This window comes from Quercus suber, unplaced genomic scaffold (genome assembly GCF_002906115.3).
Source record: "Quercus suber isolate HL8 unplaced genomic scaffold, Cork oak 2.0 scaffold_309, whole genome shotgun sequence".
NCBI lineage: Eukaryota > Viridiplantae > Streptophyta > Magnoliopsida > Fagales > Fagaceae > Quercus > Quercus suber.
The window spans coordinates 284,788-356,876 of NW_027069765.1; the positions used below are offsets into that span (position 1 = coordinate 284,788).

The following is a 72,089-nucleotide window of genomic DNA, read 5'->3' on the forward strand; positions in this document are numbered from 1 at the left end:
GAAAAAAACGTATTTGAATAAAGATAAAAAATTAATTTTTTTTAAAAAAAAAAAAAAAAGATAGAAGAAAAAAGTAACCTGTGAATCTTGAACTAAAGAAGAAAAAAAAGGGACCTAAGAAAAAAAGACGAAGAAGAACTAGGTGCTATGATGAGAGGCGTGAGAGATAAACTAAATCCAACGGAAAACCCATATGAAAAATCCAACATAAACCCACATGAAAAACCCAATAGAAATCAGTCAAATCTGTCGCCATTGCTGCCACTGGATCTACCTTGCTGCCACTGCCACATCTGCCTTGTTGCCATTGCTAGATCTAACCCAAATGGACTTAGATTGACATGAGTTTGTGTTGAAGTGAAGTTTTTTTGGTTTGTTTATGGAGTTTTCTGGTTTATTAATGGAGTTTTCCGGTGAAGAAAGGAGCAAAAGAAGAAAACTTGCCTGGTGAAGAAAGATGAGAGAAAGAAGAAAAAAAAAATTCACCGTGTGAGAGAGAGAGAGAATAGTGTTTAGAAAAGCAACGTTGCTTCAGGCCTACAATGCTTCTGGAAAAGTGAGGGGGATGGGAAGAGGAGAGAGGAAGAGAGAAAGTAGTTTTTTTTATTATTTTGCTGACGTGTTGAGTCAAGATTGGCTAGCGTAAAACACACCTTTTACGTCAGCTCCTGACCCAATTTAGTCTCTAGGAAAATGGTTTTTATTTTAAAATTTTTTACCTCAAAAGTCACGCCACTCCCTCTTTTTTGATAATCATCCAACAATTTCTTCAACTCTTTATTATCACCTTTCCCATCACTTGACTAGTTGACTTTTTTTTTTCTTTCTTTCTTTTTTCTTTATAAGAGATATTTTATAATCTTTATAATAAATTACAAAAAGATCATCTATATTTTATACTCTTTAAATATTATTTTGGTTAAGATGGTTGAATTTTGTTCAAGTATTTTATTTATTTTTGTATTAATAAATTTATAAAATTATTATTATGATATCACGGTCCGACCTTAGTCAGATCTCAATTGAACCTTAAAAACTTTAAGCCTCTTCCTTTTACGGTTCATTAAATGGTCGGAGTCTGAAAACCATGCTCTCTGGCCCTCCAAGCCAAATCAACCCACTAATAAATAAGTTGGTGTACAAGGATTATAATGTAGACCTTCCAAGCCTAGATTGCCCTCTATACTTAGACCCTTGGAGTCCTAGCCACCATCGAGCTTTACCAAACCTTGTCTTCACTAGCTTTTTAGATCCCGTAATTATTACCAATTGCATCAACCATTGAATGGCATGACCCAATGCATCCCAAGAGCTCCAAATCAACTCACAACACTCAGAATGAGTGTAGTTTGTGTTTAGGCTAATAACCTCTCAAGGATATGGAATTAGAGAGGAAAGAGTGTGAGGAAAACTAAGAGAAATGTGTAAAAAATTGTTGGTTATCAATCTCTAACTCTCAAATGGAATTCTAGGGTTTTCTATCTGAAACTCTCCTTACTTGGATAACGTGAGCTTTTATAGTGTGGGTAAAGAAATGAGGAAAGACACAAAACAGGTTGGCAGTGCATCTCACGAGTCAGGTCACGAGTTGGCCAAGTCGTAAGCCACTCATAAGATGCCATTTGACATTGAGACCTTTGAACTTCCACACATGTGCTCCTTCCGTGACAATTTCACAAGTTGCACTAGTCGCGAGATAATCTATATTCACAACTCTTCACCAAATTTTCACACTAAACCTATTACATTAAATCCTAGAAAAATACAAGAAAATGATTGAAGAATTACAATTGAATTTGACATGGAATTAATGCCAACAAACAAAATTGAAAATCACAACTTTACAAAAGAGAAAACGTATAGTCAGAGATTTACAATTATATCCTTCTTATTACAGCCCAAATAGATAAGATTTTTTTTTTTTCTTATTTGGTAATTTGATAGTTACAACGAAAAGGGGGATTTGAACCATAGATGTCATAGACAGAACAAAAAATTCCAAGTAGTTGAGAATTAGACAAGGTTGATAGCATTACTCAAATTGATATTCTTCTAATTAGGACCAATTATTACCTTGGTAGCACCTAAATATGTTTCAACCTTAGCTTCGTTTAGGTTGCGGTGCTTAATCAATAGAAAAATCCCTTTTGAAAGTCAACAACAATTTTTTATTTTTTATTTTTAAAAAAATAGAGAATCGAAAAATATTTTTGGCTTTCCAAGGTTAAAAAAAAACATTTTATCCTTTGTTCTACCACACAATCTTCTCCATTTTATATGAAATGTAAGAATAAAATTTTCCTCTAAATCGGTTTGAAAAAATTTTCTCCAATCCATTACGTAGTAATTTATAAAACTATTCATATATATTGCTCCCTCCGTCCTACTTTTTTTGTCCTATTTGAAAAGCCAAATTTTTTAAAGAAACATCATTTATTATCTTGTCTACCTTTTAAAAATGTATAAGTTTCTAAAACTACCCTTAAAAAAATTTATCAAAAAATTTAATTAGTAAATTAATAGAGGTATAATAAGAACATTAGTAAATTAATGACTTTTATTTTTAGAAACATGACTATTTTGGGACATCTCAAAATGGAATATAGGACAAAAAAAGTGGGACGGATGGAGTATTAATTTAAACAAGTTACATGAATTATGAAATAAGTCATAAACTCTACTCTCGCAAGCCCGAGCCCAACAAATAGAGTGTCACTATGGTCACGCCCAGGTAAAAGACGCTAACTCAAGTCAACCCGCTACCCATTTTTTCTCTTAGCAAAAAAATTAAATAGGTCATATAAATGATTCAAAGAATAATAGAGGGATGCAAATTCGGTAAGATGAGTCGAATTAATCCTAACAGGATTCTCACGCAAAGAAAAATATGAACTTATGCATTGAAGTCTGGCATGCCTAATCAGTATAATTTGGAAAGGGAAAATTAGTACAACTAAACATTTTATGGATTAGATCACTGCATAGTTAAACTGTTGGAAGACGTAGGACAAAACTACAATATTTTCCATTCTGATAAGTTTCTAGTTTCTACTAGACCCGGAGCGGCAACTGCAATTTTAAGCTCCTAGATTACCAGTTATAATTTTTTCTTTTATCTTTCATTTATATCGAAATTAGATTCCTCTATGGTGTCTCTGCTCTTCTAAAGAATGCTGGAATATCGACAATCAAAGGAGCTATAGAATATACTGAAGAAGATTACTCGACTATAATGAAAACCAATGTTGAGGCTCCCTACAATCTTTCTCAACTTGCATACTCCCTTTTGAAGGAATCAGGAGCTGGAAATATTGTATTCATATCCTCTGTCGCTGGAGTGATAGCTCTACCTAAACTTTCTAACTATGCAGCATCCAAAGGCACGTTATTTGTCACTAAAATAAAATATTCTTGCTGTCAATAACTATACTAATTTTTCTAACCTTATTGATTTTCAGGAGCAATCAACCAAATAACAAAGAACTTGGCATGTGAATGGGTAAAGGACAATATTCGCGTAAACACTGTCGCACCATGGGGTGTCAATACCAACCAAAATCCCGCAGTAAGATCTTCTATCCCTGTGTCCCGATATGAATTTCATAGTTTTGTTTCATGTTAAAATTTTCGGGTGACTACTCAAAATGGAAAAGTTTACACAGTTCCTCCTAGTCCTATAGTATGTCATTTTTTGAAATATATACCAAGTATTACGAATTGCTACAATATTAATCATATTTCAAACACCATTTGTCTCAGGATTATCCTCATGCTAAGGATCTTATCAAGCTAATCGTGCGGACTCCTCTAGGTCGTCTTGCAGAGCCTAATGAGATTTCATCCGTGGTGGCATTTCTTTGCCTTCCTGCCGCTTCATATATCACCGGGCAAGTAATTTGTGTCGATGGGGGATACACAGTGACTGGTTTCTAGTCCACTCATACATGAGTTTTCATAATCATCTATTATGCAAATCCATCAAGTTTGTTTTCAGCTTTACATATAAAAAAAAAAAGCTTCTCGTAATAGTATAAGGAGAAATCATGAGGAAAATCTTCCTCTAATGTGATGTTTTATGTTGTAGGATCAAACTTAAACTAATTTGTGGTAAATGACGTACACCTTTTAGTTCCTTTATATTTGGCAAATGATCTTTGTTGTGCTGGTTGTTGATCATGGCGCGTCTTATGCTGCGTACATTGAAAATGAATTAGAATTTTAAAGTTAGTTTCCGTTGTCTTGGTTTGTCTACGAGCAGTAGGTTCATGTTCTATTGTTTATATCATGTTAAGCAGCATGGGGCAAATACGGCATGCCCAAAACCTAAGAAAATAAGCACTTACACGGAAATATTAGAGAATTGAGGTAGCAAAATTACACTAAAGTCCCGTTTGAATTGTGGGGGAAAAAAGGAGAGTTAAAAAGAATAGAGTAAAATTGACTAGAAATAAGTTAATTTTGAGCTAAATTAACTCTACTCTTCCTCCCTTCCTCTCAATTCAAACAGACCATAACATTCTCAATTCACAGCCTAATTACACTAACAAATCCCACTAATTAACAAATTACTTCAATAAATCAAATCCCTAAAAAAAAAAAAAAAAAAAAAGAACACTTAAACGCCTCTACAACGCAATCATGCCTATCTCCACAACCCGATTCAACAAGTTCTCCATGATTCAACCTTTTCTACGAATCCCAGTGGTGGCCATCGCTTAGAAATTCGATATCCTTAATTAGAAATACTAGCACCCATGTTTTCAACCTCCATCTCTCCTTTCCCCTTTCTCTAAGCGCTCCTCCTTCGTAACAGCCAACAATGTTTATGGTATCTTCTAGTTCGATCCCATGACTCCCTCTGTTCCCCTCCCCAAAACATTGATCATGACTCACACCTATCACAGATCCTCCACTTTAACTATTGGTATACATCAATCATCAAACTTTAAAACCGAGCAATGTCCTCCTTTAAGTATTCAAAAATTAGCAAATTACAGTCATATCGTTAAAAAATATTGAATTTAGTGAAATTTTAGTAACTACAAGGGGTAATTTTCAATTACGTAATTTTTCATTTTCCCATAAAATTTTTAAAAAATAATTACTAAACAAATGTCCCTGTTAATTTTTCCCATAATAAGAGCCTTCACGGAGGTCCTGGCATATGAGAGAGAAAGGTAGAAGAAGAAGACAACGATGGAGTGTGAAGCAATTGTATATATAATTCAATTGTAAATCTTTCTTGTTGAAATAAAAAGCAGCAGATTACTTTTAAATTCAATTGTATATATAATTGTATAAATTTTATTTAAAATAATTTAATTTTATCATCAAATATCTATTTAATTTCTTTTTTAGGATGAATCATTTGAAAGTAGGTGGTTGAAAATGACAAGTCCTCTTTAATCAAGTAAAAAACAATAAATAAGGAGAGAGACGAAAGTGGAAAACAATAACATTTAATGATATCTTTTTTAACCGTTAGATTTCTTAGAAATCTATAGTGTAAAAAAAGTGTAACTTTACAAGAATTACACCAGATGTAACTTGAACACATCTCATATTATAATATAAAAATATTAAATAAACATTAATTTAATTAATATCATATTATATATAATAAAAGCTGGGCTTAGACGTTGTGGTTGTGCCAAGTAGCTGCACCAAATTGTAGAAATTTTCTTAGATTTTTAGATTTTAAGAAAAAATATATATAAGTTTTTGTCAACTATAAATTCTAAGTGGATATAATTTTTCTTCAATTATAATTTCCAAGTGGATAAAAATCTTAATTAGATTAAAGATAACTGAATAAAACTAAATAGACAATCTTATGAAAAATAAATAAATAAAAAAGAAGAAGAATTTGATCACAATTGAAATGAACCCAGCAGTATTGGGAGACCAGTAGACAAATAGTGCTAAAAAGAAGGAAGGATTTTGATGAATACTAAACCAAACTTCTTGCTGAGGTTTCTTTATCATAAGCAAGGTTTCAAGAGGTAAAGAATTATGCAAATTTCTTATTTTTTAATTACTATACTACACGTTTATATATATAACAAAAATAAATGTCATGCGTTGATTCTCAAATACCAATTTCAAATAGATAATACTAAGACAAATAAATAAATAAATAATTCTACCACTTATCAAGCAAATGTTTTTTTTTTTTTAAATTGTTTTACTAATAACCAAATATCTGAGCCATGCGTATTATACAATATACAATAATTGACCTATAAACTTATAAAAATAAAAAATAAAAAATAAAAAAAAAAAAAGCTGAGGAAAAATCAATTTATAACAATGTTATCTATTTCTTTTGTGTTTATCCAAAAATAGATAGAGGAAAGTTGATAAGAAAAAGTAAAATTTTGTATTTATCCAAAGATTAGTAGAGGAAAAGTTGATAAGAACAATTAAGATTTTGTGTCTATCTAAAAAAATTGCTGTTATTTTTGCTTACCTTCAAGTATATCTAAAACTTGCGATTAGATCATAGGGAATAAAAATCAATTGGAAAAAAAAAATTATAAATATATTTGCTCCACCTCCCTCAAACTTCTCATTCGGACTATTCATGAAGGTTATATTTTTTGTATTCTTAGTTTTTTTTTTTTTTTTAAAAAAAAAAAAAAAAAAAAAAAAAGTATATATTTTTAGTTGGATGCTTTTGTTCTATAACGGAAGTACATATTATTTATACTACAACTAACTATATTGGAACTCTTTGAAGCTATAGAGTTTGAAGGGAACTTCGAAAAGCTTAGTTATTTTGACCATCTCTATTTGGCCATGGAGGGAGGCACGTACACTTTTGCGGAGTCATGGATGCTATTTTCATGGATCATTAAGATTTTTATTCCATAATTGGTAAGTATGATCAATCCTCATTACTTCTGGTATGTATTCTCTATTCTTTCGCCTAAATTTTCTTAGGAGAAAAAAATGGAAGTATTCATGTTATTAGAATTTTGAAAGTGATTATTTACAATAAGCTTGAATCGTTGAAACTTAATTAACTAGATCTTCATCAACCATAATCTATTGGAATATGATCACAACAAGGATTCTCAAGAGAGATAAAAACCTTAAAAATTAAGGTGTAGTTGGTTTAGCAATATAGATTAGTTGGCTTAGCAATATAGATCTTCATTTACTCATAATATAGATTGTTGTTCACAAAATTAGCCTAGAAGGATGTGCAAACCTCACAAAAAGGTATTACTTTTTAATTCTTTTGACATCTCAATGCTAATGAAGCTATTTTCAATTATCAATGCAAACTTATTGCCAAGGTCTTAACTCTTAGTATTTCTCAAAAATATTTATTGAAGTTTATATTTACACATTTGTTTTGATAGGTTGAAATTCGATGCCTCTTCCCTTGCTTTCAAATACAAAAATTCAATTCTTATGTAAATCTCACTACTTTTATTTATTTATTTTGTTTAGTAATTTGGGTTGTTTATAATTCTTAACTATTAAATTGAGTTTACCACTTAAATATATGTTATTATTTAAATTTAATTAAATTTAAAAAAATATTTATTATTTTCTTTAAATTACACATGATTCTTGATTAACCCGTGCATCACACGGGCATAATACTAGTTTAAGTATAAAAAAGGCTCCATTTTTAGTTCTCACCTTAGGCTCCAAAATGGCTAGGGCCGGCCCTAACCGTTTGTGGTTTGACTTTATATATATTCTACACTATCCTTTTGGGTTTTTTAATACTGCTCCTAAGCTAAGCAAGAATAGCATAAATCATAGTATATGGTAGTAGATAACTATTTTTTTTATTTTCAGATAGTGACAGGCAATTTGTTTATATAAATACTATTCGAGGGTTGTTTTTCTAAGCAGAGTACCCATTCTTATTACTTCTGCTTGTAAGAATTTGCCTTTGGAATACTTGAAAGGAGAAGAAGAACATGGCAGAAGCAGAGCCGAGTTTCAAGGACCCAAGATGGTCACTTAAGGGCGTGACTGCTCTTGTTACTGGTGGAACCAAGGGCATTGGGTTAGCTTAGCCTTAGCCAGCCATATATCTCTCTATTGCTGTTTTTTTACATTTCTTTATAAACTCCAATTCTATTTGTTCATTTGAACTATTCATCAGGTATGCCATAGTGGAAGAGCTAGCTGCACTTGGAGCGGCAGTGCATATTTGTTCCAGGAACCAAACAGAGATCAATGAGAGGGTACGAGAATGGGAGAGTAAAGGGTTCAAATTAAGTGGTTCAGTTTGTGACCTGACATCAAAAGCTCAGCGGGAGGAGCTGATTAAGACTGTGTCCTCTGTCTTTCATGGCAAGCTCAACATCCTCGTAAGCTTAGCACCTACAAACTCTTCTCTCTTTCTCATCCTCTTATTTTCTTCCCCCTCTAAGATTTTGGTTGATAGTCCTTAGATTTTACTTTAAATCATTATAGTTAAATTTACAAACTTCCTTTTGTCCCAGAAACTTCTGCAAAAAGTAACAAGAGAAAACGGATAGTTCAAGATTTTATGATGACATTCTTCTTATTACAATCCGCATAGATAAGGTTTAATTAATTTTTTGATAATTTGAATAGTTACAGCAGAGGAAAGGGATAGTAACAAGAGAAATCGGATAGTTTAAGATTTATGATGACATTCTTCTTATTACAATCCGCATAGATAAGGTTTAATTAATTTTTTGATAATTTGATTAGTTACAGTAGAGAGGGAGATTTGAACTAGGGGTGGCAATTCGTGTTCCTGTTCTGTTGTCCAATTAGTATTCAACTATATGGGTCAATACTAACCCGACACGTTTATTAAACGGGTCAAGATTCTCCAACCCTAATACAATCTATTTATTAAACAGGTCAGTTGTGTCGATTTATTTATCAAATTTTATCTAAGCGAAAAAAAAAAAATTAGTATTAACCAAATTGATCTAAATTATGAAAAACCTAAAAAATATTTTTTTTTAATATAAAATTAAAAACTAATGAGTAAATATATTAAAAATAATCATTTAAAATTAAAACATATCTCAATATCACAAAAAATCAATCACAATATGTTAATGAAAATTAACCATAACAGCTAATAAGTTTATATATCTAGGATTTGAAGGATATATTTGTAAAATATCATTTAATTAAACGGGTCAAACAGGTTCTAAGGATTGGACACTAAACTGACCCATATATTAAACAGGTCTATCGTATCAACTCGAATATGATACGAACTCATTAAGTCTTAACCTATAACCTGCTAATTTCGTGTCGAATCGTGTCGTGTTCGCGAGTCGTGTCAAATTTTGTCACCCCTAATTTGGACCTTAAATATAATGGACACACTAAAATATGCTAACCAAGTGAACAACAAGATTCTTAATAGGTTTATTTCTTTATTTGAAAACCAGATAGAAAAGATGATAATCTTCTAATTAGGACCAATTATTACCTAGCCTAGACACGTTTCATACCTTAACTTTGTTTTGGTTGTGATCAATGGAAAATCTCTTTCAAAAGTCAACAAAAAATTAAAAAAAAAAAAAAAAAAAATTTGGCTCTTCAAGTTTAACATAAACCACTTTATCGCGTTGGTGCTTTTATCCCTTTCATTTTTTTTCTCTTTTGCACAATCTACTCCATTTTCCTGCAAATGTAAGAACCAATTTTCCTCCTAATAGATAAGGTTTATTTATTTATTTGATAATTTAAATAGTTACTGCAAAGAGGGAGATTTTAACCCCAAAATATAATTAACACTCTAGGAGATATCAACTAATTGACCTACAAAACTTTTAACGTGTTTATTTATTTGTTTGAGAACTGGATAGTCAAGGTTGATATTCTTCTAATTAGGACCAATTATTATCTTGGTTAGCACCTAGACCATATGAAACGAGTCCAGGCTAGACATGTTATTGTTTTATACCCTTCAAATGATATCTCTTTCAAAAGTCAATAAAAAATAGAGAATTTAGAAAGTTAGTTATGATTTTAGAAAATGTCAAAAATACCCTTAATCTAATTAGATAATCTTTATTCTTTAAAAATAAAAAATAGGGTTAAAATTGTAATTCGACAAAATTCAAAAAAAAAAAAAAAAAAAAAACTACCGATAAGGTTTTTTTTTCCTAAAAATTAGCACACTCTCTATTTGAATATATTTCACATACATTTAATACATTTTTTCCTAAAAACTAGCACACATTAAATCTAGCAATTTATTTATTTTCAAATCCTAAATTTTAATTTCTTAAAAAATTTTGAAAGCTAATTTCTTAAAAATTCAGTTATGTGTAACATCACTAACAATAAATATATTCAAATTAAAAAATTACATTCAACTCAAAATAATAAAAAAAGAGCCTAAATAATAAAAAAAAAAGAGCCTCATCACATGTGCTCTAGTGTTATTATAAAATTTTAGGTGACACACATTACTTGTATTTATAAACTTATAATATTTAATTGAATTATTGAATCGATCTTCAAATAAAAAAATCATTGCTATCGCTGCCATTATCACTATTGTCATCATCACAATTAATTTACGGTTGCCACTACCGCTACCACATCACCTTCACGTCGTCAATCACGATTGCTGTCACTACCACGCTATCACAGCACTATTGGTGGTTGTCACTACCACTATAAATAAAGCATTAGCTTGTTACGATTTTTGGACCATTTCATCCTCCTCCTACCAAATGGTAGTAAGAAAAGAAGAAAAGCAATTAAGGATGCATCCAAACGTCATTTTGTTGAATTTTGTAAATCCGGTAATGCTACGACTTTTTCTTTTCCTTTTTTTCGGCAGAAAGATATGATATGATATTAAATGGAAAGAAGTTTAACAATAAATTTGGTTGTAATCTAAGGTTGTAACTTCACTTAATATTTTTATTAGATGTTAATTTTAACAAATTCACCGTTAGATTATGGTTTAAAAACAAACCGGACCAGTTTGTTGAACTGGTTCAATCAAAACCGTGCACCAATCTAGTTCGATAAAACCCTAAAACTAACTAGAACCGGCCAAAAATTGAGAATTGAGAGCAAAAATAGTTCATTGACCGTACTGGTTTTTAAAATCATGCATTAGATTACATTTTTTTTTTCTTCTATACTTTATGCTTGAAAATTTTCTAAAATATCAAATGTTTAAATTTTAAGTTTTTGTAGTCTAAACTTACACAAAAAAAAAAAAAAAAAAAACACACACACACACACACACATATAGATCAAATAGTAAATAACATATGATTGGCGTGAAATTTGATATATGTGTCATGAACATAAAGATCATACAATCAAACGATTAGAATTCCCAAGTATGTAGTCATATTAATTGTTAAGTGTGAGTTATAACTTTATGCTACAGTCAAGTTTATAGCTAAATTGTCCAAATTAGGAGAAAGTAGCTAGTGGCATAGCCACTATAGAGTTTGGTCTGCGACTTGCACACTATAGAAAGAGGTGCAGTTGATTTGTGGCCCATATTCAACATAAAGATTATGTGAAATTATTGAGTATCTCTCTTTGATTACACCTCCTCTCATATAAATGTGGATCCATATGAGAACCTTGCACAAAAGACTCTCATTTATGTAAGAGAAGAGGAGGGTGTGATTCACCAGATATATTGAAGAATATTCTAAGAGGGGTTAAACTTGTTACACAAAAACTGTTTTACATACACCCCTAAAAGCAACTAAAGTCACAATTTCTAATGGTGTAAAATAGTTTGTATGTAATAAACAGTTAAACATTACAATTACCCTAAAAATGATTAATCATGGAATAATAGAGAGAAGCAAATTGGATAAGATTAGTCAAATTAATCGAAATAGGATTCCCACGCAAAAAAAAAAAAAAAGTATGAACTTACGCATTGAAGACTAGCATGCCAAATCAATTCGAAGGACGGTGTTTGTTTTTATAACTTGAAAGAGTGGCTTTAAATCACGTTTTCAGTTATAAATCATAATGTGTGTAAAACACAGGCAAAAAACCATCTTAAAATGAAAAATTAATACAATTAGAGATGGATTAGATCACAGAGTCATGCTGTTTTTTTTTTTTTTATATAAGAACAGAGTCATGCTGTTGGAAGACGTGGTAATTAACAAAACTACAATATTTGCTTTCTGACTTGAGTGCTTAAGCTTCTACTGGACCTGGAGCAGCAAATGCAATTTTAAGCTCCTAGATTATAATTTCTTCTTTTATCTTTCATTGAAATCAGATTGCTTTATGGTGTCTATGCTCTTCTAAAGCTTATTTTTCTGCTTTAGGTAAACAATGCCGGAACAGTGATACTCAAAGAAGCTACAGGATATACTGAAGAAGATTACTCGACTATAATGAATACCAATGTTGAGGCTCCCTACAATCTTTCTCAACTTGCACACCCCCTTTTGAAGGAATCAGGAGCAGGAAATATTGTATTCATATCCTCAGTCGCTGGAGTGATAGCTCTACCTAAACTTTCTAGCTATGCAGCATCCAAAGGCACGTTATTTGTCACTAAAATAAAATGTTCTTGCTGTCAATAACTATTCTAAATTTTCTAACCTTGCTGATTTTCAGGAGCAATCAACCAAATAACAAAGAACTTGGCATGTGAATGGGCAAAGGACAATATTCGAGTAAACACTGTCGCACCATGGGGTGTCAAAACCAACATTTTGCCAGCCGTAAGATCTTCCATCCCTGTGTCTCAATGTGAATTTCATAGTTGTGTTCCATGTTTTGCTAAAAAAAAAAAAAAAAAAAAGTTGTGTTCCATGTTATTATTTTTCAGATGACTACTCAAAATAGAAATTGTTAAAATTGTGTGGTTAAATGATTAAATTTACCATATTCCAATAGTTCAAACTTTTGAGAGAATTATTAATTTAACATGGTAAAGGAGGTTCTGAATTCGATCTCTATCTCATCTATTTTACCTCCTATTTAAAATCTCAAGTGTTGGTCAGTAATTTAACATAAATGTTTGTGGTTCCTAGGTTTCTAGAGTCCGCCATTTTTCAAAATATATACCATTTTTCAAAATATATGCCATGTTTGTGGTCAGTATTACGAATTATTAATAACGTTTCGAACACCATTTTGCCTCAGGATGTTGCTCATGCCAAGGATTTTATCAAGTTAATCGCACGAACTCCTCTGGGTCGTATTGCAGAGCCTAATGAGATTTCATCAGTGGTGGCGTTTCTTTGCCTTCCCGCCGCTTCATATATCACCGGACAAGTAATTTGTGTCGACGGGGGATACACAGTGACTGGTTTCTAGCCAAATCAAACATGATTTTTCATAATCTTCTATTGTGCCAATCCATCGAGTTTGTTTTCAGCTTTACATATAAAAATAACTTCTCATAAAAGTATAATAAGAAATCAGGGGAAAAATCTTCCTCTAATTAATGTGATGTTTTATGTTGTGGGGATCAAACTTTTAACATCTTTGTGGTGAATGACGTACACCGTTTAGTTCCTTTATTTTTGGGAATGATCTCTGTCGGCAGTGCGTTCATGTTCTAATGTTTATTCCATGTTAAGCAGCAGCAGGGGCAAATATGGTGCATGACAAAAAAAAACTAAGAAAATAAGCACTTATGTGCAGATATTAGAGAATTGAGGTAGCAAAAAAATTGGTGAGATAAATTCAAAAATATTCTTTTTGGGTAAATTATTTTTTAAACTTTATATTTTAGGGGTTGTTTCCATATCTTTTCAAAAGCTATAAGTTAAACCTGGTTGTTTTAAGACAGTTACAAATTAAATCTTATAATTTTATTAATTTCAAACAATTTTTTTACTTTTAAAATTATTACAATTTATGCCTTGTATTTTTCAAGTTTGATTGAGGGGTTTAAATGATGTATTTTTCAAGTTTGATTAAGGGGTTTAAATGATACAATTATTAAAGTTTGGGGTTCAATTTAAAACTCAAAAGACTATAGGCTTTAATTTGTATCAACGCCTACTATATAGGGCTTAAAATGTCATTTTCCATTTTTTTTTAATGACATTAATAAAAATCTTCTATCTTGCTCTTAGTGATCCACTTTATACTTTACTAACTCCCAAATGTCTTCTTTTTTTTTTTTCTTTTTTTTCTATTTTAAACTTTAATTGTTTTATAAGGGAAAAAAAATATGTAGTAAACTATGAGTGATAGAGCATAAAAGGGAACACTCAAAATAGAACAAAGGATTTTCATTGTAATGACATTAGACTAATGACATTAGGCTAGTAAAGATTTGGGCCTAACCTAAATGGAACACTCACTACGCTAGTGAGCCCAACCCATCAATATAAGCTAACAATTACAGGTTTGTGTTTGACATTAATATTGGGTAGTCAGACAACAAACTTGAACATAAATATGATCAATTACCTACAATTACTCCTTGTTTTAATTATCAATATTTCTCTACAATAACTCCTTGTTTTAATTATCAATAGCTCTCTCTCTCTCTCTCTCTCTCTCTCTCTCTCACACACACACACACACACACAAAGCCAAGCCTTAGTTTCAAGCATGTTTGATAAACGAGTCAAGCTAATAAAAAAATGTTTATGAACAAACCCAATATAAACAAATTTAAGTGAACTCGTTTAAGGCTCAATAAAAGGTATGATATGAGCTTGAATAATAAGTCCAAAATGATTTTCAAAGTGGGGGTTGATCCCCTTTTATAGAGGGAACTTGAGATTTGAGGAATGTCTAGGCTCATTTTCAATTCACATATGAAATGACTTCTAGTAAATCTCCTCTCTATTGTCGGTAACGCCTGAAATTGAATTCCCCGTGATACTTGCAAAATTAGTGAAAGGTGTTCAATGTCTTGTAGGTGAAGAATTGTATTTGATATAAGGACAAAATCACATTGCTTACAGGACAATTGTTAAGTTCTTGGCCAATCAAGAAGAGTTTAGAGGGAAAACAATTACTTCGAGGGTAACTAACCTCCTGGGTTGAGAGAATTGGGGAAGGGGAGAGAGAGAGAGAGAAAGAGTTGAAGAGAAAGAGCAATTGGATTAACTCTTCTGCTTGATTCTTATTAAAATCCTCATCTAGTCTTATATACAAGAATGATCCTTTTTTCCCTCCAAAATTGCCAAGCTAACTAACTTCCTAACTAACATGACAGCTCAACAACTAACAAACCTAACATACAATGCAATACACAAAGTGCAATACACCAATTATCCATACATTTGTCCATATATCAGTGACTATTGCACTTAGAATTATCAATACAACTGTGACTATGATACTTGGACGACCAAACAAGAAGAGTTTAGAGGGAAACCAATTACTTCGAGGGTAACTAACCTCCTGAGTTGAGAGAATTGGGAAGGGGGGGGGGGGAGAGTTGGAGAGAGAGAGCAATTGGATTAACTTTTCTGCTTGATTCTTACTAAAATGCTCATCGAGTCTTATATACAAGAATGACCCTATTTTCCCTTCAAACCTGCCAAGCTAACTAACTTCCTCACTAACATGCCAACTCAACAACTAACAAACCTAACATACAATACAATACACCAAGTGCAATACACCAATTATCCATACATCTGTCCATATATCAGTGACTATTACACTTAGAATTATCAATACAACCGTGACTATGATACTTGGACTTTGAACAACTACCCACTCCATTAGAACATCTTGCCCACAAGATGAGGGAACTGCTGCTGAAATGTCAAAAGATCCTCCCAAGTAGCATCCTTAGAGGAACACCTTGCCATTGAACCAAAAGTAGAGTAATAGTCCTCCTGTGCAACTGGTGTGACATAGTCTACACAATTGCCACAGTTTCAAAGGCAAGAACACCCTGGGAGTTGATAAAAGGCAAAAGAGCAAGGGGCACAGTCTTGTGACCTAACTTAGCCTTCAAGCAAAAAATATGAAACACCAGGTGAATAGAAGAACCAATAAGAAGATCCAGCATGTAAGCAACCTTACCAACCCTTTGGATAATCTTGAAAGGGCCAAAGAATCAAGGAGAGAGTTTATGAGAAGCCTTATAGGCCACAGATTGTTGTTTATAAGGTTTGAGTCTCAAGTAAACTAGTCCCCAACCTGAAAAATTATCTCAGTTTCTGTGTAATTCATACTGTTGCTTCATCTTGGCTTGAGCATCTACCAAATTTTGTTTGAGCAAGGAAAAAAAAAATTTCCTAGACTGTAGCATAGAATCAACAGCAACTACTTGAGTTGTTCCTAGAATGTAATCTAGTAGTCTAGGTGGAGCAGTACCATATAGAGCCTCAAATGGAGTAAGTTTAGTTGCAATGTGGTAATTGGTCTTGAAATAGAACTTAGCCAAATACAACCAATCATACCACTTAGAAGGTCTATCAACAGAGAAAGACCTAAGATAGTGTTCCAAGCTTTTATTGACAACCTCAGTCTACCCATCAGTCTGAGGATGGTAGGAAAAAGACATTGCCAACTAAACACCTTGAAGCTTCATCAATTCATCCCAAAACTTGGCAGTAAACACAGAATCCCTATTAGAAATTAGAGAAGTAGGCATGCCATGGAGTTTTAAGATGTTTTGAGCAAAGAGATGAGCAACCTTAGCTGCAGAATAAGGACTTGAAAGTCCAATGAAATGCATATACTTTGTAAGCTTGTCAACTACCACTATAATGACATCCATTCTCTGAGATTTAGGCAATCCATCAACAAAACCCATACTTACTGCAGACCAAGGCTTTTCAAGAATAGGCAAGGGCTGCAACAAACCAGGAGGATGACAGGTTTCATGCTTCATTTGTTGACATACTCCACACTCCCTAATATGTGTCTTCAAATCAGCTTTCATTCCTTGCCAGAAAAAATCTTGCCTTAGTCTATGATAAAACTTTAGAAACCCAACATGCCCTCCCAAGGGACTATCATGCACCAAATGAAGTACTTTGTGTATTAGAACACAAGTAGGCCACGAAAATGCCCTCCCTTTGTAAAGAATTAGGCCATTATGCAGTGAAAAAGATCTAGGACAGACTGCATCAAATTGCAAGTCCTTGAGGATTTGCTGAGCTTCAAGAGAAGAAACATAACTAGCCTTCAACTTCTCAATCCAAGAAGGGCAAGGAAAAGAAATCAAGCATAGGGAAGCTGAAAATGAAACCTAATCTACATCTCCCACCAAGTCATCACCCACCCTTCTAGAAAAGGCATCAACAACCCTATTCTCACAACCTTTCTTATACTTTACAATAAACAAATAGCCTAAGAGCTTAGCCAACCACTTCTGTTAAGCTGGAGTAGCAATTCGTTGTTCCAAGATGTACTTCAGGCTTTGTTGGTTTGTTTTGATGCCAAATGGCCTTCCCAACAAGTAAGGCCTCCACTTATGCACAACAATAACCTGAGCTAATAGTTCCTTCTCATAGGTAGACAAATGTAAAGCCTTGCCTTTCAAGAGCTGACTGTGGAAAGCAACTAGCCTCTGATCTTGAATCAAAACAACTCCTAAACCCACACTTGAAGCATCATATTTTATAGTAAAAGGCTTAGAAAATTTTGGTAAGGCCAAGATAGGAGGATGACACATTGCAACCTTGAGTTTCTGAAATGATTCCTCAACCTAAATGGACCACACAAAAGCCTTTTTTCTTCAACAAGGCAGTTAAGGGAGCAACTATCTGGCCATAGTGTTGGATGAACTTCCTATAGTATCCAGTAAGGCCTAAAAATCCATGCAAGGCCGTATCATTCTTTGGAGAAGGCTAGGCCTGCATAGCAAAAATCTTCCTAAGGTCAACACTCACACCCTGACCAGAAATAATATGGCTAAGATACTCCACTTCAAAGATACCAAAGATAGATTTGCTCCTCTTGGCATATAGTTGATGCTGCAACAGCAAGCTAAGAACAACTATAAGATGCTTTGGCCCAATAGCCTTTGGGTGACAATAAGGCACACCCTTTTCGACCTTTTTGCAAAAAGATGCGTCTGGATTCTAACCCCAATTGTTCGTACCTATTTTTTAGAGTCTTCTAGTCTCTATAAATAAAAAACTGAACCTCATAATTTAGCACTTTTTTTTTACACTTTGAGAGGCATACGTTTTTTACTCTCAAACCACACATTTTTTTGATTATCTCTCTGTGTGTTGCTGCAAAATTAGGGTTTTTAGGTTTCAAAGAGAATTGAACAAATTTCTTTGAATCCTAAAACATCCTCTCAAGAACAACAAAGTGTGCTCGTGCAAGAGGTTGTTTCCTTCACCCTTCTCTTGTAATGTGATGATGCATATTATATCTTTCTTTTTCAAATATCTATGAATTGTTAATTGTCCTTTTGTTTAAGGCATGATATTTTCTATATGATTATTATAATCTTTTTCTTGAATGTCAATAAATTTGCATGTAAACAATTATATTTCTTAAAACAGATATGCATCTTTATAAGATGTAGATCTAAATTTTTTCTCAATATAAAAATAGATCTACATCTTCCTTAGATGTAGATTTGAGTTTTCTCAAACAAAAAGAGACCGGCATCTTTATGAGATGTAGATCTAAATTTTTCTCAAATTTGATTTTCTTAATACATGCAAATTTTTAAAATAAAGAAAGAGATTATATATTACTATGTTTGTGTTTATTTTAATTCATGATTACATAAATTTAGTTTATGAGTGAAGTTTTCTTCTTAGAAAATCTTTTTTAAAATATATAGCAAAACAGATTTGAATTTTTGTCATCAAAAAATCATTCTTTTGAATATAACAAAACAGATCTAAATTTTTATCATCAAAAACCTTTTTTTTTTACATCCCACAAAGCAGATCTGATATTTTGACAAATCAAAATCATTTTTTTTTAACAATAAAAATAGATCTAATTTTTTTAACAAGAAGAAGAGATTTCATCCATACATTAATTTGTGTGATTTAATTTTTCATTCGCATTTTCAACATATCATGCATGACATGCATAACATAATACATTGGTCAAAGAGTCTAAAAGACCAGACTGTGCTTGGGCGAAATGGGTGCCTAACACCTTCCCATTCTGTAACTTAGCCTCCGGATTTAGGTTTTTGGTTTAGTAGATCTAGCCTTATCTTCATTTGTTTTGGGTAGAATGTAAATAGGACAACAAGCCATATAAATATTTAATAAATTGTAACTAGGACCCAAAGCTATGTAACTTTTCAATTTTCCAGATATGTAATATTTATTCAATCAATGAATGGAACTATTCAAACATGTATTTTGTAATTAGTATTTTTTTTCTTATTTTTTTGTTTAAAAAAAAATAAGTGGCAACTCCATACCATTTACCCAAAAAGAGAGGTGCCCTAAAAAGGTACCCGAATCTCTTGTTTTTTTAGGGACACGTCTCCCACAAGATGCAATGCCCTCCTTCAGAATAATCTGGTACTCATGACCTCTGCAGGGAGGTAAGCCAATAGGTGTTTCAAAAATTGCAGCAAATTCAATTAATAACCCTTCTATTTCTAGAGCACATTATGAAGAAAAAAAGCTGGTAGCAGCCAATGATACAACATAAAGCCCTTCTTCACAGATGGCCTAAAAAATTGAGTTCCCTCTTGAATGGTCAAACCGATAGGTTGCAAACCTACTAATTTCATAGTGGAATTGAGATGTTGGAACACCATAGACATTTCCAAGAAGTACCATTGGATTAGACCAAGGGTTCTGAGCCACTGAGTACCTAAGACTAGTTCACAGTCACCCAAAGCTAATGCATTCAAGTCAACTGCAAAAACTTGACCTTGCATAGTAACCTTGACATTAGAACAAACACCCTGTGTTCTAATGGAAGCACCATCAGCTACTTTCACCTAAAAAGTTATAGAAGAGTCTAAAGGCAATTGTAAAAATAAAAATTTAAAAAAAGAAAAAGAAAAAAAACATAGCAGCATCCACAAAGTTGTGAGAACTTCCAATGTCAATCAAGATAATAAGCCAATGTCCATTAATCTTTCCTTTAGTTCTCATTGTACCAGGTAAGGGACTACCCAAAAGAGCATAAAGTGTGATCTCAGCTTCTACCATTTTAGGTTCAAACTTACTATTATCAAATTTATCCACATCTAATTGCAACAAAGTAGACTCTAAATCATCAAGTTCCACCAATTGAACATTAGAACTAGATTCTTGAAAAGGATAAAAACCTTCTAACAAGAAAAGCTTAGCAGACTTACATTAATGACTAGGCTGAAACTTCTCATCACAATTAAAACAAAGACCCTTCCTTCTTCTTTCCTCCATCTAAGTAGGTGACAAACTCTATAGGGGAAGCCTAAATCTGGATTCCAATTTCATCTCAAGCTTAGGACCCAAATTGAAAGCTTAGCATAGTCAATTGAAGACCTTTGACCTCTACGGCTACTATTCAGGTACTTTTCTTGGATTTTTGCTAATCCAAAGGCTTCATTAAGGTTTTTGGGATTGAGCATCTTCACGGGTAACCTCACCTCATCCTTGAGATCACTAAGAAAACAACTCAATTTGTGGCTATTAGACAAACCCTTAATTCTATTTGATAAGGCTTCAAATTGCCCTTTGTAAACCACAATATTGGTTGTTTGCCTCAATCTTGTGAGTGATTCCATAGGATCCTCATATGTAGTATTCCCAAACCTTGTCAGCAATGCTTCCAGGAATCCTTCCCAAGTTGCAAACACCCCATTTTCATCACTATCTTGAAAATATACCAGGGCATCTCCATCCATGTGGAAAGAAGCCATTAACAACCTCTCATTGAATGGGGTTTGGTAGAAACTGAAATATTGATTGGCTTTGTATACCTAAGAAGCAAGATCATCTCCTTTGAACCGAAGGAAATCAAGTCTCACACTCTTTGACATATTCGAGAGAGGTAGAGAAACAACTTGTGATACAGGGGATTTTGGGGATTAAGATGAAGAACTTGGAGACATAAATTTTTGCTGTCTATGTTCTTCAGCTTCAGTGAGTTTCTGCAAAGCCAAACTAATGGCGTTCAATTGTTGAGTGTTGGCATTCAATTGTTGAGTATTGCCTTTCAATTGTTGAGTGTTAGCATTCAACTGTGGGTTGATCTCTTGTAAAGAATGGGCATGGTGATTTGTGGTAGTTTTAAGAAGGGATAGGGATTCATTGATGTAAGAAGAGGATCTAGTTTCAGTCATGGTTGCAAGAAAGCAAGCTCTAATACCAATTGTTAAGTTCTTGGCCAATCAAGAAGAGTTTAGAGGGAAAATAGTTACTTCGAGGGTAACTAACCTCCTGAGTTGAGAGAATTGGGGAAAGGGAGAAAGCGAGAGTTGAATAGAGAGAGCAATTAGATTAACTTTTCTGCTTTATTCTTATTAAAATGCTCATCGAGTCTTATATACAAGAATGACCCTATTTTCCCTCCAAAAATGCCAAGCTAACTAACTTCCTAACTAACATGTCAGCTCAACAACTAACAAACCTAACATACAATGCAATACACCAAGTGCAATACACTAATTATCCATACATTTGTCCATATATCAGTGACTATTAAACTTAGAATTATCAATACAATCATGACTATGATACTTGGACTCCTAACAACATTGTACACAAAAAAAAGGTTAATTTCACCCCCCCCCCCCGCACCTACGTGCGCCCCCTAACTAAGTGGTACACTTCAATCCCTCTTCCCCTTCAACCATAAAATCGACCAATGTCCCCCTAGAAGTATTGAAAATTAGCAAGTTAGCCCATGCCATTATCATATTTTGTTACATTCAATTTGATAATAGCATGGGGCAATTTACTAATTTCCAATACTTAAAGGGGGACATTGCCCAATTTTAAAGTTTAGGATAAGAGGGGGAATTGAAGTGTACCCCAGAGTTAATTAACGAAAAATTGTTTTTTCTAAATGTGTGCATTGTTCATATTAATATGCCCATTAAATCCTTCATAAACACTAAAATAATAGTTTTTCTATATAACATGAAGCCTAGATTCTTACATTGAAGAGAAAGAATAATAAGAAAATAGGAGAATCTTCATCTCAATTCTTGAAGAGGAAGAATAATAAACAAAAGTATAACAACAATCCTTAAAATCATCATTTCCAATGAATTATAAAAAATAAAAATAAAAAGTTTATTTAACATTCTCCCATAGCCAAATTACACTAGCAAATCCCACTAGTTAAGAAATTAAATAAATCGAATCCCTCAAAAAATCCAAGCACCTCTACGGCGCAACTATGCCTATCTTTAAAACCTAATTCAACGGATACACCACGATTCAACCCTTTCAATGAATCCCAGTGGTGTACATTGCTAAAAAAATTAAGAATCCTTGGAAACACACGTTTTGATCTTCACTCTTTTGCATCCTCTTTCTCCAAGCTCTACTCCTTCAAAATTGTTAATACCATCTATGGCCTTTTCTGGTCCGATCGCATAACACCCTCCATCCCCTCCCCAAAACATTGATCATGACTCGAACTTACCACATATTCCTTGCTTAATTATTGGTTTACTTCAAATTCTCTCTCCCCCCCCCGGAGGGGGAGGGGGACCTTTAACTTTATAACTTTATAACTGAGCAATGTCCCCCCTTTAGCAAATGGTACGTTGGCACTTAATAAATAGACTAGTTTTAGAGATTAATAAAATGTTTGTTTTGAAAACAGTATCAAATTTGGTGAACCAAAATGAAAACATCAAACTTAAGAGATCAAAATGAAAACTCGTAAACATGTAAGTCAATTTTAAATTAATGATGATTCGTAAAATCCACTTTGCTATTTTTAAATGGATAAGGTAGAATTTTAAAATAGCAAATAGTGGAGATTAAAATAAAATAATAATAAATAAATAAATAACTCTTGAGATCCTTATCCTAATCTCTTTAACGATTAAAGAATATGTTAAAAAGAAGACTGTTTTCTCTTCAAAAAAAAAAAAAAGAATGTTTTTACGCGAGTGATGATTGAACTAAATTTATAGCCTGTGGCACTCCTGACCGTCGATCAAAAGAACATCAATCTGAGCGGCCCTAACGGTGCCGCACACCAAAGCCCTAGTAACGTCTGGTAGATTCTTAATCCAGCGAGAAACCTAATCGATTCGATTAAAATCATTAAACAAAAGATAAATTTAAAACCTCACACTCCCACATGCCACAAAGAACAAAAACAATTGTGTACTGTAATAATAAACAACTAGAAAGTGACAACACCAGACCCACCACGTGTCGACCACTAAAGAATACATCGAACGCAGAGGAAACTTCTTCATCTTCCAGAAACTTCCAGCCAACTCGTGACTTCAAAAAAATATTAAACAAAATCCATCTCTGCGGTCCTGATTTCTCCACGTGTCCACTCAACCACGTGCGCATCCCACGTGGCATGTTCTATGTCCTTGTAAATGATACGCACCAGTTGTTGTAAGAAAAGTTATTCTTGTCTTTGAGTTTGTCCCTTGTTTTTTTCGTTTCACAAGCACTGGCTTTTGTCTCTGCACGTCTCTCTCTTTCATTGCTCAAAGCTCAAAGCTTTTCTGTAAGGTTAACAAAAAGCTTGTTTGGTTTTTTTTTTTGTTCAAAGAAAGAAAAGTTTGCGATGAATGGAAGTGAAAGAAAAGAGGGAGTGAAAATGGAGGAATGTAAAGAAGCAGTGGTGTATATGTGTGGATATATACCAGGAGCTTCGCTGGAGAAATCTCCGATACTGTCTCCGGTGCCGGTTCAGCTTCCGGGTTCGGGCTACGGTCGAGATTCGTGGAAGGATGTTTGTGGTGGTGGTTGTGGATTCGCTATGGCCATTTCAGGTTGAATCGAGTTTCATATATATTGTCAGTTTTATTTTGTAGTTTGTGCTTAAGATTTTGGTCTTGGACTCCTAGATTTGATTCTATTTGTTCTTTTTGACTTCCATTTTAAATGGGCTTTCGATGTTATTGATTACATCAAAGAAACTCATTTGATTTATGCGTTTGAGTGTCTAGAGTCTAGACTAAGACTGCACAACTGTAAAGCAGTTTAGATGGTTTTTTTTTTTTTTTTTTTCCTGGTTTTAATTAAGATTTAGTGGTTTTCTGTATGGTACTGAATCAATAAGAGTGTGCATTGTAAAGGTTGGACATAACTTGATAAATTAATGCCAGCTGCGAGTAAGATAGGATTTGATTTCAGGTCTCCTTCCTGAACTGGCACTAGACTTTTCTAATTGAAACTATAGAACTCGAAAGCAGTTTTAGATTGTTTTGAATATTGTTAGGATTTTTAAGATTTAGTCATTTTTCTGTAGCTGATATTTGGGAATGTTCATTGAAGTAGTTAACATATGTGTTGATAAATCCTTATGCCAAAATAGACCAAATTTGGATTGTATTAATATAATTATGTGAGCGAGTTTGGTTCAAATGCTATTCAAAGATAACGAGGTTGTGGTCGGCTAAAAAATGATGAGTTGATTTTTTTTTTTCTCATATCTTTTAGTCCATTACGAATTTTTGAGTGAAACTTGTTACATTGGAAAGTAGATATCTGTGCTTCAAACACAAATTTGACCCAGTTTGGGTTTTAAATGAATGAGATATAACAGTTTGACTTTGGCACAACTATGTGGTCCTTGAGAGCTTGCTGTTGTATATATAGGTATATACAAGTATAGGTTATAATAATGATATAAGTCTGGAGAGTATTCATTTGTAAAATGAATAATCATAAATCCTGTTTAATTATTGTATTCATTTGGAGAGCTCCCTCTTGTATATATAGGTATGTACAATCATAAATTTTATTTAATTATTGTGTTCATTTTGTTCTTTCATTTTACTCCGTGATTTGGTGAAATCCCCAACACTAGCTAAACCCTTGCTTGAGTGAAACTGCGGAAAATGATATACTGACTTTAACAGCATGTTTTCCTATATAAACCAATCCTTGTTGCAGAAATTGAGTGGAGAGAGGCTGTGGTATCAAGATTACTTTGAGATCAAACTTTTTTTTTTTTTTTTTAATAATTTAATAGTAGAGCTACAAAGCTACAAAGCTTGGAGGTCTCCATTGGAACCTTGGACATCTCCATTGGAAACACCAAGAGGTGCAGTAGAGCTACAAAGCTTTTGGCATTTTGAGAGCAAATGAGAGCAAACTTTAGTGATCCTAAACAGTTAGAATACCCTTGTTTGAGAGTTCCTTCCCTTGACTTGAGCCTGAACCGTGAGATTAAAACACCATAGTGTTGTTCATTCAAGCCATAGAAAACCCAAACTTTTGACATTGAGTTCATTGGTAAATGTGCGCACCCAGAACAAGATTGACAGGTTGACTCACTCCTAGGCTCACAATTTATTTGTGATGTGGGGTTTGGATTTCCTACCTTGGGTGATTCTAACTCAGAGACCTGACCCTATCTCGCTAACCTTGGTATTTCTTTCCTTTCCTTTTAATGACTCTACTGCTCTCAACTCTAAGCTTCCTCCAGAACCTTTTAACAACCCTTTCCCTTTCTTAACTTTTCATATTTATAGCCCAAAATTAGTGGAGGGATTATGATTGCTTTCAAAGTTAGTGCAGTAGGAGGTCCAATATCATTAATCGTAAGTGGGTGTTTAGGTGGGAGTGGGGTGTGGTGAGTGTGACCTTGGAACTAGTTCCCACTCTAGTAGATATGCTCGGCAACAATATTCCCCAAGGCATTGTCGGGCATTCGAGAGGTGTTGTGTCCGAACGCTTTTCTTCTTGCTCGGGAATGGTTCGTCGAGCAAGGACCAGGTGTTGAAATGAGGTGCGTGCTAATGTAGATTGCCTACTCAGGCTTTTGAGCAATATGAAGCTTGGGCCCGTGGCATTTATGGATTCGGGATGGGGTCTTGGATAGAAAGAGGTTAGGTCCATGGGCCATACTGTTGAATTAGAATCTAAGGTCCAAATGGGTCTAGGTACCACAGTGCCGTACATTAGTCCCCCCTTGATTCATGCCCGACTCTCGAGAAGAATCAAGGAATCCAAAAAGGCACTCGTTATCCAAGAAGTTCAATGGGGGGATATTTGGGCGATTCCAGAAACTCATTAATGCATTCTCAAAAGGCATGTTCTATCTGGCCGTTCGGCTCAGTCGTCATCATTACCTGATGGTTTGTGAACCAAGGCGACGTGCGCATCAGTTGGCATTGGTATTCGTAAGGTGAAGACATGGTGACCAGAAGGACCATGACGATCGATCGTTTTGTGCCCGGCGCAAGGCAAACCACGCAGCAGCAACCACCTCAGTGCCATGGCCAGATGCCCCCTCATCCTCCCCTTCCTCCTCCTCCCTCCGACCAAACCCGAAAAAGGCAACGTGTTGTCGAGCATACCCCTATCAATCTGAGTGATGCTCTAACCAGGACTCCCCCCCAGCCATCAAGAGGTATCATCATCCATGAGCCAACAGCCTAGATCGGGACAAACGTGGCATCCTCTTCCTGGGCTGTTCCATCAGCCTACATTCCAGCTGAACGGCAAGCCTCTTCCTGCGACCGCACGTGTACGGGTGTAGGAAAAAGGAGAGGGGAGTCGTGTTGCCCAAAGTCTAGCGCATGGACGTGCAGGCTTTCGAGGAGGGCACAGACAAGTCCATGGGGAGGAGGTTGCAATGACATACTATTGCGGCAATTCTTTGTTTCTTAGTTTACCACCAACTCCTATACATCCTTTCTGTTTTTATACTTAACATTGTTGCCTCATTGGGCCGCTCAATTGGCTCACATACTTAATGGGCGGGTGAAGGAGCTGGCCGAGGATGCCGGTAGGGAGAAAGCTCTTAAGGACGTGGTCGAGGTGACTGCCAAAGAGAAAACCAAAGCTACTGCAACTACGGAGAAGAGGGCTGCTTCGTCCGAGAAGGCCAGAGTGGCGGCAAAAAAGAGATCTTCTGAGTTGGAGGTTAAGTTGGGGGAGACCGAGCTAAAACTAGCTAAGGCTGCAAGCATGACTACTATATAGGCCGAGGAGTTGCTGACTTAAAGGCAGCTTTGAAGGCTTGTGAAAACAAATGGTACAATGAGGGGTTTTTGACGCGGAAAACTCTGCAGAGCCTATCATCCAGGAAGCTTGGAACCTAGTCTTTGGGGAAGGTTGGATGGCTGCTCTGCAAGCCTTGAAGGTCCTCGAGGACTCTCCTCTAAGGGATCCTGGTCAAATACCCTTCTTGAGCCTTGCTCCAGCCATGCAAAATCCTCTGGCGACGACAAGTATGAGGGAGTTGGTGGAGCAGATTAACTTTTATGTGGAGTTGGTTGACGTGAAAGTCTCTAGTAACCCCCGTGTTAGCGACCAGTCCGGTGAAGATCTCTAGTTTTAGCCCTCCCTGTCGGATCAGCAGCCACCCAAGACCATTGCCTAGACGCAGCCTGCAGACCCTTCAGTATAATTCTTGAACCAAATTTCTTCCATTTACCTTTATTTTTCTGTTATTCAAGTAATTTGTTCTATTTGGTAAGTTTGCCTATATCACCGGGTTGTGGTGACTGAACAATTATCTTTGTCGGGTTAAGTTTTCTATAGTCACTGGGTTTTGGTGACAAGACATTGATTTAGTTTTTATGTATTGGCTACATTTGAACAGGGTTTAATTGCCGAACTTTAACTTTAATCATGTTTATGAATATTCAATGTTATGTTAGTTCCTTTGGTATGTTCTTTTATTTTTCATGAATGCATCTCCGGGCATGCATGATGTTCGGGTAGGTTTAGAGAGGGAAATGAATTAATTCCTAGGCAGCGGAAACCCTGCTTAACAGGTACCACCCTTCGTACCTCCCAAGGCAAAATGTAGGACACGGACAATTGGGGTGTTGGTCTCTATTCCTAGACAATTTTCAATCCTTAGAAAATATTTGTGCAGGGTTTGCACCTACTCGGTGATAAGGACCGAATTGGGAAGCAAACATCTATCCTTAGAAAATTTTGTGTTAGTTTTCCACCTACCTAGTGATAATGATGGAACAGAAAAGCAAGCTTCCATCCTTAGTTTTTAGTAAGGTTTTCAATTGCCCGGTGATGGAAATCGAACCGGGGACAAGTTTCCGTCCGTAGTTTTTAGTAAGGTTTCCACCTACACGGTGGTAATGATCGAATTGAGAAGCAAGCTTCCGTCCTTAGTTTGTAGTTAGGTTTCCACTTACCCTGTGATGGAAATCGAACCGAGGACAAATTTCCATCCTTAATTTTTAGTAAGGTTTTCACCTGCTCAGTGGTAATGATCGAACCGAGTAGCAGGCTTCCGTCTTAGTTTTCAGTAAGGCTTTCACTTGCGCGGTGATGGAAATCGAACTGGGGACACGTTTCCGTCCTTAGTTTTTAGTAAGGTTTCCACTTGCGCGGTGATGGTAATCGAACTGGGGACAAGTTTCCATCCTTAGTTTTTAGTAAGGTTTCCACTTGCCCGGTGATGGAAATCGAACTAGGAACAAGTTTCCATCCTTGGTTTTTAGTAAGGTTTTTACCTGTTCAATGATAATGATCGTACTGAGAAACAAGTTTCTATCCTAAGAATATGTTTGTTGGCCGGCACCACCGAATAAGTAACAATAAAATTGAATGCACCTGCATAGATAAATATCATCATCATATTAGCTAATGAAATGTACATATTCAAATTTACACTTACATGTACAGGTGATCAGTGATAAAACTTCTTAAGATTATGGACATTCCATGGTCAGGGCAGTGGTCTCTCATCTAGGTCCTAGAAATAATACACTCGCACCTGCGATGGCAGTGACTCTGTAAGGCCCTTCCTAAGTCTGGGCTAACTTCCAGGTATTTGTATCTCGCATATTCCCCATGGCTTTCCTTAGTACTAAATCTCCAACACTAAATTCCCTCGTCCTTACATTTCGATTATAGCATCGAGCAAGTTTTTGCTGATACTCTACTAGTCTTATATTTGCCGCTTCTCAGCACTCTTAACCAATTCAAACATTCCACCATTAGCTCACTGTTTTGGGCAAGGTCAAACTCTACAACTTGCGCACTGCATAGGTTCACCTCGACTGGTATCACAGCATCTGCCCCGTACGTTAAGGAAAATGGAGTCTCCCCTGTGGACCTCCTAGGGGTCATTCGATATGCCCACAAAACGTTTGGTAACTCTTCAACCCACTTACCTTTTGCACCGTCCAATCTTTTCTTCAACCCGTTCAGGATTGTCTTGTTGGTGGCCTCAGCCTGGCCATTGCTTTATGGATATGCTGGAATGGAATACCTATTTTTAATGCCGAGATCACTACAAAACGCGTGAAAAGCCTTACTATCAAATTGCAGATCGTTATCAAATATCAATGAGTCCGGTACCCTAAATTTTGTTACTATATTTTTTCACACAAATTTCTTAACGTCCACATCTCGGATATTAGCTAAAGCATCGGCTTCCGCCGATTTGGTGAAGTAATCAACCGCCACTAACACAAACCTGTGATTGCTTGTTGCTCGAGGAAAAGGGCCAAGAATATCCAACCTCCATTGTGCGATGGGCTGGGCTGTTGACAGGATTCAGATGACCTGCTGGCTGATGGATCAAGGGGGATGCTTTTGGCATTGTTCACACTTACGCACATATTCGGCAGCATCCTTTTGCATTTGTGGCCACCAAAACTCTTGAGTCATTGCTTGGTGTGCTAATGAGCGTCCCCCCACGACTGCTGCACACCTCTTCATGCAACTCGACCAAAAGCTCATCTACTTTCTCGGGGTGTAAGCACAAAAGGTACGGCCCCCCAAAAGACCTCCGATATAACTTGCGACCCGTCGACAACCAATACTGAGCAACCACTCGGCGAACCCTATTAGCCTCCTTTTCATCATCGGGAACTCAATCCTCGGCCAAAAAGTCAATGATTTGGTTCATCTAACATGGCCCGATTGCAAAAATCATGGCAACATCAACCCCAGCAATACCAATGCTATCCGCCACACTAATGCTTAGCTCGACTATAAGCTTTATTTTGATTAACCGAGGCATCTCCTCGGTCATTGACAACGCTAACGTAGCTAAGAAATCAGCATGTTTGTTCTACGTCCGGCCTACTTGGGCCACCTTCGCCGTACCAAACTTGTTCATGATTTGCTTTATCGCTTGCAAGTATGCTTTCATCCGGGAATCTTGGGCTTCAAAGTTGCCCTAGACTTGGTTAACAACCAACCGAGAATCTGAGTATATCTTCACATCTCGGGCTCCCATTTCCAAAACAACTCTCAATCTAGTGAGTAAGGCCTTGTACTTGGCTTCGTTATTGGAGGCCTTAAACCTCAGCCTAAAAGAATGCTTCAATAGTATTCCTTCAGGAGTAATAATGACGATCCTGGCATCGGCCCCCATGGCACTTAACGCTCTGTCCACGAATACTTTCCATGAGCGATTCTCCACTTGACAAACCATTTTCTCATCGTCTTTAGGAGAAAATTTTGCAACAAAATCAGCAAGGACTTGGCCCTTCACCGAGCTTCACGGCCTATACCGTATGTTAAAAGAACCTAGCCGGGTCCCCATTTAGCTATTCGGCCTGTAAAGTCTGATCTCTTCAACAATTGTAAAGGATACTCAGTCAAGTCATATACAATATGAGCCTAGAAATAATGCGGCAACTTTCTCGTAGCATGCATTAGAGCTAACACCAACTTTTTCAAGGGTAAGTACCTTGTATCGGTATCAACCAAAGTCTTACTGATGTAATACACAAGTTGTTGCACTCCTTGGTCCCTCAGCAGCATGGCACTTACAGCATGATCGGACACTGATAGATACATGAATAGATCCTCCCCGGACTCTGGGGCCGTTAACATGGGCGCTTGCATTAAATAATCTTTCAAATCCCGAAAAGCTCTGTCACATTTCTTATTTCACTGAAATCCCTTCCACTTCTTTAGAAGTTGATAGAATGGTCAGCAGCGATCAGCAAATTTGGAGATGAATCGGTTAAGGGCAGCTATCATCCCGGTCAATACTTGCACTTCTTTAGGATTGCTCGGTGGCTTGAAGCGCTTTACGGCTTCAATCTAATTGGGGTTGACCTCTATTCCCCGATTGGTGATCAGATATCCTAGGAATTTACCAGCCCTCATACCAAAAGCGCACTTTTTAGCATTAAGGCGCAACTTATGTTGCCGAAGCACCTCAAACACCTGCCGCACTTTCTACTTACTTTTTACTACCATGTCATCAATGTATACTTCAACTGTATACTCTATTTTATCCTGGAACATTCTCATCATCATTCGTTGGTATGTGGCTCCAGCATTTTTAACCCAAAAAGCATCACATTATAATGATAGTTGGCATCTGAAGAAATGAATGCTGTCTTTTCTCGATCCTCGTGTGCCAAGGCAGTTTGATGATACCCCTGAAAGACGTCCAAAACGCTCATCCTTGGGTGTCCATACATGGCATCTACCAATTGGAGGATCTTCGGCATGGGAAACAAGTCTTTTGGGCATACTCGGTTCAAATCCGTGAAATCTACACAAACCCTTCACTTGCCATTCTTCTTCTTCACTACCACGGTATTTATTAACCACTCCAGGAAGAAAATTTTTCTTATCGCCCCAACCTCCTTCAACCTTTGAACTTTTGACTTCACTACCTTAACACACTCCTTGGCTGATCTTCTCAGCTTCTGCTTCTTAGGGAGGAATGATGGGTCTACGTTAAGTCTATGGACAATGAATTCGGGATCTACGCTGGGCACCTCGAATGGACTCCATGCAAACACATCCATGTTCTGTATTAGGAATAACATCTCTACCTTATCCTGGTCCTTCATACTTTCTCCTATTTGGAAGTATTTGTCAAAATCTGGCAATATCCTTACTCTCATCATTTCCTTGGCATAGTCAGCCCCCTCTTGCTCTTGGGGATTCTGTAATTGCTATAAAGGGACCCCTGGGGTGGGTTCTTTTGCTCGACTTGCTTCTTCTGCTCGACTCGCTTCTTCTGCTCGACTCGCTCTTTCTGTTCGGTTTGCTCCTTCTTCCAATTGACAATGGCAACTAGGCATTGTCTAGCTGTTCGCTGGCTTCCCCTTATTACAACAATGCCCTGTTTGGTAGGAAACTTGACTTACATGCAGGGCAGGCAGAACAGTCCCCATTGCATGGATCCACAGCCTTCCAAGAATCGTAGTGTATGGAGAAAATGAAGCAACCACTATAAATGCTACTACTACCTCCTTGCCTTCCATATTCACAGGAAGGGAAATTTGCCACTCGAGAATTACCACTTTACGATCAAACCCAACCAGGGGTGTACTACACTGCAAAAGGTCCTCGTTCTTCAATCCAAGCCCCTTGAATAGGTCCGGATACATCACGTCGGCCTCGCTTCTCTAGTCTACCATTACCCTCTTCACTAAGAAGCTACTTATCCGGGCCATGACTACTAACGCATCATCATGTGGTTGAATTGTTCCCTCCAAATCGTCGTCAACAAAAGTGAGAGGCTCCCAGGCAAGCTTTATCTTCTTCCTAGTCGGCTGTATGCCCAAGTAGCCTTCCACTACAGTCAACACTCCTTTCCTTCTTGCTGCAATGAGACTCCTTGGGGCAGCATGGATGACCTCAATTACCCCTAAAGGGGGTGGAAGGAGGTTCACCCTTTGCTGAGTGCCCTGCCCCGCACTTCAGTCCCCTGCGTCCGTCACAAACTCCTTTAAATACTCAGCCTTTACCAGCTGCGCAAGATGATCCTTCAACACCCAACACTGCTCGGTAGTATGGCCCTTATCTCAGTGGTAAGTGCAGTACAAGTTTTGATTCCTCTTAGATGGGTTACCTCTCATCTTGTTTGGCCATCTAAAGTATGGCTCATTTTTAATCCTGTCTACAATCTTATTCACCGGCTTAAATGTTCCATTTACCTCCTTTACTTGTGTTTCTGGCTCCTAAATCCTTAAACTCCTTTAGGGCTTGAGTGAAAAACCACCTTGCCGAGGACGACTTATCATTGGTGATTTACCCTTGCTTTGCAGCCGATCATCCTCCAGTTGTTTATACTTTTCAATAAGCCTCATCAGCTGCCTCATGTCCTCGGGAGGCTTTTTAGTCAATGACTCTTGTAATCCAGAATCCTCGGGCAATCCCATTCTAAAAGTGCTTGCTGCAATCTTCTCGTTATCCCTGCCGATCTCATTATAAAGCTCCTAGTACCAACTAGCATAACTGTGAAAGGTTTCTCCTACCTTCATTTTCATGGATAGCAACGCATCTATCAGTTGTGGTACCCGGCTGTAAGTTACAAACGGGACACCAAACTCCTGGATCAACTCAACAAAATTGTGGATGGAGCCCTTCTGCAACCCATTAAACCATCTCAAAGTAGTGGGGCCAAGGCTTGAGGGAAATACCTTACACATTAGCGCATCATTGTAAGTGTGCAGAGACATCATCTGGATATAATGGCTGACGTGTTCTACCGAGTCCGTTTTCCCATCGTAGGAATTGAATGGTGGGCGTGTAAATCTACTCGACATTGGGGCCTGCTCAATGTCGTTTGAGAACGGTGATCAAGCAGCTCTTTGTAATGTGCACCTCATTGCATCCATGACGGCATTATGAGGTCGTCGTTCTTATGGGGAATCTGAATCTTGGTCTGCATATTCCCATGAACGTGAACGGTCCCAGCGTTGACAGGGCCCCTGTGAATGTGAACGGTCCCGGCGTCGATGGGACTCCCCTGAATGTGAACGTTCTCAACGTCGACGGGAACCAAATTGATTGGACCCCGTCCCATAACGATCTCCCCCAGTATCAGACATCTCTTCTCAATTATCTCAGTCCCTTTTGCGGTGCCTATCCTCTGCTTGCAACTCTAAATCTCTCACTAGTCTACGTAACCACTCAAGTTCTTCATCTCTCTCGTCAAATTGCCTATGCCCTGAAGCACCCGATATTGTCCGTTGGATTTGGTACGATCCCTCCCTAAGGCCGGATCGTTCCTTGTCTTGTTCACGGTCTCTATCTTCGCGTCTTTTGTGTCTCCTTTCTCGCCAACTAGATCCCCAAGAAGACCCCACAGAACGACTTTCAGCATAGCTTCCAGAACGTCTATCAAACATCTTCTTGGGCTTGATTCTCAGTAGAACCACAGCATTGTAGGAGATTTCCACAGACGGCGCCAATTATGCGCACCCAAAACGAGATTGACAGTCTAACTCATTCTTGGGCTCACAATCTATTTGTGATGTGGGTTTTGGATTTTCTGCCTTGGGTGATTCTAACTCAGAGACTTGACCCTATCTCGCTAACGTTGGTATTCATTCCCTCTCCCTAGAAAGTTCTTTGAAGCATCATAGTTTTAGGTTGTTATGGACAAGATTCATTTGTGGAAAGTCCACATAGGAAGGATTCCGGAAGGATTCCAAAATTCTAAGGACACTGTGATTGGAAGGCAGCGAGGCATTCATTGAGGTTACATAACATCCAAGGTAACATAGAGAGTCTAGCTTCATTGTAAGCAGGCTATTGTAAATTTCTTCTACGGTTTATTTTCTGTGGGGTTGGATATCCTGGAGTGTTTTTTCCTTTGAATGGGTATTTCATTGGTTTTCCACTTGTCACCAAATCTATGTGCTTTTTTTACTGTTTGTATTATTATTACTTTTAGATTTGGTAATTGATTTTGTGGTTGAAATACTTTTATATTTTGCTAAGTACGTGGTTGAAATACTTATTTGTACTATATGTTGGAATAATTGAATAAATCATAGTTCATTCAATCAATTCACTATTTAAGTTTTTGGGGGTATGAATCAATTTTTCAATTGGCACCAGAGCATTTAGAACAAATAGGGGGCCAAAATGTTTTCAGATTGTCTTGCTGGTGTGGTTACTGATGTGTTAGTCTGTTTTATTGTGGAATCAGAGTCCGGGAAGCTCATTACATGGGGCTCTACAGATGATGAAGGTCAAAGCTATATGACTTCAGGGAAGCATGGGGTAATGCAGTGATCCTATAATTAATGAACTTGTTTCTTGTTTTTGCTCTCTGGAATTGATTTGTATCTACTTTTGACTGCAAATTTTGTTAAGGAAACTCCAGAGCCTTTTCCTCTTCCAACTGAGGCTTCAGTGTTGAAGGCAGCTGCTGGTTGGGCGCACTGTGTTTCAGTAACAGGTACTCTTACATTTTAATTTCTGATTTATATGGTCGTAAATTGTAATATGTAAATCTTAAAAAATTCATTGTAAAAATTGAGGGGAAACAGTTTGATTCAACTTGCTTGCATATGTGCTCTGGTGGAGCTTTTTGAATTGTTTGTGGCTACCTGATACCTCTCAAGAGAAAGACAGGCTCTTTATGGTGATTGAGAAAATGGAACCTGGAAGAATTATATATGGAAAATGACATTACTGTTGTGCATGGGTTATAATTTCAACAAAAATTGTGTGCCTTAAATCGATTGAAAATTGAATATAGGCACACCAGCTTCAATTAGTTCATGTTTGCTTTTTTTAATAATGGCTTTGTACTCTGATGGTATCAATGATGAATAGCTAGTGTTCAAACACGCATTTTCAGTTGAAGCAGTTATATTGTTGCTGCTGAGCTGAAATTGTTTGTCATATACAGAGATGGGTGAAGTATACACATGGGGCTGGAAGGAGTGCGTTCCCTCTGAAAAAATTGTGCGTGATTTGGTCGCTGGAGGAATATTCCAAACAGATTCTACTGACCAAGGTGATTTTTTTCCTTGTATTGGAGAAAGAAACCATAATTCCTTTCAATTGTTCCAGAGTAAATAATGAAGATTGCAATATTTTACAGTAAGCGGAAAGGCTCAGGGCTCAAATTTGATCGGTGGGCCGGCATCTCATGTTGATAACAAAAAGGCGGGAGAGGAAATTGGAAAGAGAAGGAAAATAGCACCAGCTAAGCAAGAACTGGACAGCTCAACACCCGGGGATGAACTTTTTACAGTATCAGCTTGCCTTGTAAATTTGGGTCCTGGAGTGAGGATCAGCACTGTTGCTGCTGGTGGACGCCACACGTTAGCACTGTCAGGTATATTCACTGCATCTTGGATCACCAAACTCCATTTGCTTATGGTTCCAGGAATAGGTGTCAGTTCTTTTTGGTCACACTATATAGTTTTGTAGGTTGTATGAAGTTCGAAGCTATGGAAGATTTTTGATGTAAAGCAAGACACCTGATGCATCATGTTTTTACCAAAGTTTCAGATATGGGACAGGTGTGGGGTTGGGGCTATGGAGGCGAAGGGCAGCTAGGTTTGGGTACCCGGGTAAAGATGGTGGCTACTCCTCACGTCATACCTTGCATTGAGCAGTCTGCTTTGGGGAAAGGAAGCATGAGTTCATCAACACAAGTTTCTAAAGTTCCTGGAAGCTACGTGAAGGGAATTGCTTGCGGAGGTCGGCACAGTGCAGTAATAACAGGTCAGCATTTGATGGCTAGTTGTGTAGGACTGTAGGTCATATGGCTGCACCAGCTTTTGTAGTTATCCCAGAGGATGATAAAGAAATTGCGGGTTCAGCTTCTTGTCTGAGGCACTGGCCTATCTTAACATTCTTCTTACTCTAATCACTTACATGAATCAATTGGGTTTAATATGATATGCAAGTTAGAGAATCTTAGAATTGCATTTTTTGTTTGGAATTGCCCAACCGACTTTTTTTTTTGTTTGACATTTTTATTCACATTATAGTCTATCATTTGCATTCATATTTGGTTCTATTGATCTGACATGGTAGAAATAAATTTCGAGTTAATATTTGATAAGTATTATTCTGACATGATCTCTTCCCTTTAATCATTTTTTCTTTTCAATCACAGATGCTGGGGCACTACTTACTTTTGGCTGGGGACTTTATGGACAGGTGAGCTTTCTGTGGCTGTAAGGGCCTTGAACAGTCTTGCATTGAGTGGTTTGATGGCATTTTTTTTTTATACCACGATCTAGTCCACTTTCTTTTATTGGGCTTTATGTATTACAACCTCTTTTTTTTTTTTTTTGTCCCTTTGATAGCTTGTAATTTTTTTCCCCCCTGCAGTGTGGACACGGGACTAATAATGACCAGTTAAGACCAACTTGTGTGTCTTCTTTATCGGGTAAACAAGTGGAAAAAGTTGCTGCTGGACTATGGCACACCATATGTATCACTGTTGAGGGTCATGTATATGCCTTTGGGGGGAATCAGTTTGGACAGTTGGGAACAGGTGCTGAGCAGGCTGAGGTATATCCAATAACCACTGAGTTGGCATATTCCATTAATTAAGCTAGTCACTAGGTACAGTTCAAATAATAAACCACCTTCATCATTAGGCATGGAGCAGCTTATAACCCAAATATCTTCCTACTTGTATGTGACTCAATTGTCTCTCATTTATCAACCTATTGGATTTTCACTTATACTCTGTTGAAAACGCATATAATGCTAGCTCCAATCTACTTGTCTAAGATACTCGGTGACCTTGCTTTGGCAACTGTCAATTGATATTATCTTGCAATACTGCAATATTTACTGCTTTAGGTTTACTTTTTGGAGGAAATTTGTGATATCGACTAAAACATTAATTTACCTGCTTCAGACTCTACCTAGGCTTTTGGATGCTCCAAGTCTCGAGAGTAAGCATGCCAAAATAGTATCCTGCGGGGCTCGTCACAGTACCATACTAACAGGTATAATTTTGCAACTGCACTAAAGCAACTATGTAGCTCTTTCTAGACTCGAAGCATACAGTACACAACAGTTTCTAGAGTTAAAGCTTGCAGTACACAACACTTTTTTGGCGGTGAAGGAATTATTGTTTCACACTCTTGATTTACGCTTTGTACGCACAATATCCACTCTCATACAAGATATCCACTTTTTTCAAGAATATTCACTCTTCACACATGATGACACATCATGTGTACAGAGAGTATGAAACAATCGAGTCCTTTTCTTTTTTGGTTGAAAAGAAGGGGGGAGGGGAGGTGTTAAGAGCTATATTGCCTGCCCATCAAATGAGACTCATTTTTAGCGAAGTGCCTATCATGAGACTTATCTATCCACACCAGTAGATCAAGTATTAATAGCCATTATATATGCACCTATGGTAGGATGAAATTGGGATACTTATAATGTGCATTTGAATATAGCTTATTTTCATTAATTTAGTTACTTTATAGTATAAACAACGCAGTTGTACTTAAAAAAGTGATGTTTTAAACCGAAGTACTCGACTTTTCCAAGTGTTTCGACCAGTGCAAAGAAAAATAATTATAAAATTTATATAAAAAAGGGGGGGGGTTATAAAGGGATATGTGTTATTTAAGCTAATATATTAAAAAATGAAGTTAATATTTAGACTATAAAATATGAGAATTTTAAATTATATGCTTATACATATAAATATATAAAAGTATATGTGTGTGTGTATATATATATATATACTGGTAATCCCAAAATGATATGTTGGTATTAGTTCAAATATTTCGTTCTTTTAGTCAAATTGAATTGGCCTCCAATATGGTATTAACTACTTTGCTTTAACTTATCCAAACAAGGTCTTGGTCATTCATTTCATGCATTGTCTTAAATAAAACGTGAACTTGAACATAGGCCTGATATTTAACGAGATCATACTGTTAAGTCCGATATTGACAATTTCTTATATATGCTTGTGTTCCTTAAAGAGGACGGCAAACTATTTAGCTGGGGATGGAACAAGTATGGCCAGGTAATTTTTAATTATTTAACCATAAACCATCTTAGTGTGTTATTAATGTTGCATTGACCTTTAGTTTCATGCATTGCTTGCAGCTTGGTCTAGGAGATTCTGCAGGCCGAAACATACCTTCACTCGTTTCCATTGATGGTTCTCTGCCAACAAATGTTGCATGTGGCTGGTGGCACACGCTACTGCTTGCTGAAAGACCAGTTTGAGTTTCAAGATTGTTAATGGGGACAAAATGAGTGACATTTTTGTAGGATAGAGATTCTCGACTAGTCTGTTTGTAGTTGTACACTAAGCTCCTTTATGCATGTTGTACATAGAAGTCTTGTGTGCATGCATGCACGTGATGGTTTTGTTCTTTTAGTTGCTAGTTTATCATTAACAGCACACCAAGAACATTATGAGGTTTGTTCACAGACAATATGTAGTACAATATGAGTGTCGATTACATCTGCGACTTTTGGTGTGTAATGTAACAGATATAATCAAGAGGAAGTAGATCCAGTTTTTCATCCAATAGATTTGCACTAGGAGCATAAAACCAAATCACACCATTTCTTACAGATGACATGAATCAAATCCTGCATGAGAGGGGTTTCCTTTTCCGCTGCCAAAGATGCATCAAAGGCCAGAAAACATCCATTCTGTGAAAGCCCCTGGGACCCTGTACACATTGTGCAGCGATTGTGAGAAAACAAAATGTCTGCAACACTAATATTTGTAAAACATGGTTTAGAACCATTCTATACCTCAACAATAAAATGAGCCCAGGTTTTGTTTGAACGGAGTTCCATGGTACCCTTCAAGATGGTTAACTCCGCTCCTCTAATCACCTCAGCAATCTCCAAGAAAAGCCCATGCTCATCGCATAGCATCTGCATTAGACATGAATTAAAAATTTTTGAGGCTATGGCTATGGGTAAATCATTTGGAAAATACTAAAAATATTACATATTTTACTATCAAAAACTTACAAACTGACATGGCAAGAACATGATTGGTGTCACTTAAACAATACAATAAATGAATGTTTGATGTCTTTTTATAATTGGTGACATATCAGCATGTAAAATTTATGTAGTAAAATTTCAAATATCCCTAGCATTACTAAAATCTACCACGTGACAGTACAGACCTCTATCAGCATGTGTCCTGGGAATTCAAGATCTTCCACAACTATGGGGCATATTTGAAGTTCGGTGCCAAAGTCAAAAGCCCAGCTAGTCCCATTTTGGCTGACATTTTTGGTTTCAGGTGAAACCCAATTATTGTGATTAGCCACCTGCATAAGTGCAAAACATTTTACTTCTGCTTGTTACATCAGGGATCATAATGTTACTAGGCTGATATAGCAGTCATAACTAATGGCCTGATTTTCTGACTATTTGTGAATTTATTATAATATATGAATATTACAAGTGAATCAAAAGAGTTAAAAACACAACTATAATTTGCAATATGCAAGCTGAATCTGAATCCCAACTGCCTAAGGTTACCCTATGCATATACTTTTCCAAGTGAAACCTATCTAGGGAAAAATCTAAATCCCAACCACCAGAGGTTACACTATGTGCATATACATTTCCAAGCTAAACCTATCTAGGGAAAAATCTGAATCCCAACCACCTAAGGTCACACTATGCGTATACTTTCCAAGTTATGGTTTATCTAGGGGAAATTATTGAACATCCCTCATCTTGCAGCCTTCCCCAGCAATCAGCATTTTAATTGCTAATACTCCGCAAAAAAGATTTCCATAATTTGATTATTTACAGTCAGATGGCTAATTAAAAAAATATATTATTGTTTTTAATTGGTTCTGGGGCAATCAGACAGCAATTGGCAAGAGCCATGCAGCAGGGAGCCATAATGTAAAGGCATCTGTGTGTGTGTGTGGTGGAGAAGTGGCGGCAACACTTACCAAAGGTCCTAAGAAGGCATTCTTGAGAAGGGTATATCTGTCTGTCTCCTATTCTACTACAATTGTATTAATAGAGCCTAAATACTCTTAGGTAAATTACAATTTATCTCCATGTGGTTTGGAAATATCACAATTTAGCCCACAAAGTTTCATTTGCCACATTTATACCCTTCTAGTTTGGACTAAAGTGAAATTGTTAGGGTTCCATACAAATTTAACATTTTTTGTCAGGTATGGGATACGTAAGCAATTTTACGAGACTAGTTTGATAAAAACACCCTCTCTCACAAATCCAAAAACATTCTTTTCTCCGGTTTCTTTTCGAGAAAGAGCGAGAAAACTTTTTCAAACAAGGAGGACGAGATGAACTGAGGGAGCTCATCAATGGTTTGAATGGTGGTTGGTTAGGGTTCACTTTTTTTTTTTGGATTTTAAGAAATCTGGCTTGAGAGGATCAAACACATTGCAGGAGGAGCTGGAGAGTCTGGTAGAGGACACAAGAATACATTATGTCAGGTAACCAATCACGTCATTTGAGAAAAGAAGCACGATGTTTGTTGTGTGTCCAGTGAGTCTACTGAATCAGAGGGATCACAATGCTTGAGGGATCAGGTGAAGGGGTTTGTGATGGCTTAGAGAAAAATACTCGGGGAATTAGGAAGAGGCTGGGACATTGTGCAGCAGAGCATTCTGACCCAGTCGAGGACCAATACTAGTTACAAGGGATCAAAGAGCTTGAAACTTCAGAAGTCATGCACTAAGCACACCAAATTTTGATGTTATGGGTTGGGTTTGTTGCCATGGTTGTTATGGGTTCATTTTTTAATCTTGCTTGGCGTTGTGCGCACATGAGAGAGAGAGAGAGAGAGAGAGAGAGAGAGAGAGAGAGAGAGAGAACTCAGTTTTGAAGAAAAATGGGAGCATTTATTAATTTTGTTTGGTTTTGGACTCAGCCAATGGATATGAAATTGGATTGATTTATACTTTGTGTGATTATTTGTTGCAATTTTTTTTTTCTTTGGATTGTGCTTTGCATGCCCAATTCAACATGGAGACCAATGTTGGTTGTTTCCATTAATTCCACAGCAAATTCATTACCTAACTCAATGTCATTTGAAACTCTTCTACACTACTTCAAAATTAGTTCCTCATTTGTGGACAACTTCATGTTTTTGTTTATGTTTAAAGTTTAAACCAAACTCCAATATTGGTGATTGAATTTTGATTCCCATTTCTTTTAGATTGGATATTAGAGGAAGAAGAAAATGAAGGGAAAGGAAATCGAGGGGCAAATTTGTCAATAATATACAAAATCATTTAATTTGGATGGAACCCTAACAGTTTCAATTAACTTCAAACTATAAGGGTATAAATGTAGCAAATGAAACTTTGTGGACTAAATTGTGACATGATCAAACCCAAAGGGGGGTAAATTGTAATTTACCCAATACTCTATAAGCCTACAACTACATTTTTCTAATCAATGAAGCTCTGCCTCATCAATCAGAAAAACATTGTCAATAAAAGAAACACCTTAACAGATCCACCTGACATCAGTCAGTTTTTACTCATATGCCTCAGTCCTAAACATTTGTAATCTAGTTGAAGTAGAAGTTGCTGGTCATTTTCTCAAACAATTCCTATGCTGAAAGATTTCTAATAAACTAAACCCATTTGAGATCTTTAATCTGAAAGTAATACTTGTACGTATCTGAAAGAAAATTCAATGTTTATAGTGGTAGTTGACATTAAAGACAAACACACACCCACACCAATATGAGAAGACTTCACATACCTCATGATGGGCCAATTGCCTCAATTTTTCAGCATGCTTGGTTACGCTTCTTAAATGCAGCATATGCTTTACAGCTCGATCTAAGAGACCATCAATGCTACACTGAATTACATAAAATACAGAACACATTAAGTAAGATAGATGAGAAAATATCAAGTGATTACTTGTATGAAGCACTACAAATATATAACCAAAACTGCACTCACCTTTGCAGAATTTGGGACAAGCTGTCGGAGCTCCTTGACCCGATCCTGAATCATTTGTCTATCCCTTGGCCGTTGCCTTTGATTTTCAGCAGCTCTGGCCCGTCTTTTGCCAACATTGGATGGCTTGGTTCCCTTCCTAGGCTGCATACATCCACTATCTTTTTGTTGCTGCACTTCATCAATCAATGTGCTCCTAATGCTATTGAAAGAAACTGAGGCTGAAGAACCATTGAAGGCACCTCTGTTCCTTGAAACAAGTGAAGATTTAAAATGTCTCCTTGAAGCTGAATCATCACCCACTAAAGCACTCACTTCAGATTGACTTTGTGACTGGAAGGAATCAGCATGTTGTCTTGGCAAGGTTACAGATGCCCTAACACTATTAGATCTATTAGTTATATTATCATCTAAACAGACAGGCACACTGGCGACTACAGCTTCCAAGAGAGAATCTTCATCATCGCCTTTGGCATACCATGTTGGCTCAGTACCATTGAAGAGATCTATATTGCATATCAAACTTGATTTGCTATATGGATCCTCAACTGATAAAGATGGGTTGCACAGGTTGGTTTGTGGCTGAAAAGTTGCTCCAAGTGCTTTGTGTAGCTCAGATTCTATGGGAAAGCTAGAAAAACTGCTCACATTGTTATAACCTGTATCATTAGCATCTGTCTCTCCAAACAACTGTTCTGTCATAAATTCAGTAGAGAAAAGGTTGATTCCGCAGGAAGATTCTCCAAACAACCCCATGGTGTAGTTGTTACATTGAGAATAAGCCTGTAATTTATCCAGACAAGACAATTCAAAGAGCTTACTCTCTAAAATCTCCAGGTGGTCAGCATTTAACGATTGATGTGGCGGAGTTGATAAACCAACAACACTATTTGGAGTAACACCAGTCTTATTTTTGCTTGTACCATTGAGAATTCCTGGAAGATTTGTTCCAGACAACTGCATTGCATTTTCAACTGTTGATGTTGGCACAACAGTTCTTATTTTTGGTCTAATGTGTCCAAATGCCTCTAAATCTTCAGCCTTTAAATGGCTAGTGCTTGTGGCTGAAGGTTCATCAATAGTCTCCAGGACTCCAGACATTGAGGATGGAGAGGATGTTTGAGCTTGAATGTCCCTGTTGGAGATGAAAGGTACGATATTCCCTGCAACATTGTGAAGGGTGTTGAATCTATCTTTGACATATGCAACTATGGCCAGATCTTCAGCAACCTGAAATCTTGATAGGACATGAAAGCCACACATAAGATAATTACTAACAAAGCAACAAGAATGCTTCTGTTGACACACAGGAGAGAAGGAAAAGACTACTGCTTCATGTGCAGTAGTTTTTCTTTTACCTTTATCCTTTTTCTTTTTTGGGGAGAGAGAGGGAGGAATACGTCAAATAGATGCACCATGACTCACATCAACCCTAACAAAGTGACTCCTACACCTTCTAACTGTTTAGGCTCAATTGTATACTATTCACTTTTCTTTTTCTTTTCTTTTTTTGTTGTGTGGGGGGGGTGGTGGTGGTAGGGGGAGTTGTATATAGGTCACAAATAGAAGTAACCAATGACTACACTACAACAGTTGGAACTAGATGCAAACTATCATTACAGCCAACACGTGAAGTAGAGAATAAATTCATACCGGTTCCAATGAGCCAAGTTGCAGAACTCCATGTGGAAGTACAGGTACCAGCAAAATAGTCTGCACAACGTAAATAATCAACTCATAAATCATTTGCAAATAATAACAAGAGAAAATAGAGCAACCAAAATTGCAACTTTCCCCTAAACTGTGCCGTGGCACTCTCAAATCTATCCAGTTGACAATAAATGGAATTCGATGTGTTGGTATGGTATAATTCAGAAAGTAATTACCTTGATACCTGCTGCAAATTGAAGTAGCCATTCATCTGGACACTGTCAACAGAAACAACTGCACTTGTGAGATATTTTGTCCAGTATTTGCAGGAGTTTCAAGAAATTTATTCTCAAATTAACTGTTGTCATTAGAACCTTACCTCAGGCACTAAATTATAATTGAATTCGCAAGTAAGATTATTTTCGTAGAGGATCCAGCTATGGCTTCCTGTAAATGCAACTTCACCAACTACCCTGATAAATTATAGAAATCCAGGTTCAGTCACCATTACTTTTCAACCTCAATACTTCATATAATAGAGAACCTCACTATTAATCACACTGTTTAGCTTATGATTATCTTCCTAAGCAACAAGGGGTATTGCTTTAAAACATGTTGCAGAGAGAGAGAGAGAGAGAGATGTGTGCAAAACAGTATCTTAGGACTGACATGACACGAATGACTACAAGTTTAGGACACCTGGGAAAAGCAATCTGAAAACCAAAGGAAATTGCTTCAAAATCAAAGTAAAAAGCTTTATCTTCAAAGCTTCCTCTTAAGAAGGATTAATCAATCTAAAATTTACATGGACACTCAATTTCATAATTCTGAAGACACATTTTGTAAAGATATAAGTAGATAATCCCATTTGGAGGCTAAAGGCAAGTAGTAAACATGTAGTGATAAGGATAAAGCACAAGATTATACCCCTCTCCCATGGGATAATGATGACAAGACAAATCATTCACTGCTAATCCAATTGGATATCCCCCTGAGCCATCATTGCATGTATTGGTTTCACAGCTTGAAGACCATATCTCATTCACAACCTTGAAGTAAATGTCATCTGATATATTTTCCACAGGTTCTATTGGTTTTGGATAATCACAATACCCGTCTTCCCAAGTCAAAATCCTGATATATCAAGAAAACTAATATTAAAACCAGAGACATCACTAGATTTTTACATTCATAACAAACCAAAAACAGACACAGTAGACTACTTATTATTCAAGGGAAAATACTTTATTCATGTTACATATAAGAAAAATGGAAAAGTTCATTCCACTTCATCATCTTGAAGATATCAGCCTAAAATAATGCCTTACAAACCTTATTTACTAAACTGAATAATTTGATCCATCTAGAATGCTTACCCAACAAGTTACTAAAATCTTTATTGCTGCATTAGCATTATAATATATTAATAAAGCCAATATATATATATATAAAAGAAGAAATCGGTCCAGAAGGACCACATATTCCAATGACTGTGGCTATCAGAGAAATAATCAAGAAAAAATTTAGAACTACTCAAAAAACTCACTGTCAGTATGACTTAGGCTAGCACAATACAGTACCAAATTTAGTGTACCTGACAAAACCAACAACCAAGTGATGAGATCAAACTCGAAATATTGGAAAAGAATTTCCCATCCTACTTTTCCAGCATAGATTTTGCAACTTTTCTTATGAAAAAAAAAATAATAAATAATTAAACTTTGAACTGATTATAGAATTAAACAAATGCAAATTCAAGAACTGAATTAGCAACATGTCATTATAGGACTTGAAAGATTTTCTATGTCTTATAACTTAAAAACATGAATGACAAATTTTGATTCCATTTTAAGATCATATTGCACTCAGTGCCTCACATGAATTGAAGGAAGCTCACTGGATTAGTCAAATCAAGTTCCGTTCTTCTCAAAAGTGTGAGAAGCATTCATCCTTTAATTCTAGCCATTGCATTTTCATCCCCTCATCCACAGTCCTCAATTCTAGCTATTTAGTTCAATGATGCATAACTAACTACCTCAAAATTCTGTATGAAAGGCAAAGAAACTTCACAATTAAATTACACGCACACACAAACAAGAGAGTACACAAAATTAAGAAAAACTTACAATTGACCATGATGCATAAGCTTCCAGAAAACCGCATATTTCCAATGCGAATTGCTGCAAAGGCTCTTCAAAAACTGCCTCAAAGCAGTACTCCCCATTACTTGGAATAACTCTCAAGAAAACCACAAAGGTCTAGTAATACAATTTGTGAAATTTTTTTAAAAATAACTAACCAAATTTATCACTACAACTGAACCAGTCTAACTACCCCTGTATGAACCTCGTCCCGCCTGTTTTATTCGCAAACCCGCTCTTCGTTTTATTGGAGGCCCAGTCGACAATCGAGCCAGCCGAAAACCCATTGCGTAAACTCTCCTCTCAAATATCAAGTACAAGAGATATAAGTAGTTGATAATTTTACAAGAGTTGGATAAGGTCAACAACAATTTCCTGAACCTTTTGGAATGAGCAGGACATGAAGTTTCAATTTTGGACTATAAAAATTGTGAAACCAAAAAGCTCACGATGTAGTACTGGGTTTAACGCTTTGAGGAGGACAGGTTGGAACTTAACTAGAAACCTTAAACAAGCTAAAACCTTTCGATTCTACTATTAATTATATATAGTACTTCGAAGTCAATAGTACAAGCTGAGCTGAAGCCCACAATTCACTGCCAAAAAGAACCAACTAATATAATCAGCTTATAAAAAGTAAAACCCATTAATTTTAAGAAGAAAAAGAAAAAGAAAAAAAATCACTCCGTTTTGTTGCTGAGAAACAAGCCCAGTACAACGTGCGGGCTTAAAGTTTTGAACTGGTTTAATTTCTGGGCAACCAAACAAAGATGTTTATTTGCTTGTGTTTAAAAGTTTCTTACCAGGTAGTACTGTGAGAGAGTGAATGTCAAATCAGAGATATCGAGGATCTTCAAATTCGTTGGATTCCATGTCTTTTTCTCTTTTTCTTTTTCTCTCTCTCTCTCTCTGTAGAAATGGATGTGGTCTGAGGAACAAGAAAAACTATTTGAGACGGTGGCGAATTGGCGTTTTCCACTAAAAAAACGGGGTACATCCTTGGTGGCTTTATAACCGGTTTCAAATTTCGCGGATTTCAATTTGTCCAAAAGTCGGATTTAATAAATGAAACTCGGGTCCAGTGGGATTCGGGGCCCATTAACTGGGTTTAACATTTGAGGTAGGCCCAACTGGGAAAGAGTAAATATCACGCGAGGGCAGAGCGCGTGTAGGGTCACTCATAGTTAATTTATCATTATTACTGGCTACTAAGGACAAGCGTTAAAAGTACTCAAAAATGCTTCTATTATATAAATAAATAAATAAATAAAAAGTTAATAATTTGTATTTATTATAATTTGAAAATATTTTTTTTTATATAAATAAAAAAGATAAACTTTAGAGATAACTAGTAAGTGTAATCTCTTTTTTGAACATGAAGAAAAAATATTAAATTTTAGAAATTCTCTTTTTAATTCAAAATGAAATTTTTTATTTGACATTTATTACTCTATTTCTAAATGAAGTTACCCTTCATTAATGAAGATACTTTTGAATTACATAAAAATCTAGTTCAAATAAATAAATTTTTTTATATATAATATAGATTTAAGAGTCTTTCCTTGTTTAGGATCCTCATTGTTTGGTTAAAAAATGTCTTTACACCCTTGTGTTTAAGTAGAGACAAAACTAAAAGATAATCCGATAAAAATACAATTCTAACTCCCACTAAAACATTACATATAAAATATAGTCACTTTTCTGTTAATTTTCAAATTGATTTATCCACGTATAAATTAGATGTTCAAACAAAACAAAATTGTCTCATTGCATGCACGAAGCATGTGTGATAAGGCTAAACCAAAAATTAGATTCTCAAACAAAAATTATATATAAAAAATAATTATAACACTAAACCAAGAAAAAAAAAATCTTATCGCATGTGGGAAGTACGTGTAATGAGACTAGTACTTACTAGATACGTGGATAATTTTTTTTTTTTTTTTTATTTGAGAAACACGTGGTAAATTTAGACGGCATTATAAGTTACGTAGACAAAATCATGATGAACAATAGGAAAGGTTTATGTAGAGGATATAATCAAACTCTAGGAAAGGTTTATGTATAAAGTTATAAACTATAAAGCAATGTTTATAACTTTATACATAAATTTAAATAAATAAATAAATAAAAAAGCAATCTTTTTTTTTTTTACTAGACTAGTCGACACTCCACACTTTGAGGTTCAACCAATCCTCATTCGTTTGGAAAACAAAATTTTCGTTTAAAGTTAAAACTATTTATATGTGATTTAAGTTAAATTCATTTGTCAGTTTGTTATTTACAATTTTATTCTCTATCCTCTTAGAGTTTGATTATATTTATTTTTAGTTAATGAATTTAATGTGTATATATAAAGTCACACCATAAAAATGGTGTAATTCTAAGCGATATTACATCATTTAATAACTTATTATTAAATAAAATTTTTGACAAATTTACCATTGAATTACATTATATTTATATACTCTTCGTAGTTGTAAAATTTCATGGTAATCAAAGATCAATAATCATGTTATTAATTAATTGTTTAAATTCAAGTTTTTGTAATTTAAAATAATTCATAAAATATGAGTTTATTTGGTAATGTAACATTGTTTAAAGTTACACTAGGTGTAACTTGAACCTAGCACACATATATATATATATATATATAAACCATAAAAGTCACATAAAGGTTCATAATTGCTATAAAAAAAAATAGTTAGAAACAATCCCTGAATGTTCACAAATATGTTTAAATATCAAGTAGTCTTGGCAAAATTTCCAATATATATATATATATATAAATATTTGCACAATCTCGTTAGACGTTCATTCCAACGAAAATCTCATTAGACACTCGTTAGACATGCACTATAAATGCACTTTTCCACTTAGATTTTCGATCTTTTCTTTTATTGACACTATCTCTTCCAAATAAATAATCAATATACTCTTCCACTTACAAAGTGGGATCAAACAACATTCTTCCACTACTGAAGTGGGATCAAACTTATATTACATCTTAGTTGGATATACAAAATATCCAACAATAACCACCAACATTTTGATTAACCTGGGCAAGGTGGTGTTGCTTGCTTAAACTTTAAATCCCAAAGTAAAGAAGTGATTTTTTTTTTTTTTTTAAATTTATGAAAAACAAGTTTGGTAGCATGAGGGAGGGAAAATTGGAACCAATCATCTTCGTTTCAAGAGATGCAACCTATCGATTGTGTTGTGCTGTACTTTTGAGTAATTAAAAAAATTGGGAGGTAGGAACCATTTCCATCCCTTTCAAGTTTCATCCCAGTTGATGTTTTGGTTGACTGGTGGGCCGGCGAGGAAACTTCCTCGATCTTTCTTGCAAGTTTTATTAATAATATCCCATACTTATTAGGGAACATAAAAAAAACAAAAAGAAATTGTTTATAGTTTTTTTTGTCTTTTCTTTTATGATCGAAGGCCAATGATATATATTTAATTACCATATATTCCTTCTTGAACCATTTCATTATTTCTGCTCAATAACGTAAGCATAGGAGTCTAGCACAAACTTCCAACGTATTAATGATAAGTACAGAAGCCATTTCAGCTCAATACCATAAGCAGTGGAGTCTAGAGGCCAAGCTCTCAATATACATTGATAAGTCGATGAAACTATCTTATGTACATGCATGTAGGGATTATCAATTATGCATATTTTTCTCCTTTTCTTTTAACATAATACCTACTACAACATTGACTAAAATTAGAATAGCAACAAATGACAACTTGGCTTGAATCCTTCATAAGTCATAACAACAAGATTATTTCCTCAACAGTTATAATGTTCAATTATTTGAACATTGAACATTATTTTCATTAAAAAAAAAAACAAATAATGTTAAATTATTTGTTTTCTTTGGGGGGTTGTGTTTGTTGGATCGATATATATGACTTTCATTGTGTTATAAATTATTCTATTATATGATTAATCAAGTTTGGTTGTCATTTTCTTGTCTGAATAAAAAGATACAAAATAAAAATGCTTTCATTTTTGGTTTCTTTTATATATTATTGTTGCCACTAGTACCTCCACATGGTTGAAAAATGAAATGTTTAATTATATCTAATTATGAAGCAGTGGTGCAAGATTATCTCCTACTTAAACTCTAGGCTACACTCTACCACCATATACTCTTAATGTCAACTTAACCTGATTGAGACATGCATTTGAAGCTCAATCAGAATCATATTTACTTTATCTGATTCAAGTTGCTGTAGGCCGGTGCAATATCTATATTCTATATACATTTATAGTAGACAACTTCGACAAAGGTTTAATTAAAGTTCAAATAAATCGTTTTTTAACCAATTGAAAGAAGAAGTTAGACCTAGGTCTTTTTCTGAAAGATCTAGTAATCATACTAATCCAAGGGGTAAGTTTGGGATCTTCTTTAGACTGCAGGAGTAGGACATGGAAAACAAAGTAATATTGGACAAAATTCGAAAGGATGCTGCTATGCCTAGACGGAGAAAGTAGTATGCATTCATGATCACCAGAGCCCACAAGGCCTAGGCCACCAGTGGTCTTGTCTTTTTAATTATTTGATTGTTTATTCTCTAAAATGAATGAAGATGACGTGCTTGAGAAATTGAAATGAAACATTGAAACAGAAGAAGTTCTACGCAATTGCATATTACAAACTCAATTAATATGACTATACTAATCATCAATTAGTGAACAGATTAATTGAAACACCATAAGATTTCTTTAAATACTAAAATAAAAAATCAACAAAAGTACATTAAAAGATAGCAATTCAACAAAGGTGGCCTATCTCAATCGGTACTAATTTATTTTTTAGGGTTTCTTACATCCTTAAATTTGTGTTTGGAATTAAATTAAGTCAAGAATTTTGTGGTTTAATGGTATTGTCTACTCTTATTTATGAGGAGAATTAGAGTTCAAATCTCTTTCCCCTATTATTGTAATTATTTAATTATAAATAAAAACAAAAAGTAATTATAATTATTTTTCATAGCCCCTGACCTGCTATATAATTCCTTTTCTAATTGATTCTTAAGTTGGACTCTCTGCATCCCTTAAATTAATTCTCTTAATCATAATCAACCTTTAACAATATTTGTGCAAGTTACTATACCTTTTAAATCATACAATAGTGTTGTTCTCCTTCAGACGCCCATAGCTTAAACATGATGTAGAATAAACAACACAGGTGTTTTTTTTTTTTTTTTGATAGGCAACACTTGTCTTTTTGGAAGAACAAGGGTGCCTAATTAAAATCACAACGTAAGACCAAGAAGTGGTAGTAGCAAATTAGCAATCATTAAGGTAATGGTGTTGGAATTGCATAAAATTTGGTTGGCTTTAAATCATACAATAGTGTTGTTCTCCTTCAGACGCCCATAGCTTAAACATGATGTAGAATAAACAACACAGGTGTTTTTTTTGATAGGCAACACTTGTCTTTTTGGAAGAACAAGGGTGCCTAATTAAAATCACAACGTAAGACCAAGAAGTGGTAGTAGCAAATTAGCAATCATTAAGGTAATGGTGTTGGAATTGCATAAAATTTGGTTGGCTTAAGGGAAATGATCTTCTAATCAAAAGTCATCGATTTACCACGAAATACGCCTTAATTTTCAAATTCCTTCGTTGAGGCTCTGAAAACAATATTTTTGCTATTTTAGTTTTTTTTTTTTTTTTAATAATTTTTTGCTCAAAAGTCAGAATAAATTCCCACTTGTTTTGGGACGACCTTTAAGATCCATAGTTTATGATTTTACACTTAAGTCAATTTTTCAGTTTGTTATGTAGCCTCCAGAGGCAGTCAGACTATTATTGAAATTATTAAAACTTAGAGTTTTTCTCTATTATTTCTCTGGTGGATTCCAGACCTATTACATATGAATCTAAAGAACCCTTTGTGGATTCAAGATTTACTGTCCGAATATAATAGTTTATTTTTTGTTTCATCAAATTCAAACAAAATATTAATAAGGAATATGATTTCCATGGAAGACTTCCGTTAGCAACTTAAGAAATGTCGAAGAATATGATTCGAGGAAAAGAAGAAAAAGAAAAGTAAACAATCGAGAATTGTCACTGACTAAAACTTCAGGTATGATTTGAGTATACGATTAACATAGACGTTGGAAGCTGGAGTTTTGATTAGATAAGCGAGAGAGCCATGTCAAAAATTTTCCCATTAAAAAAAAGGTCAATTTGATAGAAGATTTCAATTTTCAAATTGATCGACATTGCTGGATTAGATAACGGAGAGCACAATGTCAAAAAAATCATGAATTTTATTCTTTTTTATCTTTTTAAAACAGAATTACTCTTATTGGCAACAAATCAACCTAAACAAAAAGAACTTAGGGCTGATCATTTTCACCTCGTGGCTACTAAAGGGATTTCTTGAGCCATATAGGTTTGAAATTATGTGATTGGTAGGTCTAAGTCTAAGTGTCTAACAGTAAGTTGACATCTTTTAATTAAAGGACATAAAATAATGCCGACGTAGTTGAATTACTATTGCTTCATAAAACAAACAGTGAATACTTCATGGATGCCTTAACTCTTAAGTTTATTGGTTGGTTTAGGAAATATTTTAGAAGTTTTTTATAGAAAAATAAAAAAAAAAAAATAAAAATTGATTTTTTGACTTTTTTATATTTTTTTATGAAAATGATATTCAATTTTTTTTCAAATGATGCGTTAACAAATACCCTACGAAATAAGAACAGTTCCCATTAACTGGACCCAAACAGAAATATAAAAAATAAGCATCCCTGCAGATTGAATAACCAGAACCACTTTTATGTAAAATTTCACCACACATGATATCATTTTGAGGGCCAGTGGTGCAGTGGACCACTTATCTGTTATATATTTTTCATCCTTGGCCCATTATTAAACATGATAATCACAGTTGAGCAAAGCTTTTAAAGATCTTATGGCTAGAATTTTGATCTAATTGGTTTGGCGGTGTTTGTTTATTCTTTCTTCTGTCTCTCTCGTCATCCCCACCCAGCCCACTGTTTCTATTGCATCTACCTACCCGGTGTTCATATAAAAAATTTTAAAACCAAATAAGATGCTACTACAAAATTGGAAAGATACAAAGATCACGAAGACTTGCTAATTATACGAATATACAAGTAGAATTATGTTGCAACGAAGACCTGTCAGAAGTTGTCACAATAGGAAATTAGATTATTTAGGCCGACAAATTAGAGTGAGTAGACGGTGGTGGATCAGTGGAAAGTAGTTCTGGTGGCAAAATATTTCCAAGTACATGCACGTACGTGAGTCAGGTCCTAACTTTACTTCTTATTTTTTATCCTACTGATAATTTAAGGTATGCATGCTTATGGCAATTATTTAAGGTCTTTAATCGAAAGAAGGTATTTTAATTTTGATTGTATAAAACAATATTAAAATGTAGTATTTGATCCAGATTAGTTTATTATGTATTCGAATTTATAGTTTTTATTTTTTTATTTTATAATTCGATAGTCATAACAGAGGAGAGATCTTGATTTGAATTCTAAACATTTCTTGGTCTTTATTGTAAAACGAGGATGTACTTAAACTCTAAGATTCTAAACGATTTTCTAAATTAATGCTTAAGTTGTAGGATTGAAGTTTTGTTTCGGAAAAAATACAATTTATATACATTCTATAACTTTAGTAAATTTCATTTTAGTCCACTAGTTTAAATGTTGTCTTAGTTTTTTTTTTTTTTTTCGGGGGGGGGGGGGGGGGGAGAGGTGGGGAAGAAAATGTTGTCCTGGTTGGTTAACTTTGACAACACTATTTATCGATTAAAAACTTTGCAACACTATTATTTTATTCTTTCATTCTTTTTTTTTTTTTAAATAAAAAGCTATTAAAAATCTTTTCAGAATTCAAATAGTGCCGTTTTTAGAAATTTAATGGAATTTTTTCAAATGGCAATGGACATATTAAATGTTTTTTTTTTTCTTTTTCTTTTTTTTTTGAGAAACCAGACTGGAACAGCCTGGGCTTTATTAATAAAACCTCAATAAACATCAAATAAGACTAAAGGGGCAATGTCATCTTGGAGATATTCCAACTACACCTACTACCCCGTACAAAGTTTGGCCTTTTTAGCTGGAGTATCAGCCACATTATTAATTAAAATGATAGCATCATCAAAGTAAATGGACTAAAATAACAAAGTTTAAACATAATGCATGTACTAAAATGGTAATTTACCAAATTTATAGTTACAATTAAAATAAACCCATATACATTTTTGAGTTTGGTTTATCTCTATTACTTTTTTAACTAAATGCCTCATTTTATTTTAAATACACAATAACAAGTGGTAATGTATTTTAATCTCCACATTTTATCGAGTTATTGGATGATATGACAGTTTTTCATTAAAATAAAAAGAGATTCTAATTTAAAAAGTACTGGAAGTAAGTCAAACCCTACATTTTTTACCATCTCTCTAAATTTAAAAATACACATATTTTTATTGTTTACAAAAATAATTATCTCTTCCCATCATACACTTCTCCCTCTCTCTAAAAGTACCATCTTTTGACAATAAATCACCGTCAAACCATTTTTTTTCCATCTTACTCCTAAACTTAAGTAATACTACAGCCATAAACTATTTTATAATATTTTTACAAACTATTGATGTGACCAAGTTTTTACTGATTTCATTTAAACCTACAAACATCACTTATCATTTACCAATAACCACTTATCACATCAACAGTTTGTAAAAAAATTTGTAAAAAAGTTTGTATCTCTAGCATTATTTTCTAAACTTATTTTGCATAGGTTATATTTAAGGTAAATAAATTTATTTCACTTTTTATTTATATTTTTCTTTATATACAATTGATGCACAAAAAAAAAAAAAATTAGTATTAATTTTATTTTAGGATCTATTTTTGCTTACAAAGGTTGAGACTATTTGTACAGACTCTACAGAGTATATGGTGCCCTTTAGCAAAACAATGGATCAATTTGCCAATGTACATGTGTAAGGTAAAATAAAATAATAAAAAGGGAGGAAAGAAAGAAGACGAAATCAAAGGCTTGCTTCAACTCGCCGAGTTAAACCCCATATATGGCTCAATGTGTTAATGACTTAAGAGGGGTGTCAGCATTGAATGACTTATATATATATATATAGCTAAGATATATAGTTGCGTAACTTGCGTTGTAGGTAATTAACCTTTCGCCTGAATGCAGAGACATGCAGCTATTAACCTTTAGATAATGGAAAAGGCACTAACGCTTTAGAGACCGCTAAAACTATCATCTATTATGAAAACAAAGGGTGTCAATAATGTAGGCTACAGGTGCTAAAACTATCATCTATTATGAAAACAAAGGGTGTCAATAATGTAGGCTACAGGTAGAGACTAGAGACCGAACACATTTTGTCCAATTTCAACCAATTAAAGACTAGTATGTTAGAAAGCACCAAGACACAGCAGGTGTGTAATGGATCACTATGTGGGTGGTGCTATTTTTACCAAGACTCAACATTGTCCTTCTTGAGAAAGCAACACATCCTCTAAATCTAAACCCTAGACTATCATGTACATTGTTTAGTGATTTTATTTTAAGTGATGTTGCGATAATGCTTTGATTTTCAACTTCTTTTTTTTTTTTTTTTTTTTTTTTTTTGGAGAAAGCTTTGATTTTCAACTTTATTGTTCTATACTTTAAAGTTTATTTTATTTTAGTTATATTACAATTTTATATCGTAAGTAGTGGTTTAGAAAATTTGTAATTTTATATTGTTTCCACACTTTAAAACCATTATAATTTTATATTTTTCTACACTTTAAAAATCATTCGTGTTGAAGAACATTAGAAAATTTAGAAAAAAAAAAATTTAGTGATATATCTAATTAATTAATTATATATATTCACGTAAAGAAAGCTAGCTAAAGGTGTCGTTACCTGCAAGATTTAAGTTTTATCGAGCCAATCCTGCCCCAGGTAAGATTCACAGACTTTGTTGACTTGTTTTCTTCAGTTTTATTTAGAAGAAAAAAAAAGTGATATGACCTAACTTCTAAGTCATAACAAAGGCAAGCAGTTGAGGTGTGTATGATTAATTTCAAACATGCAGACCATTTTTTTTTTTTTTTTTGGCAAAACTCAAAGGTGCATGCCATAATCAATAATAATCAATAACGTTGCATGTAATCCCATATTGATCACCAATATTAATTAATTTTACAGTTACAACCTTTGATTGGTGGATGAGCTGTGCTGTGCTGTGAGGTATGTATGAAGACCTGATTAGATGTGGATTTGCGTGCAAAATGGACTAGACGTCTTTGGTAGGGAAGGGCAATGGGAATAGGCAATAGGCTATAGCTAGGTAGGTGCGGTAATTGCATATTAAAAAAAAAAAAAAAAAGGTAAGCGAAGGTCCCAAAGATGGAAAGATGATAGATAAGCAAAAACTCAAAAGAGCAGACAGGTGCTACTTTGTGTAGTGTACGGATGGAGACCATTCATTTGCATAAATCCATATCATAGGGTATGGCCACAGTTAGCCACTCTCTACTATTATTTTCATCAATAAAGCAACACTATTATTATTGGGGAAAATCTAGTCTAGACCATAAACTTCTCTATCCAATTGTTTTTCCTTAACAATGATAAAGCAGACAGTAAGTAACCGATAAAAAAAAAAGAAAAAAAATGATTCGTGATAAATAATTATTTTAATATAATCTGATTAATACATGTTCTTAAAATATATATTAATAATCTATTTTAAGAAAGCTTTTTATTAAAAATTGAAAAAATTTGACAAAAAATTTAATAGCTTTTATAAATCCCAATAAAATTTTCTTAAAATAGTTTAGAGTATACATTAGTAAAACACTTCATAATATATATATGGGTTGTGTTAACGGGCAGTTTAGGAGTGTTCACAAAATTGCATAAACTGCAAAAATCGTACCAAAATCGCCGCAAAAAGGCACAACTGCATCACACCACAAGTAACAAGGCACCGCAGTGCAATTTGCAGTTTTATAATAAGAAAACCGCACAAACTACACCACATCACACCCTCTTTATATATTAATATATTTTATTTTTTTAATATTAAATATATTTTTAATCAATAGTTTAATAACCCTAGTTTTCAAAAAAAAAATTAATAACCCTTGCAAGTGTTGATTAGGAAAGCCAACTCAAAATAAATAAAAATTAGCTCAATAGTTTAAAACTTGGTCCAAAATAAAAGGAAAAATCAATTTTGAGCTAGGCAGGAAAAGCTCAAAATTTAAAAAATTTATTAGTTTCAAATTGCATCTTATACACCGCACCGCACATGTAACTACAAAAATGAGATACGGTGCGATTATGATTTTCGCTAAATTTTAAACCGCATCACACCATACTACACTGCACATGTAACTACAAAAATGAGGTGCAGTGCTAAAAATTGCTCAAAACCACGCCACACCGCACTGCGAACACCCCGTCAGGTATCGTAAAGTGCCCGTTAACAACAACCTTTTGCATCTTTTTATAACATTAATTTACTTTTTGCAACTTTTTATTCTTTTTGACAATTTTTAATCTTTTTTAGTAACATTTTTAATAAAATTTTTGTCCTTTTCATTGACACAACTCATTAAGGAAAATCTTAACAAGCACCGCATAGTAATAATTAACATTTCTATATCTATATATATATAATTAGAGCTATAATAATATTTCCCTATATATATATATATATATACACTACTAGGGCTGTCCACGGGTCGGGCCGGGTTGGTTTTGGACCCAACCCGGACTCAACCTGCCGAAAGCATCGGTCGAGTCGGTTTCGGGTGAGGTGAACGTCGGTCGGGTCGGGCGGGTCACCGGAATAAAGAAAGCATCAAAATCTGGAAAAAAAAAAGTCGCCGGAACCTGGAAATCTCACCGGATTCTAGAAATATTCGCTGAATTCTGCATTTTCTCGCCGGATTCTACAATTTTTGGCTAAAAATTGATGGGACTTGGTCGGATCTCCTCGAATCTAAGCTCGACCTCGCTGGATCTACTCGAATCTAAGCTCGACCTTGCCGGATCTCCTCGAATCTAAGCTCGACCTCGCCGGATTCTGCATTTTTTGTATAGAACATCGGTCGGGTCGAGTGGCTCGGGTTTTGGAGAAGAAAACCGCCACTTGACCTGCCGACGTCGGGTCTTGGGCGCGGCAACCCGTAACCGACTGACAGGAGCGTCGGTTCGGGGTGAAATCGGGTGAAGATTGGGCAGTTTGGTCGGTCTGACAGGTGTGGGTCGGGTCTGGACACCCCTACTACTATATATATATATATACATAATTAGAGCTGTAATAAAGTTTTGACCAAAAAAAAATTGTGCACCAAAACAACTATTATATTATTAGGGATTAGAGCATTCACATCAGTATGTGAAAACTCATGTATAATACAAATAACTACCATTTTTACACATTTTATATCAAAATTGCTCCACATCAGTGCTTCCAAAGTCTGGTATAATCCTCTATATTTATCCATGAGCTACAGTAACCGTGTATATATACACGGTTACTGTAGCACATGTATTTATTATTTTATTAATATAAATTCGCACCAATTTTTCTCTCTCTTCTCTCCGTGCACAACTACCTCACCTCCTCATCTTCTTCTCCTCATCAGATGCACACAGAAATAATAAAAAAAGTGAGAGGAATGAATATTTTATTGCAATAACTTGTAAAATAAATGAGTTGATGTGGGTGTTTTGTAAAAGTGGTAGTGTAAAATAGAAAAAGTAGGTTTTTAATGTAAAAATGGATGTGTAAAATAGAAATACTGATGTGAATGCTCTTACAATGGGTGTGGGTAAAGGTGGAGTGCAACTCAAGGCACAGACCAAAAGAAAAATCGCCAGTGAATGGTACTCAGTGCCCCTACGTCACTGTTTCTTGGACGGGCCTCATACTCTTCCTTTACAAAATGCACGCGCATTTTTCCTATCATATTCTACACACGCGCTAGCAGAAATGGGCCAATGCCTAGTGCTATCAAAAATAAGCAATGGGCTTTCAGAGTACAGTTTTTACAGGCTATGGACCTTTAGAGCTCCATTTCAAATTGTGATAAATACAAATATTAAACCGAGTGTTCGTATATAGGGCAGTTTTGAAATAGATGAGACACTAATGCGACCTCTAGTTGCTCCATGCTCTTTTTTGCTTCGCCCCCTGGTTTTTTACAACTGCAGAAATTCATGGTTCTTCTGTTATTAGCAAAAGAACCAGCAAGGATTCATAAAACTTAATATTTGCTTGTCCATTAAAATTTGCTGGTGTAATTTGCTGCTAGGAAGCACTAACACGGACATAAGCATGTGTATAAAATGACTACACAACAATTCTAAAAAAATTAGGACACGATATAGTGAGAATATGTATATTAATTAATTATTAAATATATTTTTAAATATTATTAATATTTTTTTATATATAATGTTAAATATATATTAATTTAAGAACAATAATGGATAATAAAATGAATTTATGAGTACTAAGAATTAGAATATGAACCAAAAATAAGATCCAAAAGAGTAAATAAAAACTAACTAGATAAATGTTCAAGATTAAAACTAAAAAGATATAAAAGATAATTGTCCTTTTGTTTCCTGGTTGTGTCTTGCAATATTTTTTTATAAAAAAAATGACACAGCTGGGACACGAGCGCAAAAATGTCGTAGAAGTGTTTCGTATTAGTGTCATATATAACACGGATACGATACTCAAAATGAAATGTTCATACTTACTAAATTTACCAATTCAAAAAAATTTTAATACTTCATTCAATAGATTAAATTAGATAAGAAAATTAACAGAAGAGTAGTTAGTTAACTTATGCTGTGTGAGACAGGGGCGGCGTTATGTACAGGCCAAGGGGTTCAAATGAACCCCCTGACTTGGCCAAATTATATATATATATATATATGCATAAAAATTTTAAATCAATTTTGTTTTGATCTCCCTAAAATAAAATTTTGAACAACCTAGCTTTAAATTTTGTTTAAACCCAACTAAAATAAACTTGAATATAATTATTTTAATACTACTTTCACAATATTTTTACAATAAAAGGTTATGTGGCAAGTTGTAACTAGTTTTTATCTAGACCTATAACTAACATCGTTTTTTTACATACCTTTAACAACTTGCCACTTAAATTTTTTTGTGAATTTTTTTTATGAAAGTGTTGTATCAGTAGCACTACTCTTAAAATATTTAATTTTATAAAAAGAAGAAAAAATTCCAATTTTTCGCTCCCTCGTTAATAAAAAAATAAATAAATAAAAAAACCTTCTCTCCAAGACTCTAGATTACTTTGGTACTAACAGTGGAATGAAGTTGTTTTTCATTACATTTTTTTTTTCATCAACAAAAAATATACACCACCATTACAACCAACAAATTTATATCTACATGTGATTCTTTTTTCATTCTCTCTATTTCTCTTTCTTTCTTCTATGTTTTCTTAGTTTTTCTCTTTGTTTGATTAAGTAGTTTGAGCATCTAAAGATTTCCAAGTCCAAGAATTCTTTTATTACTTGCTCAAATTTCAAGAGAGTAACCACGTGTATGGTTAAAAAGACATACACAAGCAAAAACTTATATTAGTCACTATTGTTTTTTCTTAATTTCGCATTTACTCTTAGTTTTACTCCGAGGTGTGTTACTATTCTTCTTTATTATATATTTTTATTTAATTGATAGTAAATATAATATAATAATTTATTATTAATTTGACAAAATGTATGATTAGTTATTTAATTATATTTGTTTATGCATTCAATGGTTGTTATCTTACTAATCTTTAAATGTTTTAGACTATTGTACAATATGGTTGTAATATATACTAAATTATATATATAGAATACTATTTTAGATTATTGTACGTATTATGGAAGTTGCATATACATGAATGAAATTTATCATTTTATTTTTCACTTGCCCCTCATGACAAATTCCTGATTTTGGAATTACTGATTCCTCTAGAAAAAAATCCTGGAACTGCCACTTGTGTGAAATTGCATAAACAAACATAATGACAATAATCTCACGACTTTGAAACCAAATTGAGACGTGTTGTGTAAGAAATAAAAAAGTTAACCTTCATTAGAACTTTTTTTTTTTTTTTCTTATACAAGATAAAATTTCTACTCTAGCTTAATCTAAGTGTATATGTGTGTGGTCAAAGGCCTTATAGCTGAATTGACACATCTCCATGTACAAAGTGCTTGGGGTCTAGAGGGAAAAAGATTCAAACTGTGAGATTAACAGCATGTTGTAATTATTTCTCAAAAAAAAATGTATATATGTGTGAAGCTCCTTCTTGGAGACTTGAACTCCGACTCTTTCCCCCACACCTCACAAGCATTTATACTTGTGGAGTGACCACCGCATCAAGGGTGCGTGGTGGTCCTTCATTAGAACCTTGAGACAGCTTTTTTTCTCATTTTAGCTGGTAAAGAGAGGCATGGAAAAACTAACTGAAGCTAAAATCACAGCCAACTATAATAAATGAGTTTGCACTGTTACAGGACCACCCTTTTGATCCCTATGTCATTAAAATCCATGCAATCCCAGATGACTGTAAAGAAATTGTCTACTAGTTCTGCAAAATTGTTGATGTGCAGCAACTTAACAATACACTACTATTATCTCTTGCATTCATTCCCACAATTCTTTTTTTTTGATAAGTCATTCCCACAATTCTATTAGGCAGCTTTTTTAGTAAACATTCTTTATTCCTTACATAAAGGCTGCGTGCATATACTTTTGGGACCATAATGTGAAAAAGAAAACAAATAAATTATAAAGCCAATACGTTTCTATAGCATACTTTATGAAGCCAGACAAAACAACATGTGTTGCATTTATGCAATACATGAATGAGACAAATGCTTGCTTGATAGAGGGGGCAATAAGCACGCGAGCATCCCAGTGGTAAAGTCACCATTTTAAAATCTTATCATTTGCACAAACTGTTGATTCTTCATCCGTCAGACCTGTAAAAAGTAAAAGCTTTATACTATAAACTAGTAAGAAGCTCAGATAGTGGGGGGAAAAAAGATACATTTCATTAGAAAAGCAATACAAACAATGGATGGTCAGGACTCAGGACCTTTCAACTTTATCCTGTTTGGTATGGTAGCTTCTAGAGAAGTGGTGAATGCATAAAGTTTTAATTATAGGCCAGTGCAACTTGCATGTCCACAAGTGGGCAAGTATGGAACAGGGTGAAGAAGCTAGTTATCCTTCAACAGACTATTCAAGCCTTACCTTTATAATTCGACCTGGTAGTGTTCAAATTTTGTTCAAGCCCATGGGCTGAGGAAATTTACCAAATAGTTAGGTGCGAAGACATGAAAAATTTGAAACATTGTAGGATCTAGAGCCATTAAAAACATATAGTGTAAACTCACATACATCAACCACTATCGAAAGAGGCAAATTAGATGCTGAAATGCAGAATTTACTTTTGTTTTCTCATAATTTTTTGGGTTACTAAGTATGTCCAATTTTGATCATCAATTAAACGAGTGAAGGAAATCATATTAAGTAGAAAAAGGAAACAATTCATTCAAGATAAGCTTAGCTGCCTAGTTGGCCAAAGTCCATGACAATGATAAATATGGCCTCTAGTCTACTAGGATGCTTTCGTTATACAAAAGTCATATAAGATGAATACTGATCCCATATGGGCGGCGAATGGAGCTAGGTGTTTTATTCGTTTACAAGTATTATATGTTGTCGAATAAAAATTGATAAAAACAGAACTTTACGGGTGTATCATTCTTGACTAAAGGAATCAGGTTTGGGACTATGCATAAAGTTGAGCTCTGTTGATATAGTTGATAGCATGATTAGAACCTGATCCACAAAGGCACCTTTAAAAGGAAGGAAACAACACCAAACAATCATCAATTATTGGTCCGACGGGAGACTCTTATGCTTAAGTTGACAAATGTAATTTCATAAAAAAATAAAAGTTGACAAATGTAAGGTTTTCACAAAGTAATAGCTAGTGAGGGTTTCGTTTTGTGCACAGGGTGTATGATGGATTCCAAAGGTTAATTAAATTTTATGATATTCGCATGCCACTTTTAACTTAGAGAGTGATTCTTGAGGCCTATGACTTTGAGTGCCAATCCTATGATTTATGGGATTCTTTCCCGAAATGCTTGCTTAGGTTATTCTTATTGTTGTCCATTACTTGTGCCAATTATGAATACCTAACTTGCTTGTCAAGCGGGGCTTTAGGAATTCACATCTTCTCAACATCTAGTGGCAAATTTTTGATGGTTATAAAAACTGATACAGTCAAAGATTTGCTTTTGTTCTCAATCTTTGGTTTTTATCTGTTTTTGACTAGTTTTAGGATTTTTTATCGGACCGGATTGGTGCCCAATTCTAGGTTGAACTAGTTTAATTGGCTAGTCAAATCCAGTTTTTAAAATATGCAAATTTTTCAAGAAGCATGAGAGGAACATTAAAGAAAACTAGCCTCATCACACGCACTTTGCGTGTGTGACGAGGCTTTTTTTTAGCCAAAAAAAAAAAATCTGTGTTTTTATTTTATTTATTTCATTTTTATTTTGAAAATCTAATTTATAAATGGATAAAGCAATTTCAAAATTAACAGGAGAGTTGTCCTATTTTTTTGGTAATGTTTTAGTAGAAGATAAAGTTACATTTTTACTGGATTGTCTTTTAGTTTTGTCTCAACTTAAACATCATTTTTGAACTAAAAAAAATGAAGAATCCAAATAAAGAAAGTACCTTAAATAATAGTATAGATGATGTGGTCTTCATGACTTAGTACACACAATATTTTTACCTATTAACCACCGCACACCCTCGGTGTAGTGGACATTTCACAAGTATAAATGCTTATGGGATGTGGATGGTAAGGGTTGGGGTTCAAGTCTCTAAGAGGAAGCTTCACACACATATATACTTAGATTAGGTTAGAGTAGAAATTCTATCTTGTATAATATATATATACCCATTAGAACTTGCGTATTCAGGATATATCATATATGTTAAAAAAACTCATGATTTTATTAGCACAAATAATTTTATTACCTTATGATTTTGTATTTTTCATCCAAGACCCATATGTGTAAATATAGAAATTTATAGGGAGTCTCATTATGTAATATATAAGAAATGATACAGGTCATGCGTCTTGATCCAAGACGAAAATATGGACACTACTGAACCCATTACATGACGCAAGAGAAACACGGGACGTGAGTTTTGTGATTCAAATAAAATAAAAGCCATGAGCCCAAGTGGAAAAGAAAAAAAAATGTAGATCGTGAGCCCATTCCATGAAGAAAGGAAATATGGACCACAATTCCAACCTGTTAGGCATAAGGAATTTTGGGAAAAGCCCAAGATTGTCCATATCCGCAATAAGATCCCTCCACGACTTTCCAGCAACCCAACTGTGATGCCAAGCCAGCGTAGTTATGGTCCACTTAATTAAGTGATAATCCACCTATCTTGGAGCCATTCCAGATTCCTGAACCCAAATTCAACCACGAGCCATCTATTCCTATGTGGGCTCGATTACCGTACTTGTTTGCCAAATGTTAAGCCCATAAATTAATTCATGCCCACTATTGTGTTTTTGGGCTCTCAACGAAAGTTTTGCCATTAAAGCTAGGGGTTTTAGGCATAGTTAGACTTAGAGCATTCACAATTGGCCTTGCAAATGACAAATGTAAGTAAATTTTGGTATTAAAGTACTAAAATGTCCTAGCATTTGGCCTTGTATTGGTCCGGTAGCCTAAAAAAATTTGCAATACTACTACAGTAGCAAATTTGCGATGGTCCTATAGTAACATTCTAAATCCAAAAATTATTATTTTATTCTACCTACAAAAATCTGCCTCCTTTGTCCACTGTCTCATTCTCTCTCTCTCTCTCTCTCTCTCTCTTTCTCTCTCTCTCTCTCTAGAATATATTATTTTATTATGTAGATATATTATTTTATTGTGTAAATATATTATTTTAATGTGAAGTATGATAAAATAAAAGTTGGGATATTGAGTATATTGTAAAATAGTATTGTATAATTGATAAAGTAACTTTTTGAGATGGTAAAATAGAATATGATAGAATTATCGGACGGGAATGCTCTTACATTAAATCCTAATCAACTTTTTTATTTTAACTAGAGGATGTCCCGCCACTCCGCGCAATGCGCGGATACTTTATAATTTCATTTGAAATAATTTTTATGTTTATTATACTTATGCAATATGTATGTAAGTTTTAATTGACAGAAACAACAAATTATTTGTTCTTATCAATTTCTTTAAATAATGCAACAATAAATAAACCTAAAACACATAAAATAGTTCAAAAGTTGAGAATTTAAAAATAAAAAAAAATAAAAAACTTACTTAAGAGAAACCAAGAACTTAAATGGACATCCCTTGTTTTGCTTCTTTATATTAGATTTTCTTTTACACAAGAATGATTTTATGGAAATACCATTGATAAATATATATAAGTTTTAAAATTTAGATAATAGATTTTTAGCTGGATTAGGATTTTTAGTTTGATAAAGTTTTAGCTAAATTAAATTATAATTAAATCTTATCCCTTAATTCGAGGAAATATATCCTAACAATTAATAAAATGTAAGATGCAACTCGAGGGGAAACAAAGTGTGGCGTGTTGGGTGGGATTTTGGATTTCTGTTTAGAATTTTTTTTCCCTAGGGAAGGCAGTTAAAAATATAAATATATATATATAATAGACTTTTAGTTTGAATAATATTTATATTTTTTAAAATTTAAATGATAAAGTTTCATGTAAATTAAAATATTGTTAATTTTATCCTTTTTTTTTTTGAGGAAATATATCTTAACAATTAATAAAAAATTAATTTAATAATTAATGAGAGTATTTTTATTAGGAAAAAATTTGTTCTAGAGAGAAAGAGAGAGAGTGAGAGTATCATATAAATTTATCAACTATGAATCTATAGAACATGTATATCAGTCACATACAAATACATATGCATAAGTTTCAACTCGGAAAAAAAAAAATCATGAGATGCAAAAGAGATTTTATGGAGACCGTTGGCAAACATATTTAAGTTTTGAAATTTTGATAATATGTTTTTAGTTGGAATAAGATTTAAAATTTTGAAACTTAGATACATGTTGCATGTTTTGTTAAAACACTTATTGTTATTTTATTTGAAGAAATTGATAAGAACAAAAGTTTTTGTGTCTATCAACTTAAATTTGGATGCATGTTGCATGTTTTGTTAAACATTTATTGTTTTTTTATCTAAAATGAATGTTACATGTTTTGTTAAATATTTATTGTTACTTTATCTAAAGAAATTGATAAGAACAAATAATTTGTTGTGTCTATCAACTAAAACTTAGATGCATGTTGCATGTTTTTTTTAAATATTTATTATTACTTTATCTAAAGAAATTGATAAGAACAAATAAGTATTGTTTCTATCAATTGAAATTTACATGCATGCTGCATGTTTTGTTAAAATACTTATTGTTATTTTATTTAAATAAATTGATAAAAAAAAAAAGTTGTTGTTTTTATCTAAAAATTGTCTTTATTCAAAATATTATTGTAATTTAGTGAAGTTACTTGGCACAACTATGGTTTTTAAGCCCAACTTTTATTATATAGTTATATAATATGATATATTGATGGATTAGAAAATCATGTTAAGAGATGAGTCTTGCTAAAGAATAAATAGCGTGGCTAATGCGCTAGCTGGTTGTGGAGCGAAGATGGAGGATGATTTTGTTGTCTTTGATAGCCCTCCTAGTTTTGTTTTATCCTTTTTTTTGGATGAGAGAAAGGGGGGGGGGGATGGGGGCGACCATGTGTGACTCACTCCCTTAGGCGTGACCATAGGGAATCCCCTACTAGGGAATGTAAGATTGAACTATAACTATTGTGATTGAGGTACCACAAACCTCATCCTAGCACCTTAAAAGAGCTCGCAGTGCAATGCATGAGTGCTCTTACCTCCCATCCCTAGTACCCGCCAGGGTTCGAACAAGGGATCATTGCGCATGCGCATGGGATCCTTACCGTAGGCCACGCCTCTTGGTGCGATTTATCCTTTCTTGATCAGGATGCTTCTAATTATGTATATTTAAGGCATTGCCATGGCAGTGCTAATACTGTGGGTTTTAAGTTTAATGTTATCTCCTTTGAACCAAAAAAAAAAAATATATATTTATATATATATATATATAAACAGAGAGTCACATTTGTACTAACCTGTTAAATTTGTAGTTTATTGATTTGTTTACTAATTGGATAGATACATACTGAACTGCATGTGAAGTGTTATCATCCAACCGAAATGTACGACCAGCAAGCAGGTAACACCGTAACAGTGAATCAATGAGACACGCATAAAATAACAACAATGATAATAACTCCAATATAGAAAAGTTGTACTTGTACCTGTCTGAAATCGAATTGAAACAATTAACCAATCCAAACTCAACTTGGGATCGTTATCACTCGTTTGAGTCGTTTCCATCTTGATTGTCTCTGGACAGGTACAAGTGGGTCAATAAGAAATTAATAATTATCAATTACTGTTTCCTAATATTACATGGCAAAAGACAAAAGTTATCATTGCATTTTTAATTTAGTTTTACTTTGATTCTAAATATATTAATATTTATGAATTTAATTTCATTATATTCTGCTCCTTTCAGAATGGGCGGCCTAAGCGAGGTCATCAATCATTATGGGAGATACCATCAATCATTATAAGCTCAATTTAAAAAAAAAAAAAAATGCACAAAATGGCCTTATACTCTACACCTTCATTGACACACTCAGGGGTGAAGGCAGGACTTGAAGTTAGGGGGGATTTTATTATTAGCTGTATGTGGTGGCTTCAACTTTCAGCTCTACTGTTTAGCTAGCAAAGGTTTTCTTTTATTATTATTATTATTTTTATTGTGTGTAAAGCGTGTCTTTTGTTAATAAGGACAAAATTATTTTGTTTAAAGTTTTTTAAAGGGTTAAGTTGTTTGTTTTTTGTAAAATTGGTTGATTAGTCTCAAATTTTTTTTAAGCTTTGCTATTGCCTATTGGTAATTTTTGTTATTGGGCTAATATTTTGGGCTTGTATTTATATATATATATATATATTAGATTTTAGATTTATAAAAAAAATTTATGGCCTTTAAAAGGAGGAAAATACTAGATCTACAAACTTTTTTACAAATTGTTGTTTTGATTAGTGGTTATTAGTTAGTAAAAAAAGTGATGTAAGTGGTGGACTTAGATACAAATCAGTAAGAATTTGCTATCTCAATAGTTTGTAAAAATATTGTAAAAAAATTTGCAGTTGTAACATTTCTCTTATAATGATCAGTAAGTGGGACAAATGTAATTTTATTGAACAAAGTTGTTAAAATTAGTACATAAATATATAATTATATAGTTATATATATATATATATATATTTTAAATTAGGGGGGGGCCATTGTCCCTCCTAGTCCATGAATGGCTCCGTCCATGGCCACGCTAGTCATTTGGTCAAGAATGATACTTATAGTTTCTTACTTGAAAGAGAAGAATAGCAAGAAACAACAAAATTAATATAACAAGACAAAACCCTTTTAAGAGAAGTTCCGTTCCGTAAAATAAAAAATGACTTCGGTACTAGTCATTCTTTTCATAGAAATTTGTCGGCATGCGAAGTCTTATTCTGATGCATAAATAATAATAATAATAATAATAAAGCACACTGAGTTTTTATTTTTTTAAGCTTTGCTATTGCCTATTGGTAATTTTTGTTATTGGGCTAATATTTTGGGCTTGTATTTATATATATATATATATATTAGATTTTAGATTTATAAAAAAAATTTATGGCCTTTAAAAGGAGGAAAATACTAGATCTACAAACTTTTTTACAAATTGTTGTTTTGATTAGTGGTTATTAGTTAGTAAAAAAAGTGATGTAAGTGGTGGACTTAGATACAAATCAGTAAGAATTTGCTATCTCAATAGTTTGTAAAAATATTGTAAAAAAATTTGCAGTTGTAACATTTCTCTTATAATGATCAGTAAGTGGGACAAATGTAATTTTATTGAACAAAGTTGTTAAAATTAGTACATAAATATATAATTATATAGTTATATATATATATATATATATTTTAAATTAGGGGGGGGCCATTGTCCCTCCTAGTCCATGAATGGCTCCGTCCATGGCCACGCTAGTCATTTGGTCAAGAATGATACTTATAGTTTCTTACTTGAAAGAGAAGAATAGCAAGAAACAACAAAATTAATATAACAAGACAAAACCCTTTTAAGAGAAGTTCCGTTCCGTAAAATAAAAAATGACTTCGGTACTAGTCATTCTTTTCATAGAAATTTGTCGGCATGCGAAGTCTTATTCTGATGCATAAATAATAATAATAATAATAATAAAGCACACTGAGTTTTTGGTAAGGCTTTTCCATTTCCAGAAAGTTACCCTTTTTTTTTTTTTTCCACAATGTCACAGCCATTTGAAAGATTTTTCATATTTAAAACAACCAAAATTTGAAAGAAATTAATACACACGCCACACCGTTTGCAAATCTGGTTTGAAGTTCCAGCACCAATAGAGTGCTAGATATATTCGTAATTTGAGTCCTAAAATGACCATTCTATGTTATAAGGTGCATTTGTTTTTTTTTTTTTTTTGGGTATAGCATCTGATTTGATAAGGTTTATGTTTTGTTTAATAGTACTAAACCACTAAAACTATATACATCTGAAAGAGGCAGGCAGATTTGGACACTTCTGCCTTGAAGGCCTGAACACAATTTATATATTTTTTTGGTTGATACAAGATAGAATCATATTCTAACTTAATCTAAGTGTATATGTTTATGAAACTTCATTCTAAAGACTTGAACCTTGGTCTTTTCTCTTTACATCTCACAAACACTTATACTTATGGAATGACTATTACACCAACCAAAGATGTGCGGTGGTAAACACAATTTATACTTGTTACACAATATGTCCAAAATCCAATTTATCTAACATTTTACTTAGCTTCTGTTTGGTATATTTTATCAACTAGTTTACTTTTTTAGGCAAATGTATAAAATAAGATAAAACCATATTATTATCTAAGTTATTTTTTAAGTAAAATAAACCAATAAAATAAACTATACCAAATACACACTTATTATTTCTTCTATCCAAGAAGGACAAAGTTTGGCTATGGTTACAACTTTCACTAAAAACTAAATAACTTAACTGCATATTTTAAAAATATAATAATTAGATTACATGATTTTTATGTTCTTAACACATATATCAAATTTTGTGCTATCAAATATTATTTACCATTCGATTTATAAACTTATTTTTTATGTATAATTCTAAACTGAAAAAACGTGAAAATTTATACATTTTATTGATGATATAACTATTGATCTTTGATCTTCTGAAAATTTTATAAATATGAAAGATATAAAAAGAAAATATAATTTAATAGTAGAATTGTCAAAATTTTTGTCTAATAAAAAGATACGAGGCAAAAATGTAGCCAAATTTTGGTTCATAGAAGACTATGCACTATAGGTGTTAAAACTCTTGAAAATGAAATTGGACAGGCTGGATTGGATTTTGCACACTAGTTTATAGGATAATGTTGAGTTAAATTAATACTATTGCCGAAAGGAAGATGCAAACAGAATAACATTAATTAATTTAATTTGGCCCCCACCACAAAGATTGAGAGGGCTAGGCATTAACATCTTTCTTTTTTGGATGAATGGGGATATTACACCTTAGCCGTGATAGTGCCCGAAATGGTTTTTTTATTCATGCTGATGTCTTTTAAATTGTTTGGTTTGCCTCTAAATCAAAAGGAAAAATAATTCGAAGTTAGACCCTTGAAAGTGTACATGTGACACTAGCTTGATGATCTCTCTCTTAAGCTCTCTTTACCTAACACCCCCCACATAAACTTAACTAGCGCACGCACGCAGTTTCCTTTTGCTTGGGAGAGCCTTTGATTTCAGCTTTGAAGCTAAAATTTCTAGTGGAGAATGAAAAGTACAAGAAGATCAATTTTTAGCCGTATGATGATACGATGATGCAAACAATGACTTCATCTAGGATTGAGACAATGGAGTCGGTATTTGTGACGAAGCAAGCAAACCCCATTTGCAATTTTGCATTGTCAACGGCCTTTTTTTTAAAAAAAAAAAATTTTTAAAATTTTTTTTTCTTGTCCATTTTTTAATTAGATAAAATAAAATTATACAGTAAATCTTAGCAGCCAGTATTAACGGTTTAGGAGTACAAAAATTGGGCACGCGGTTGAGCCTTGAGACTAGTCGTATATATAATATATATTAGCTATGTGGTAGACTAATTAAAGTTTGGCACGTTGATTTGATGAATATCGTTGACTATTATGACAGAGAATTTCAATTTAAACATTTCTTTCTTTGCTTGGTTTGCATACTATCTTTTTTTATAGGGGCGGTTTCATTCCTAATCAGTGGAATTTTTCGTAGTCAATTTCTTTTTATCGATTTGTAAAAATCAACAACAAAGATAAGAATTAGTCATTTAAAAAAAAAA

General features: G+C 34.4%; 3 protein-coding genes and 1 pseudogene across 8 annotated transcripts; 3 read left to right on the plus strand and 1 right to left on the minus strand.

The window, feature by feature from the left end:
* The window catches only part of LOC112022374 (tropinone reductase homolog), a 5,910-nt pseudogene extending 1,922 nt beyond the window's left edge, over positions 1–3,988 (plus strand).
* Positions 3,989–7,085: 3,097 nt separating this feature from the next.
* Positions 7,086–13,499, plus strand: LOC112022373 (tropinone reductase homolog). Of its 2 annotated transcripts, none has more exons than XM_024054962.2 (6): positions 7,086–7,224; positions 7,929–8,029; positions 8,129–8,336; positions 12,291–12,507; positions 12,586–12,692; positions 13,117–13,499. In XM_024054962.2, exons 1-6 carry the CDS (start codon positions 7,204–7,206, stop codon positions 13,288–13,290), a joined length of 828 nt encoding a protein of 275 aa, XP_023910730.1. In that variant the 5' UTR covers positions 7,086–7,203; the 3' UTR covers positions 13,291–13,499. The 2 variants fall into 2 exon arrangements, with proteins under 2 accessions (XP_023910730.1, XP_023910732.1); XM_024054964.2 differs by having other exon boundaries at positions 7,089–7,224; positions 7,873–8,029.
* A 9,921-nt stretch (positions 13,500–23,420) lies between these two features.
* Positions 23,421–39,151, plus strand: LOC112022371 (ultraviolet-B receptor UVR8). Of its 3 annotated transcripts, none has more exons than XM_024054958.2 (11): positions 23,423–23,803; positions 34,879–34,952; positions 35,046–35,130; positions 35,587–35,694; positions 35,782–36,018; positions 36,189–36,410; positions 36,808–36,851; positions 37,026–37,208; positions 37,564–37,654; positions 38,654–38,697; positions 38,781–39,151. In XM_024054958.2, exons 1-11 carry the CDS (start codon positions 23,596–23,598, stop codon positions 38,901–38,903), a joined length of 1,419 nt encoding a protein of 472 aa, XP_023910726.1. In that variant the 5' UTR covers positions 23,423–23,595; the 3' UTR covers positions 38,904–39,151. The 3 variants fall into 3 exon arrangements, with proteins under 3 accessions (XP_065638703.1, XP_023910726.1, XP_023910727.1); XM_024054959.2 differs by having other exon boundaries at positions 36,195–36,410; XM_065782631.1 differs by lacking the exon at positions 38,654–38,697 and having other exon boundaries at positions 23,421–23,803.
* On the minus strand, positions 39,066–47,398 carry LOC112022369 (transcription factor LHW). 3 transcript variants are annotated; one of them, XM_024054955.2, is made up of 11 exons: positions 47,208–47,397; positions 46,390–47,000; positions 45,191–45,397; positions 44,643–44,736; positions 44,500–44,541; positions 44,267–44,326; positions 42,617–43,843; positions 42,411–42,512; positions 39,830–39,976; positions 39,444–39,569; positions 39,066–39,358 (listed from the first exon to the last, which is right to left on the minus strand). In XM_024054955.2, the coding sequence occupies exons 2-11, from the start codon at positions 46,485–46,487 to the stop codon at positions 39,269–39,271; spliced, it is 2,193 nt and encodes a 730-aa protein (XP_023910723.1). In that variant the 5' UTR covers positions 46,488–47,000; positions 47,208–47,397; the 3' UTR covers positions 39,066–39,268. The 3 variants fall into 3 exon arrangements, with proteins under 3 accessions (XP_023910723.1, XP_023910724.1, XP_023910725.1); XM_024054956.2 differs by lacking the exon at positions 39,830–39,976 and having other exon boundaries at positions 47,208–47,398; XM_024054957.2 differs by lacking the exons at positions 46,390–47,000; positions 47,208–47,397 and having other exon boundaries at positions 42,617–43,850; positions 45,191–45,212.
* Between the last annotated feature and the right edge of the window lie 24,691 nt (positions 47,399–72,089).

What these genes read in the sequence shown, in the direction of transcription:
- LOC112022369 (XM_024054955.2), bottom strand. Translation starts at nt 46,487, where the DNA reads ATGGGGAGTACTGCTTTGAGGCAGTTTTTGAAGAGCCTTTGCAGCAAT. An exon ending in ATTATAATTTAGTGCCTGAG is followed by an intron (nt 44,542 to 44,642) that starts GTAAGGTTCTAA and finishes TTCTGTTGACAG; the next exon opens with TGTCCAGATGAATGGCTACT. An exon ending in TTGTCCCAAATTCTGCAAAG is followed by an intron (nt 42,513 to 42,616) that starts GTGAGTGCAGTT and finishes TATGTAATTCAG; the next exon opens with TGTAGCATTGATGGTCTCTT.
- LOC112022371 (XM_024054958.2), top strand. Translation starts at nt 23,596, where the DNA reads ATGAATGGAAGTGAAAGAAAAGAGGGAGTGAAAATGGAGGAATGTAAA. An exon ending in CCACACGTTAGCACTGTCAG is followed by an intron (nt 36,019 to 36,188) that starts GTATATTCACTG and finishes TTTTTACCAAAG; the next exon opens with TTTCAGATATGGGACAGGTG. An exon ending in TCACAGTACCATACTAACAG is followed by an intron (nt 37,655 to 38,653) that starts GTATAATTTTGC and finishes TGTTCCTTAAAG; the next exon opens with AGGACGGCAAACTATTTAGC.
- LOC112022373 (XM_024054962.2), top strand. Translation starts at nt 7,204, where the DNA reads ATGTGCAAACCTCACAAAAAG. An exon ending in ATGGCAAGCTCAACATCCTC is followed by an intron (nt 8,337 to 12,290) that starts GTAAGCTTAGCA and finishes TTTCTGCTTTAG; the next exon opens with GTAAACAATGCCGGAACAGT. An exon ending in TAGCTATGCAGCATCCAAAG is followed by an intron (nt 12,508 to 12,585) that starts GCACGTTATTTG and finishes GCTGATTTTCAG; the next exon opens with GAGCAATCAACCAAATAACA.